The 63,317-nt window shown below is 33.9% G+C and overlaps 3 protein-coding genes across 5 annotated transcripts; 2 read left to right on the forward strand and 1 right to left on the reverse strand.

Annotated features, from left to right (window-relative positions):
- The first annotated feature begins 897 nt into the window (after positions 1–897).
- On the forward strand, positions 898–30,119 carry LOC149411682 (retinol dehydrogenase 12-like). Of its 2 annotated transcripts, none has more exons than XM_089646611.1 (3): positions 898–1,048; positions 26,632–26,917; positions 28,898–30,119. In XM_089646611.1, the coding sequence occupies exons 2-3, from the start codon at positions 26,635–26,637 to the stop codon at positions 29,623–29,625; spliced, it is 1,011 nt and encodes a 336-aa protein (XP_089502737.1). In that variant the 5' UTR covers positions 898–1,048; positions 26,632–26,634; the 3' UTR covers positions 29,626–30,119. The 2 variants fall into 2 exon arrangements, with proteins under 2 accessions (XP_089502737.1, XP_089502736.1); XM_089646610.1 differs by lacking the exon at positions 898–1,048 and adding an exon at positions 17,046–17,083.
- Positions 30,120–44,040: 13,921 nt separating this feature from the next.
- dgt6 (dim gamma-tubulin 6) lies at positions 44,041–47,821 on the reverse strand. The gene is made up of 2 exons (XM_089646806.1): positions 46,538–47,821; positions 44,041–45,701 (listed from the first exon to the last, which is right to left on the reverse strand). Exons 1-2 carry the CDS (start codon positions 47,684–47,686, stop codon positions 44,406–44,408), a joined length of 2,445 nt encoding a protein of 814 aa, XP_089502932.1. The 5' UTR covers positions 47,687–47,821; the 3' UTR covers positions 44,041–44,405.
- A 1,859-nt stretch (positions 47,822–49,680) lies between these two features.
- On the forward strand, positions 49,681–56,419 carry beta4GalT7 (beta-1,4-galactosyltransferase 7). 2 transcript variants are annotated; one of them, XM_089646627.1, is made up of 3 exons: positions 49,681–49,956; positions 50,376–50,961; positions 55,714–56,419. In XM_089646627.1, the coding sequence occupies exons 1-3, from the start codon at positions 49,860–49,862 to the stop codon at positions 55,979–55,981; spliced, it is 951 nt and encodes a 316-aa protein (XP_089502753.1). In that variant the 5' UTR covers positions 49,681–49,859; the 3' UTR covers positions 55,982–56,419. The 2 variants fall into 2 exon arrangements, with proteins under 2 accessions (XP_089502753.1, XP_089502754.1); XM_089646628.1 differs by having other exon boundaries at positions 50,385–50,961.
- Positions 56,420–63,317: the final 6,898 nt, after the last annotated feature.

Below are 63,317 nucleotides of genomic sequence, written 5' to 3' on the forward strand. Positions count from 1 at the left end.
GAAGCGTGTAAGATTTCAGTAAGATATTTATTTATTTATTGAACGTCCGTAGGGCTTTTACAGACATAATACAGGTAAAATAACGCAGAAATTTAATACCAAAGTACATACAATTAATACCGTTTGATCATTAGATACAGTAAATCGATCAACTACATTTTGCACATCCAGAGTCTTAACTCTGCTTGGTTTATAATGGTGTACATTGCACCAAATGAAACAGTTCTATTTCAAGACATTTGTGAAATGTAATTTAAAAATAAATATTAAAATTATTCTGTTGCACGATAAAAGTAATAAAACTAACTCAAAAAACGAGAACCACAACCAAAACAGATGAACATTGACAATATAACAAGAACTTAAGAGAAAAAAAAAAGATTTTTCCGAAAAATAATCTTTATTTTACTATTATCAGCGATTTGGCGCCTTGGAAAATCAGCGCTCGGAGCGTACTGCTCCAATTGCGCCCGCATTGGATCACCCCTATGTCTCTCTTACACTGCCTGACGTCATATATCGACATCCTATTTGAATTTATTAATGATGGTGAAATACAGTTCCGCATACAAAAATTTTGAGGCAAAACCTCAGTCTTTTGAATAATTAAACACGCCCACATGTCAATTATTGCATTCTTCCTTATTTTATGATTGACTTAAACCATTAAGAAGAATATTAGAATCCAGCAAGTTTTTTTCTTTAAAAACAACACCTCTAAAAACAAGCAAACGTCTGACACATAAAAATCAATAACTTTTACAGCTAGCTTTCACGGAGCGCACAAGAGAATGCATTTGTACCAAACCATTACAGGTCCCTCTTTCAATGGCGTGGCAAGGTAACACGGGTTTGATGGAGGTGGTAGCCACTGACTTTATTCCGGTGGAGAAATTTCCTTTTTTCGTTAATCCTACATCATTGTCATTCAGTCTGCATTCGTTCTTCCTCCGAGTAACTCGTGTGAAGTTTGACGCGAACCGTTCGTTTTCCGGGTGACGGAAGACATTTTATTCTATTTTGAAACAAACGTCACATAAAAAGCGCGGTAAGTCCACCATTTTACATATTATTTATATTCGAAATATTTTATTAATATTTCATAGTTTTAAATAAAAAGGCGTTTACCGGTATATTTTAGGTTAAGTTATTTTCCTAATGTTTCATAGCTTTACCGGTAGATGCATCATACGTCAAAAATATCGTGAATTTTCTTTTTGGTAAAAGGTTCGAATCTTTGATTATGTCTTATTTTCGTTTTGACATTATAAAATCGTTGATTTTGACAATAAAACTACTTGTTGATATGCTATTGGTACTATTTTACTAAAATAACATGCGTACACTTTATAACTTAGTCTGTCACAAAACTTCGTTGTAAGCATTCTGTTAAATGCGCCGTCTGTGCGAAAAAAAATAAATTACAACGCATCTATAAGCGTTATAGTATAAAATCACATTTTTTTGTAACAGCATAACTCTGAAACGGTGAGTTCTGGAGTCATTAAATTTACACAGCTTTTTTATGTGTGAAGTTTCTAGTTCAATGCAACTACTTTCAAAACTAAATCTAATTTTCATCATGAGCAACCTAGCGTTGAAATATCAATTGTCCTATAAGAAATCGAAGTTCTTAACTAGGGTGAAAACAGACGGTAACAATTTAGTAATAAATGCAATCAAAATTTCATGACAAGTCGAAAGTTTCAAGTTGATCATAAAAAACCTAATTTTGTTCTAATTCATTATTTTTTAAAACTGAATAAATCGCTTCAAAGATGGTGTTATAAAACCTGCATATGTTATGATGAAATTGAAAAAATCTTATAGATATTAATAAGTTCTTTTTCTAAATAACGTTTCAACAATTTACTGTACGTACACCGTACAGCACGTCTCTGCGCCAGTTTACAGATAGATTTGGGATCTTCTAGAACCGGAATATTGTTATTTGAACGTGACCACCAAACCAGTCAGGTAAGGTCAATGGCACAAGACGTTTATTTATATCAGGGGTGGCCAACTTAATTATTTTTGCAACTGATTTTTTAATTTAATTTCATTATTGTTGTGACCTATCGCTATACCATCGAAGCTATCATCATCACCTCTAATTGGGAACGTCATAGCTCAACTGGTTCCGAGCTGTTGGGACTCTTGGTCGTTGTCACATAATTCACACCCAAAATAATGAAAGACAATCCTCCTCTCCTTATTTAGCCAAAGTTACGTACAGCATTACAATGGTATCATCAGGCCAGATGTGTAGATTGTAGTAGTTAATAGAATGTAGATTTTTGTATGTAGAAGTGATACCGAGTACAATTTTTGAAAATAATGTGGTTTTCGCAGTTTATTTTTGGTAACTGTAGAGTACCGGATACCAAGAACTATTAAACTTCTCCTTTTGATATTCATGGGGAGACAATAATTAAGACAACAAAAAGATAAAAATTATGTTTTTGAATTATTTATGCAGAAAAGTTAAAAAACTTCGAGAGATCGACCGGTTGACCACCCCTGATTTATAGTAATAAAAACACATTGCACCATTCTGCATGTTAATAAATGATTGGCTGGAAGCATACAAGTACCATTCATACCAGTGTTAATTAGTAGAGTGTGAAGTTATCGGTACCATTTAGAAAGATTTTAATTAGAAAGTATATTCCAAAACATCTTCTTATCAATAATTATGTATGTTGAACACTCGAAAGTGTGAAAAGAAATGTATAACATCTTTTGATAGCTCAATGCTTAGCGTGAGTTAGTTGATTTATTTATTTAATATCCACGGTACAAATATAATAAAATAATTGCATTACTAGAAATATATACAAGCATTAGTAAAATTAAATGCGTGTACAAGTATAAGCAAATACTAGAAATATGTATATCATGTGTATACAAGCATAAGCAAATACTATAAATATAAAATGCATGTGTATACAATCATAAAAAAATACTAGAATTATATATAGCATGTGTATACAAGAATTAGCAATAACTGCATGTCCATACAAGCATTAGCAAATACTAGAAATATATATTGCATGTGTATACAAGCATTAGAAAATACTAGAAATATCTATTTCATGTGTATAAAAGCACAAACAAATACTAGAAATATATATAGCATGTGTATACAAGCATAAGCAAACAATATAAATATATATTGCATGTGTATACAAGCATTAGCAAATATATGTTGCATGTGTATAAAATATTGGTTTTATATAATATATTTGTATAATCTTTGTGTTGTATAATTTATTTAAATTACTTATTCCTAATTATGTTGTCTCAGTTAAAGTCACAAGGAGGAAATCCATAATTGGTTTTATTTTACTATATAACACTTATGTACAAACTGAATAAATGTAAACAACTGTCGATTTCCCGAAAATGAATAAGTAAATAAATAAATAAAAGCATAAACAAATACTAGAAACATATATTGCACGTGTATACAAGCATAAGCAATAATTGCGAGTGTATATAAGCATAAGCAAATACCTGAAATATATGTTGCATTTGTATACAAGCATAACCAAACGCTAGAAATATAAATTGCATGTGTACATAAGCATAAGATAATACTAGAAATATATTTTTTTTTTAAATAACAATTTTCTATGGCATTTGATCGTATAATGACGACAGAAAATATAAAATTAATACAAGCGCTAAAAGGATATGAAAGTAGGAGATGATACAAGGACGTACAAAATATAATATACAAGTTTAAGTGGATTTAGGTTAAATTAATGTTGATTGAAAGGATATGATAGTATAGCTTTATTGTTCCTACATTACTAACTTTATATAATCTAAGTATAAGCGATTGTTTGAAATGCACAGTCCTGTTATTGTTATATTTAAACAGGATTTCGCAACGAGTAGCTCTGGGTGTACGAAATTAATTAATGAGGTTAAGTAAAACAGGGCTGTCTATACTACAATTATTTCATCAAGTAATTATAGTACATGCTTATTATTTATCTTTGGTGTAGATAGTTTTTGTGTACGGAGAAAATTCACTGGTATAAAATGTGACTAATTTATTTAAAATCTCTTCAAATTATTCGTATTCTTTAAAATGGGTCTGCACGCCCTTAGCGAGTGAATTGAAAGGTTTCGTTTTAAAATTTTAGTAAAAAAGGAATGGACTCGGAACACGTGTTCATAAAAACAAGAATATTTTGGTATTTCGTCATTTTGAGTGTACTAAAATTTTACAGGAAACGGCCTGCATCTCGTTTTTAACCGGATTACCAATAATTTAAAGAGATTTTTAATAAATCAGCAATTCTCATGTTTCTCCGTGTTATATGTATTTGACATTTCGACACTATCATCACCGCCGAAACTCAAAAAACTTAAGACGGGTTATTTCACAGAATTTGAACAATTCATCAAATTTCAAAGCTGATTTTCAAGTTCTGTTGTTATTTCAGTTTTTTTAAACAACTTGCCAATAATGATATAATAACAGAACTTGAGTAGAACCTTCACAGAATTAACTTCGAAATTTGATGAATTTTTCAAATTCTCTGAAACAACGTATCCTTAGTTGGGTCCACCAAGGAGAGAATATCATTACGCATTTCAGCCACACCTCAACTTTGGCTGGTGAAAGCAACCGTAAATATATTTGGCCTCAGCTAATCAATAAGATAATGTCAATTTTTTTTATATAACTGTACCTAATTAAACAAGAAACTTTGTTCAGACAATGACGGATTCATTCAATGAAAAATGTTCGTTAACTCGCACATATATGATGTCTTTTATTACATAAATAGATAGTAGATTGAAAAATATTAATTTCAGCTAAGTGGAAGTTGTCAAAAAACTAAGTATCATTTGTATCAATTTGACTGACGACTAGAATGAAAGAGTCAACAGACTATAAATGACTATTATTAAAAAATAAATTATTATTCCGCCATTAAGTTAGTTAAAAAGAAATAAACCTTCCCGGATTACAAATACCATGACAATATTTGAAAAAAATCCTAATAGATGTTACTTGTGCAATGACGGAGGATTTAAACACATGACTCCCGAGTTGGAAGCCGATGCATGTGTCAGATCAGCCACTAACCGATCATAATCAAGGCCGACTCTAGTTGACGTGCGATTTTTTTTGAAAGGTCACGTGTTCAAGTCAGTGCCACCGAGCAACGACAGTTTGCAAATGGCGGAGATTGTTGTTGATCCTCGTTGTTACTGCTAATGTAACGTTACAATAATAATTTATCAGCAGCTTTCAATAGCACTAAGCTAATTGTCTGCCCACGGCGATGTTCGTGCCTGTTTTCAGTGCAATTCATCATGACCTGACACGGGTGATAATAAAATGGAATTTCATAGCATTAATTATTTCTTACAAAGCGTCGTACGTTCGTCTGCATTTAGAAAGGAGAAATGGCTGTTAACGGTAGGCGGAAAACGCATTAAAATTACATTTGCAATAAAGGAGGCACATTTATTGCTTATTACATTGTACATGTGGATATGTACGCAGCAAGTGGGCATTAACGACATTGATTGAATGAATTGAATTTGTAGTTTGTTCATTTCTAACAATATTTGTAGCCATTCGTTTACCGCCTATTCAACTCTTTGGAAATGACCTTACAATGATTTCTGTTTGAACTCTATAGGGTCAGCTTTGTTAATGTTATTAATAGAAAAGCGAAGAGAACAACGCCAAATTCGAAATTTTTCCACTATTTTAAAATAAGAAAGTACCTAGATTTTATTATATTTTTTTTTGTCTATGGTCTGTGGTTTATTAATCATTGGCCTAAAAAACCCTGGATAGAGCATTAGTACGATTTTGTATGAATGGCATTGCAGCCAAATTTAGGGTGAGGGGAAATTGCCTGGCAGCCATCTTGCATGACAAACTTTTGAAATGATTTGTATCCAAAGCGGTGCATAATGAATTATTATAATTTTATTTTTGTGTTGTTATTGCAGTTATAACGGTTTATGATGTTTTTGGGTATTTGACGAGACAAGGAATGAGATACGTCATGAAAAATTGAAGTAGGTTTTGACATTTTTCATACATCTTACCCCTCACCCCACGGCTTCAAATTGTTCTTGATTATAGCCTTGTCCAGGTTTTTTTAGGTCTATGAAGATTTGGGAAGCCTACTCAATTGAACATACGAGTATTCCGACAGAATATTTTTAAATAACTTCTGTGCCCAAAAAAAAATATTTAAAAAGGGTAATTTTTTGCAATTTTGGCACTCCCCTCAGTGATGACACCTATCCCGAACCCACTAGCATGATCTTCCATATTGTTCATACCTTTCACTTCACACACAATGCTTTAGGCATCAAATTTATGACCATTGTGAAAAAAAATTAGAAATTGTCTTAGCTGTACAATAAATTTGTCACTTTTTTTACTGGAAAGTGTGAAACGGGTTATTGTTGAACCTGCCTTACTTTTATAAAATAATACATTAGATGGAAATCAAACAAAAACATTTCAACAAATCTAGAATCAAGGAATAATAATAAAATAACGATTTCGGTCAGTTTTTCTCACGTAATGATTCAGTTTATTAAGCCTTTTAAAATTATTTGACGGTTGTGGTAAGTTAGTTACTAACCTACATTGAAAATAAGAAAATATATGACTTACTCAGTCTGATATTATAAATGCGAATAATGCGATGAATTCCACAATTTTCATTAGCATATCCTCGTTCATATATCAAAGATTCTTAGCTCATTCTGGAAATGACAATACAAATTATTATATAACGTCACATACTTCAATAATAACCTTATTCAAATAATAACAGGTAGAGTAAACGTAAGTTTATAAGATCCTTGAGTATGGGACGGTAAATTGACTGAGCATGGCTGTCCTCTTTTAATGCATTGCATTTGATGGTAGCCGTGTTAAATAGTACCTCTTTACTCCGCCAGAGTGCGAGTGAGCGTTACGAGCTGTCAAATCGGAATAATCTTCACTACGCGAGGTCTACATTCCTATGATTCCTTTATCCATAAATCCTGATGCCTAACGTTTGAATCAAATTTATTTTCGGGCGCCATTTTCGAAAAATATATATTTTTATATTGTAGAATGTAAAGATAAGGGTTCCATCAAATAGTTTTAGCAGTAATCTTGTAAATCCCATCGACTGTAAAACCTACGATGTAAGTTTTATCATCATATCCGCAATGAGTTTATTACTTTCTGGGAGTACAATGCTTAATATAATATACTATATTCTGTATTGTATACTTTTAATAAATAAAAAAAATAAAAAATAAATTTTGTTTCAAATATTTTGGTTAGCAAATATTTGGACATACTTTGTGTAACAGAGAGTATGAAAAAAGGGAGCGGTACAATGCAGCATAATGATAGGCTCGTCATTTGGTCTGGGAGAACAGATACAGAGAGGGCGTGTCAGGGTGTTGCAGCAATACTGTCTCCCAGAATGATTGAATGTATGTTGCAGTATGAATGTGTAAGTCCGAGAATAATGTGGATTAGGTTCAAAATCGGTTTGACAAGGGTGTTTCTTGTTGTTTGTTATGCCCCTGTCAATTCTGAGAGTGACGAAGAGAAAGATGATTTTTGGACTGGTGTAAATGATGTGATGAGACTGAAAAATATTAATGAAAGGATTATAATGGCAGGCGATTTGAATGGGTGGGTAGGAATTAGACGTGACGGATTTGAATCGGCTTTAGGTATGTTTGGGGATAAAAGAACGAATGACAACGGGAACAGAATACTTGAAGTATGTTTAGAGTGGAACCTGTTTGTGTCCAATACTTTTTTCGATCATAAAGGTATCCACCAATATACGTGGGAAAGAGGAAATGAGAGGTCAATTATCGATTTTGTAGTAATTGACTCTAGGTTGAGAGCCGTTACCGAGGACACGAGAGTTTTCAGAGGGGCAGAGGTTGAAACTGACCACTTTCTGGTGGTGTCAAGAGTAAACCTCTTTCGCGGTTGGCGCTCTAAAGTGAAAACGGTACTAACTCCAACAAGAATCAAAATAGAAAAACTACAAAACGATAATGAGAGAAGTAAGTATGTGAATTGTGCAGAGATGAGATTGAATGAGAAAAAAATGGATGGTCTAAGCATAGACGAAACATGGAACCACATAAAAGTGAGTCTTTATGAATCTGCTAGAGAGGTGTGTGGAATAAGTACGCAAGGTAGAAAGAAAGGTGATGCATGGTGGGATGATGATATTAAAGCACTGGTCTCAGAGAAGAAGAAAGCATGGTTATGTCTGATTGCGGCTGGCAGTGCTTCCAGCGAAGAGAAGGATCGAGCGAAAGAAGTATATAAGGAATGTAAGAAAAAAGTAAGAGTTGGAGTGAAAGAACGAAAGAAACGCCTGGAAGAGGAAGAAGGAATGAAAATGACAAACCATTTCCAAGAAAACATTAAGTTGTTTTGGAAGGAAGTCAAAAGGTCCCGGTGTGGCCCTGAAACCGGAAGCATGAAAGTAATAAAATCGAAAGATGGAAAAATGTTGACGAATGAGGAAAAAATAAATGAGAGATGGATGAAGTATTTCGAGGAAGTCTTTGAAAGCGAAGTGAGTGACAGTGATTCTAGCGGCGAATCAGATATGAATGATGATGGACTGAATGTTACCGAAATTAGCATGGATGAGATAGAAAGATCAATTAAGTGTATGAAGAATGGTAAGGCTGTCGGTTTCGACAATATTGCTGCTGAATATTTTAAAGGAGGTAGCCGTATAATTCTCACATGGTTGTGCAATCTTTTTAACCAATGTTTAAAGGAAGGTTACACGCCTTTAGATTGGAGAAGGGCGGTGATCATGCCATTATACAAAGGTAAAGGGTCACGTATGGAATGTGGGAATCATAGGGCTATTAGCCTGCTAAGTTCAGTTGGCAAGCTGTATGGTAGAATTTTGATTGAAAGGGTAAGAAAGGAAACAAAGGATAAAATATGGGATGTGCAAGGTGCTTTTATGAGTGGAAGGGGGTGCATGGACCAGATCTTCTCATTGCGTATGCTCACCGAGAAGTTTCTGGCAAAAAACCAGAAACTTTTCTGTGCCTTTGTAGATCTACAAAAAGCATACGACCGAGTCGACAGGAAAAAGCTATGGAAGGTGTTGTCCAAGTATGGAGTGAATGCGAATCTGACTCAGGCAATTGCGTCTCTATATGAGGGAAGCGTTGCATGTGTTAGGGTGAACGGTGGTTTTACGGGGTGGTTTGATATCACAAAAGGTGTTAAACAAGGCTGCGTAATGTCACCGTGGTTATTCAATCTATACATGGATAATTGTATGCAAGAATTGAAAGATGTGGGATTGGGCGCGAATTTGAGTAATCTGAAAGTATGTTGCCTGTTGTATGCTGATGATGCGGTGCTGATTGCTAATAGTATGGATGATCTGCAGTCTCTCGTGTCTAAGATGAACGAAGTATGCGTGAAGAATGAGTTAATGATGAATGTAAGTAAGTCTAAAGTAATGGTGTTTGAAAGAGAAAGTACGAAAACAGTGTGCAATATAGCTGTGAATGAGGAATACTTGGAGCAGGTGGATGAATTTGTGTATTTAGGAAGCATGTTTACGAGAGATGGGAAGGCTGACAGAGATATTGAAAGAAGAGTAAATGCAGGTAACTCCATTAATGGAGGACTGAACGCAGTTGGCGCTAACAAAATATTGTCCAAAGAAGCGAAGTTAGCAGTCCACAATGGAGTGCTTGTACCTACCCTGATGTATGGAAGTGAGGCATGGAACTGGCAAAGAAAGGATGAAAGTAGATTGAATGCTGTTGAAATGAGATCCCTGAGGCGTATGTGTGGTAAAACCATGTATGATCGTGTGAGGAATGTGGATATCCGCAAAGAGTGCAAGGCTGATGTAAGCGTAATGAGTAAGATCAAGAAAGGGACGCTTAGATGGTTTGGGCATGTAGAGCGAATGAGCGAAGAAAGGAGTGTAAGGAGAATATACGATGCAAATGTGAATGGTAGCAGAAGTCGGGGACGCCCGAGGAAGACATGGCACGACCAAGTGAATCAGATACTTGAGTCGGGCCATGTCAAGAGTCAGAACAATAGAAGAGTATGTATGAGACGATGTATGAATGTGAATGAGGCAAGGAGTGTGTGCCAAGACCGAGTTGTTTGGCGGTCCGTCCTCTCTGCCTACCCCTGCGGGGAAACGGCGTGATGGTTAGTTAGTTAGTTAGTTAGTTGTTTCTCAAATAAAAGGTTTCGATCACCAACGCGTTGATGTCATTTGTATAAGATTGTTATGCGGTAGATATTAAACTAATATTTTTTTCATTTCATCAAGTTTTGATCTGTGACATTTAAAAGATTTTTTCTGATAGTTACCCAATAGAGGGAGAACTTTTTTTCACCTTCTTATTTTTTTTTTTTTTTTTATATTAACTCCACACAGGAGGCCCTGAGGAAAATAATTTCCCTCGGGGCCTATGTCATCTTTGGGGATGCTGTGTGGAGGGTCTTTTTGTGGAGAGGAAGGAGTGAACATGGGTCTTGAAGAGTCCCATGTTGTAGGAGGGAGGAAACACAGAGGCCGGCAGTTCGTTCCACAGCCGAGCTGTTGAACTCAAGAACGAATCGTAGAAGCGACACGTTCTTGTGTGACAAATGTCAACCGTGTACAAATGTTGGGCACGCGTTTGGCGTGTATCCCGACTACGCACCGGTGCCGAAGGGATCAATGACGCTAGTTCCTCAGAGCATCTTCCATTGTAATACCGATAGAACAAGGACAGCATACCTACCTGACGCCTGTGCTCTAAAGATTGCAGTCCGTTTGTTAAGATTGGGGAATCTATCAAACGGACCGCCCGTTTCTGCACAGAGTCAAGGGTTTTTTTCAGGTATTTAGGGGCTCCGGACCAGAGATGGCTGCCAAATTCGACAGTAGGGCGCACTTGCGATTTATATATCTCCATTACTTCATTCAGCCTTATATCATTCCCCTGATAGGTTTACCGTAATTTCACTAATACTGGGCAGTTGGAACTCTTCTGTGGTATTAAAAAAAGGCTTTAAAATTCATGGGTTACGAATTTGCAATAAAATCCAAATATATTGAATATTTTTTAACGAATCCAAAGACTAAAAACTGTTATGATAATTTATTAAAAAAAATTAAACAAAAGTTAGTTATTAACAAAAAAAGTTTAAAAATGGATCACTTTACATTGTTTTCTAACTAAACTACTGGTAACGAAAAAGTATATAAAAAAAAAACAAATTTATTTTATTCGACAATTGTTATCGTCACATAACTTTTTTGTTGTTTCATATAAAAATAATTTATAAAAAATTCAAAAAGTTTTTAATTTTTTTCTCAAATTGCCGTTGGAAACTTTGGTTTAATAGAGGTACACATATATTTTTTTTTGTGGTAAACTTCTAAATTTGAAAATAAAGCGTTGTGCCTTTTGTTTTTATCATCGTTTAGATCATATTTCTCAATTGAGCTGTTCCCAAAAGCGAACAAATTAACATGAAGGGTTAAAAACGGAAAATGCTGCTTATGCAATGATGGAGGAATTAGCTAGCCAAGAAATCTACGACGCCTTGGTAAGAGCCCGACGCTTTGTCCACTCGGCTAGTAACCGTTGGTATATTTTTAAGAATTGACTAGAAGCTTGGCATAACTGCCTGATAATTTCACAAACATTAAGTCTATAATATGTAACACAACGGCGTTCGTTAAATTAAATGCTTAATTTCCAAAATAATTCGTTAAAACATAATCAAATGCATATGATTACACATTCGTGCTCACTATAGCTCTGCCGACGATAGTTCAAGTATGATCCTTACATAAAAGTAACTTTCAGTATAAAACTGTTGCAACTAATAATGAGTACTTATTTATTTTTAAAAGCCTGAAAACGAAGGCAGTCATGTCCAATTTACGTGATTTTCATAACAAGTTTTAACTCTTTGACTGAAAGCTTATTTTTGGAAATTTGTAGGTTAATCGGAAACATGATTTTAGTCGGATAAATTGTGTTTTAATAATCCAAAACGTTTTTACACGAATAAAAATATCTATCCAGCCAACTTCAAGTACAGTGTACGGTCGGGGTAAAAGTTTAAAGAGCAATTAAATATGAAATTTTCACGTGTAGCAAACACTTTGTGGATATAAATAATTAGAATAAAATAACATTGAATTTAATTCCGCTTTATTGTATATATTTTCACATATGTTTTTGAATAACCCTGGTGAAGGTTCAGGATGGATCGAAACCGGTTGGTTTTATTTATTGAAAATATATTATATTAAAAAGATAATTATATAGTATTAAAAAGAAAGTTATTTTATTCTAATTATTAAAATTAAATATAATATATCCGTTGTTTTAGATATTTCATTAAATAGCACCATTGCTCATGTTATGCTGTGCTAGAGTATCTGTTCTATCATGTGGTATTTTGAACAAGTCGTGGCACGTGTTATCTCGTTCCACTTCCTTCTGCCTTCAATCTTACAGCATTCCCCTAATTTGGGCTGCAGTAGATATTAATAATTTAGAGTGTGTTGTGCGGGTGAAATAAACTGCAAATTAACGGATATAGAAAGAGGAAGGTCTGGAATAACCTGGAAATTTTGATCTAGTCACTAAACACTACAAAATTCAACATTTAATGCGTCGTTTCTGTTCTGAATGGTGTTCTTTCACCAAAGCAATACTGGTAGAATTTACGAATCAACCGCAGACCAGAGCTCTAACTGGCAACACTACACGAGCCTTACTCAATGCAGAAAATTAATTACCTCGGAAATGAAAGTCAGATTATTTTTTTTAATAATAATTGGTTTAGTTTCCCATAGTGATGAACGAACTAAAGACATACGGGCGGGCTATCCACTGCTTTATATTCTGTAATAATCTACTAACAAGTTTCGCTACCGTTAAAGACATTGTGGATTATTTTTCAAAACCCATCAACGAGGTAAGCTTCAAAAACTGTAATACTTATATTATTGTACATTTCAAAATTATTGTAATCATTTTTCAAGAGTTTTCTTGGCCATGCGACAGAATCACAGATCTACAATGTATTTTTACTTGCGGCCACTTAATGAACTAAAGACGCCATGTTTTTTTTATTTTTGCTGTTAATTTTTTTTCAGTTTTGGTCGTTCTAACGGAGATGTTTTTTTTATGAAAATATAAAGCGATACAGTTTGGGAAACTTGTAAAAGATGAAACCTTTAAAAGAAATACATTTCAGTTTTAAAGTGTGATTCAAAAGTAAAGGAGTTAGTTTTGACAGATGGGATATTGGCGGGAAAACGTGGCTAGTTTTTACTGCTGGTAATTGCCGAGTTGAATACTGGTACCAAATTTGGTTAGGTAGGTATTTTTATTTTTGTACTAAATTAACACGAGTTGTTTGTATATGAGATTTTGGAGCGAAAACTTTGTTTGGTGGTTAAACAAAAGAAAACGTTTTATTTTGTTGGGGGATTTAATGGGAAAACATTGTATGGGGGGAATTAATGAGAAAACGTTGTTTGTGTGTGGAGTTAATGGAAAACATTGCTTGGGGTTGTTTAGGGGGGAAATTAATGGGTAAGTGTTGTTGGGGGGGGGGAAATTAACGGGAAACAGTTGGTTATTGGTGGTGGAATAATGGGACAACATTGTTTTTTGGAAAGGGGAGAAATGATGATAAAACTTTTTTTTTGGAGGGAATTTTGACGGGAAAACGTTGTTTGAGGGAGGGGAATTAATGGGAAAACGTTGAGATTTGAGATATTTAATAATTTAAATCAACATTCCCTACTAAAAACGGTGTTACTATCACACTTATATAATCTTATCTCGAAAAATTTTTCAATATGTTTAATCCAGCAAGCAGAATTGTAAAGAACAATATATTTAAGCAGATAAATATATTTTCAATAACTGTTTAAATGACAGCACTACTTTGCGCGCCTATAAAACACACTATTACTGTATTATTCTGATAGTTTGTAATAGATAGGTACCTAAACAGTGTGCAATTCGAACCATGCCAATATTGTTCTATGAACTGCATTCAACTGCACTTTGAAACAATGCATTAATTAAACAATCGCTTATTCGTGTGAATGCGGTCAGTATGTTGCGCGATTTCCAAAATTTAAACAATTCTATGTTATTTCATGATAACGTATTCGTTGTATATACTTAAAATAAATATAATGTCTTTTACAAAAACTCTACATCACTTGATAGACACAAATTTAGCATAATTTTGTTAAATATACGAAATGAAATAAGGAAAATGTAACTTTATAATGTTGATGCTTCGTACGAAATTTGTTAATCTGTTGTCATTGTAAAAAAATAGGGCTGTCAAAAATATTTTCAGCAATATCTTATATTTTGTATATATATAAATATTGTGAACTATAATTGTCATTTTGATAACTCATAAAAATGACAATTCAACACACCTATAAAAAGTGTTATAAAGTTTTGAAAAGTGATGAAACAAAAACTAGGTAAAATAGGTTAAGTATGTAACTATGTAACCTTGTTTTTGTTTCATCACTTTTAATGACTTAATATCACCTTTTAAATGTGTGTTAAATTGTCATTTTGAGGAGTTATCATGGAACCATAAGCATTATATGTTATACCTCTTTAAACTACTGAACCTATCGCAATACGTTGGTATTTAAACAAAAAAGCCATAATGAAAATTATTCTGAATGTCCCTACTAGAACTAGCACTCACGAAATCTTCACAACAAACTTAACGTCATATCACTTAAACAACTCTATTCTAAAACAATACTCCTTTACATTCATAAATACAAAACACAAGAAACAATAACAACCAACACACATATATTAGAAGCACTAAATCTAAAGGTCAAAAACATATCCAACAAGCAACTACAAATACAACATTTGGGCGAAAAGGGTTCCTATCCTATGGTACTAAGCTCTACAACAGAATCCCACTCTCATTCAAAACTCATACCAATATTACAACATTTAAATCTAAAATAAAAAGCTGGATTCAAATTATAGGGAGATCAGAGATAGATAATATACTGACACCAAATATAGACGGAAACTGAAATCACTCAACTGAACAAAAAAACACCGTGTAATATATTTATAATTATTTCAGGAAAAACACTATTCAATATATTTATAATTACTTTATACTATCCATACTACTAAATTGTCATGTGTAAATGAAATCAACACGGAAGATCCCAATGAGCAAATCATTATATCTTTAATTATTATTTTTTGGTAAACTAAGACAAGGTTTTTTTTATGCATAGCACACTCATAGTGTTTCAGGCGAATAATTATTGCTTGTAAAATAATTGTTACCCTTTGTGCTATGCATAAAAAAAACCTTGTCTTAAAACATTAGTTTACCAAAAAATAATAATTAATATTTAACAAGTTCAAGTATTTCACCTAAAAAATGTAGACAATTTGTCTCGACGCCATCTAGTGAGAGAGTTAGCACTTACAATGCCTTTCTCATATAAAATAAAGTTGGTTGTTTTCAGGTGAAAAAATGTAACAAGCAGTAATTGTTGAATGAAACACTAGTATATATTGAATCATTTCGCGGGTAAGAGATAAGCCGCCATAGCTCAGTGGTCAGAGCTGTCGACCGGAAATCGAAGGGACACGGGTTCGAGTCCCGTTGGCGTCATGTATCTTTTATCAGGAGATTTTTCAATGTGGATGAGTGTTTCAGGCGAATAATTATTGCTTGTAAAATAATTGTTACCCATTATATCTTTGTTACAAAAATATTATTATTTTATTAGTCATCGAAATGTTAACATTTTCGCTTACATTGGTCGAAAAATTATATACCTACGTATTGTTAATGTTCATTTTTATAAATATCAATAAAGTTAATACACGTTGCTCTGTAACTACTTTCAAGTATTTACTCGTATTTTATAACTCTTGTTATTATAAACAACTAGCTGACATGTAGCCGGCGTTTCTTGGTGATATTCCTAGGTTATAGACTTATACCAAGGCGGACTTTCTATAGGCCTTTTTAAGATATACAATTCTGTACTACATTAATTTGATGTATCTCATAAGGTTTAGCCAGAGTTAGCAATGGCAGCGCACGAAAAAATATATTTTTTTAAAAGACTTGATTACAAAACATCGATTTTTTCTAATTTCTACAAATATAATATGAGTGTATTATACATACAAACCTCCAGGAGTTATTCTCCTCATATCGTTCATCCTTAGTTTACTATGCTATTTACTACGAGTATGTATTTATTATTTTTTACTCCTGAACAACTTCCCTGCAACAATGTATACGTACATGTAAAAGCCTTCAAGGGGTATATAAATAAATAAATATTAAAATCTATGTGGAAAACTAGTATCATTTTTACATCAATCGCATATAATTCGTTTCGAAAACGTGAAACAAAACTTTAAAAATCATTATATGATCTTTGGGTAAAATTAATATATTATTCTAAATAGGTACCTACCTAAATTCGAATTATGTACTTGTATTTAATTTCCCACATCCCTGTTTGAATCTTTTAAGAATCAAGGCAACCTGTTATTCCATTAAGTTAATCTTCAAGCAAACCAAAATCATTCCAGTATTAAACCACTCAATAAAAAGGAACGTTCTTCAACATACAAAAATCACACACCATCGACATGCAAATCAATTATTTTATACTTAGTGCCTTTATTTTCCTCACCATTATAACATCAAAGATCACACAATATAATATTTCAATCGAACAATATTCAAATCAAGTTATCAGGTGCTTTGTAAAAAGGTGAATTAATACACAGTAATTTATTATTGACACGTTAATGACACTTAAATTTTTGTATTTCTTGTCTTTATTTTGCCATCTACGTTTTAACAATGGTGTCAATTTCAAGCATAACTTCTTCAGAGTTCGTAGTTGAGATAAAGCTTTCGGAGTGGTAGGGCATTGTTATTAATCGCTGTGCTTAAATTTTAAATAAAGAGCTACATTTTCATTTCAATGGCTTGCATGTAAGTTTTTAAATCTTTGATATAAGTAGGTACCTACACTATTTACAAATAATTTTGAATGCATGCTTATAATCATAGAATTATTGTTAACTAGCTGACGTGTGCCCTTGTTAGCCTTAGGAGATAGACATATACCGTTTTATACCGGTATTATTATACCGGTATTTTTAAGATGTACAATTCCGTAGTACATTATTTTGATGTATCTCTTAAGGTTTAGCCAGCGTTGGCAATAAGCGCTTTTTTACGACTTGATTTCTAAACATCAACTTTTCTACTTTCTATAAATGTAATATGCTTGTATTATATATACAATAAACCTTCCAGAAGAAATTCTCTAAATGATAGTGAACCCTATTGAAATCTGTTGCGTAGTTTAGAAGATCTAAGCGCACAAACAGACAGACGTGGAAAGCGACTTTATTTTATACTACAGGGTTTTTCCAATAAGAGGTGCTATTTTGATATTCAATCGTAAAAGATCAATGGTTTTGTTGCTTGTGTGGCACATAGCGCCGTCTTGTTGGAAATAAACGTTGTCCAGATCAATACCATCCAATTCCGGCCATAAAAAAATCATTAATCATCTCTCGATAGCGCAATCCATTCACCGTAACTGTTGCTCCAGCCTCATTTTCGAAAAAGTAAGGTCCAATGACTCCGCCGGACCATAAACCGCACCAAACAGTCACACGTTGAGGAAAGAGAGGCTTTTCAACAATTACTTTTGGGTTTTCCGAGCCCCAGATGCGACAATTTTGCTTGTTGACGAAGCCACCAAGCTGGAAATGGGCCTAATCACTCAAGATGATTTGCATTTGATTCACTCAAGTGAATTTTAATAATTTCAATGCGTTGTTGAAGCGTAGTGCATTTATATTAATGGCGTAGTTTCTACTTGTCAAATGTCAAAAAATGACAGCTTCAAAGGTAACATCTACCGAAATAGCGGGATATTCAAAATAACACCTCTTATTGGAAAACCCTATATGTTCCGTACCTTTACAGTAGAATCATTTTAAAGAGATTCTTGTTGGTGTAGTGGTGTATGAACTGTATGTTAGGCCTACTGCGGGGTACGAGGGGACTACGGGAGGGTGTTCAAAATATTTAGAACCGTTTGAATTAATACATTATCTAAAGTAATGATTTGTCTGTGCGTACTAACAATTTTGAATTAAGTCGATGCTATTCGAAACGTACAACAGGTGTTACGATCTATAAGAGAAACACGTATTTTTACGTTCTTTGCATGAATAATAATGAATCATGTCTTTAAAATGTTAAGGTTATCATATAAATTAATTAATCATGTAGGTATCTGCCATCTATGGATATGAAACCACTTTTTAAAATGTTAACAAAAATATTCATAAAATTTAAGATCACATCACAAAAAAAATACTGGAGAACAGGTAGGTATATATTTTTCCCGTTTTTTTAACGTTGGGTTATCGACAAAAATTCCGTTTTTTAAGGTGGGACATCATTTACGACTACAATAAGATTATCATTATAATGTTTTCATTTGAACCTTGATATCTTTAGAATTACTTTAATTTACACAATTAGATAGGTACCTACCTACATATTATGTGGTGACAAATTATTGAAATTCGTTTGGTAATGACATTTTTTTAAATCATACAATTTTTTATGAACACCTTAACATCAAAATTTCAGTCCTCCGTGAAAATACATAAATATCCTTAATTTTAACCTTCGGAGGTTAGCCCGATAAAAGAAGTTGGCCGTGTGCATTTGACCTTTAAGAGGAAGCTACAAGCCAAAAATGTGTATATCCTTGGTTATATCGTAGGTAATAGGCATTAAAATCGCTTGACAAACGGAGTCTAAAAACGTCCGATTTAAAGCAAAAAACTGGTTTATACTTCTTTTGTAAATAATTTTATAAGAAAACAAAAAAGTTAATCAAGTGAAACTATCACAGATAATCTTAGCTATAAAACTGTATTTTTAAAAGTTGTTTCCTTTATGCGTTCATACATTTCTATTGAAAAAATATTTTTTGTAGTAGTTTGCATTTATGTTTTTTATTGAGTAATTTATTTTTTTATTTGTATTCTGCTCAAGCGAAGCGATAGGAAAATCTTCAATTTAACTAAAGCATGTTTTTTGGTATTCGTTATAAAGAATAATCAAAATAGTGATTTTGCATTAAGCTTCGCCTTAAGAAAAATATATTCATTTCAGTTTTAAAGCTCACTTAAGCGCCGGTATTTCAGTTTCTTTTTAAGCTCGGCTTGAAAGATATTTACGTCAAATTTCTCTCTGGTAGGAACCCTGACTAGACAAGCCAACAATTAAAATTCCTTAGTACTGAAATACAGATGACAGATTTTAGCGGTTGTCAGAACCAAGTAAAATAATATATATTTAAATCTTATTTTAAATAAAATTGACAAATAATTCAATCGTAATGCACAATTAGCGTTAGGGGGCTTTTTAACGGGCCGGTAAGGAATCGACATAAACCGAGTGCAGTAAGAAAGCATGATACTGATTACATATATTTTTACTGCCGTTCCCGGGTCGGTGCGGTAAGGTAGCGGTGTTGGCTGCGTAGGTACTTCCACTGCCCGCATTCTTACTGCACCCGGTTAGTGTCGATTCCTTACCGACCCGTGAGGGAGCGCGGTCAGATACATGTTATCAGTGTCTTTATTAATTTAGTTATTTTTAATATCTACACAAGAGTCCCAAATGCTATCCGGAGCTAGTTGGCTTTTGGGACCCCCAATTATTTGGATATTTTATGAGTGAGAGAGTGAAGATCTCGTCACTAAATATGGCTAAAGCCATTTCAAGCAACCTTTCGATTCTGAATGGTGATCTTTCACCAGAACGATACTTAAAATATCAGTCTTTATCATCATTAATTTTTAGGTTATTTTGCCGTGTTTGCCTTTCTCCTTCTTTAGCCAACCTTTCGACAGCGTTACAGTCTCCATCAACAGCATCACATCTGCCCTGATGGACACTGAAATGCTGTCGGAAACTTCGGCTAAAGAATAACACGGCATAGGCACCCAAAAATTATTCACGATCATACTTAGCCGTGAAAATATCAAACCATTTGTTAAAGTCTTTGATAAAATTTCAACCAACAGGGAAAGCAGAGCTATTTTTAGAGCTCATTGTTTTAAAGTTTTGCTGCTTCGTGCAAATGTCGAAGAAGAAGCACCTTCATTGTATGCGCAGGCCTGAAGATTTGAAAGTAAGGCCTAAGGTTATGAAAGCAAGGTAGGTACTGAGTAGTAAGCCTTCAAGGTTACAAGATTTCAGGTTTATGTAAAACCGGCTTGACGATAAGGATGTCCATTTCCCCTAATCGACTTTACTAGAGTTTTAAGACGTTGTATCAACCAATTGAATACACCTACTTACCTACCTCATCGAGAAATTATTACTACAATTATTATTATTACAATAGCCTCCACACAGACCCACCGTAAGCGGGCGTGTAGGGCGGGCAACACACGCGGGCGGCACGTTTATGGGGCGGCAAATATAACGACTTCGTAGAGTTCATTCCATTTCATTATTTCATTCCATTCCAAATTCATTCCATTAACCCTAGATAACTAAACTGTTTTCATTGTTTCATTGTAACTACACTTTCGTCGAGTGGACTACGCAATAAAACACTGGAAATAAATAAAAAAATATTTGATTAAGATAGGAACTTGTTACATGGCATAAAAGTAAGGTTTATAATGAACAAATTAATATCAAAATATCAGTCTACACAGTGACTACACATTCAACATTATGTGGACCACAAATAGCCATTCTACATCTGGTGCAACGGTGTTTGGTCATCCTCCGGGCCTTGGATGGACACAGGTAGCAAATTTTAGGCACGTTTGACGTAGATGGAACCGGAGCTTCTATTGTAGAAAATTCGCCAACATTAACAATAAATATAAGAATATATGAATGTACGTATCTTAAAAATTAAAATTGTTGTTATGACTAAACTGACGAGATGGTCATAGGGCACGTCCTAGTATGCGTGTGGCCGCAATTGCGTCACGTGCTGCACTGTTTACTCAAATTAGGAAGGTAATGAAAGAGTCAAGGTCGGGGAGCGGGGGGAAGTAGGTGATTTCGAATTTCGCCGAGTAGCGCGTCGTCGCCTCGACGAGCGATTAGTTATATAGGGTTAATCAATACCTACAGTATTATGAATGTCAATAAATTTATCGAAAACATTGTCTCGCAATTATCATTTTTAATTATACCCACACAATCGTGTTGCTGGGCGTCAGTTCCACGCACAGAATCCCCGTTCCCTGCAGCATATCTCATTGTAAATTAGATTACATCAGAAATTTATTTAAATGTTTGATTTCTTCACTTGTTCACATATAACGCACATTGATTGTTGTTCAGGGCTGGCCCTGGGCCCTGTTAGGTGTCAAGTTACTATTAGCGCCTTAACTCTATTGCAAGTCGGCGTCCAGAGCAGACTGCTCCAATTACGCCTTCACATGACCAGCCCTGGTTAAATACGCGTTCTTCAAGCAATTGTAACTAGTTTCCAAAAATGAATGCTATTTCAACTGGTTAATAATACTGGGTGGGAGGCATGGTCGGTTTTGCAGACGGGGGCGTACTGGCGGGCTAGCGGGCGGGCCTGTCTCCACAAACTCTAATGTTGTTATTAATTGATTCATGATTACAAAACAGACAGCAACAGTTTTCTCTTCAAAGTCAAGGTAGAAAAATTTTATTGTATTTATATTACATTATTTCGTAAGAAATCAATGAAAAGGGATATATTTAGTACTTCTTTTGTAAACGGGTAATTGAAATTTGAAGTGCAATGGAAACGATCTACATAATAGGTGCTTGCATAGCTTTAATAGAAGTTAAATCATTTTTAATTTATAAATTGGGTAGGTATTACCTAGAAGAGGCATGTTGTGTAACGTTTTAGGTTGTTTTTACAATGGGGTTGTCTCCTACAGCGATTTTTTTACAATGAATCGTATATGCATGCTGCGGACAGAACATTTTGATTTTTTGAATATACCAAAGATAAAAGCCGTCAAAAGGATGTTAACTACTCTAGAGATGAAATCTCTGCAAATTTAGTAAGAATCTCTTCAACGGTTTTTATGGTAGAAGTAAAAGAACAAGTTCTTACAAATATTGAGATTTATAACTTCAACAATAAGTTACATCTTTCCTTTTATAGAATTGAGTACAATTCTTCTGTCTGGAACTCACATTACAATATTCATGCACACGATATCGAAAGAATACAAACAAAATTCTTACTTTTTCTAAGTTTTAAAATAGGTATTTCAGCAATTTTGTTAAACAAAGCTCTTTTAAATTTGTTTAAATTGTAAGACAGAAGTTCTTCCATCATGTAGAATCACATCCCGAAGTTAGTGCACTTTACCCCCGGACAAAATAATTTTTTTAATTTGATTGTCCAGAATTGCTTGCATTGATAAGCTTTCTGATTTCCACTAGTTAATACTATAAGTGGAATTATTTCAGTGCAGAAATGCTGGGATTTACTACCATATGTATTCCTCATTGCTCATAATACTTATGGAGGGGATTAATTATACCGAGTCAGTTGAAATCTATTTTCACTTAAAATATACAAAAAAATTGTTACTGACACAGTAGTTAACTAACTAACCATCACGCCGTATCCCCGCAGGGGTAGGCAGAGAGGACGTACCGTCAAACAACTCGGTCTTGACACACACTTCTTGCCTCATTCACATTCATACATCGTCTCATACATACTCTTCTATTATTCTGACTCTTGACATGGCCCGACTCGAGTATCTGATTCACTTGATCGTGCCATGTCTTCCTCGGGCGTCCCCGACTTCTGCCACCATTCGCATTTGCATAATATATCCTTCTTACACTCTTCGCTCATTCGCTCTACATGCCCAAACCATCTAAGCTTCCCTTTCTTAATCTCACTCATTACGCTTACACCAGCCTTGCACTCTTTGCGGATCTCCACATTCCTCACACGATCAAACATGGTTTTACCACACATACGCCTCAGGGATCTCATTTCAACAGCATTCGATTTACTTTCATCCTTTCTTTGCCAGTTCCATGCCTCACTTCCATACATCAGGGTAGGAACCAGCACTCCGTTGTGGACTGCTAACTGCCTGACACAGTATAGTTATATACATATAATAAATACAGAATATTTTTTATCACTATGTGACGTCATAAGATACCATTGCATACGTTTTACCCAAGTTCACTTCGGAAGCTCACAATTTCGTCATTTTTGAGATTTCAAAAAATTGATTTTAATATCGTTTTTATATTTTTTTTTATAAAAAAGAGAAATTATATTATAACACCCACTAAACTCTTCAAATTGTGCTGTTTTAGCAGGTTTAAAAAAATTACCTTTCAAATTAATTTTACTTTGAAAAATTTTTTTGACAAACAATATTAAAAGCCATAAACGGAGCTATTCGAGAACAATTTGAAGCCGCGGGATGAGGGGAAAGATGTTTGAAAAATTTCAAAACCTACTTCAATTTTTTAAGGCGATGCATTACGTCGGGTAATATTTTAAATTGAGCCCCTATCAATAACAACCCTTACGTAGATGGCGATAAGGTTTGAATTCCCGCTTTACGCCATCCGCCTGTTTTGATTTATGCAAGAAAAAAACATGGCCAAAAAGTGCCTTTTATTTTATTTTGTGGCTGTTCAGGTATAAATATTTATTTTTTTTCGATAATTTTATGAATAACTTAATTTTCCACATTATACAATAAAATCATAACCGAAAATGGGTTCGTAAGTAGGAGATTTTGAACTTTAAAGCAGTTTTCATAGGCCTTTACACTATTTTTTTCTGGGCTTATAAAAAGACTTATCTAAAAAATACTCGATTATTTCAAAGGCCAAGATGTACTCTACTCGCAGTATTTAATTAAAGCATCTGAAACATTTCTAGGCGACCAAATTTTCAAACCAAAAACACATGATTTTGCATTACTACGTATGGCATCGCCTTAATGACATCCCATTCATTGTCTCATTAACTATCCAAAACACCATAAGCCGTTAAAACTTTATTAACAACACACAAAAATAGTTCATTATGCCCCACTTTTCATACAAATCATTTCAAAAGTTTGTCATACAAGATGGCTGCCCTAGATTTGGCTTCAATGACATTCATACAAAAAATGGTACTTACCATAGATATTATGTCTATGTACCTACCTATTTAAGCTAAATGTTTAATTTAAAGAAAACAGTGTTTTATATGGAATCTCTCATTATGTGGTATCAAATTACGTTACCCAGGATACTCGTGTAATAATAATTATTATATTGGGAATTATTGTGATTTGGTATTATTACTATTTACAGTATAATAAGGACTATTTCCTACAAGATGCAAACTCATATTATATAAAATAGTTAAGTAAACGTATCTATTGTTCACCGCAAAATTAATAGATGATAATTTATTCGTATCACGTAAATACATGTGTACAACTGTACATAGGTAACAACTAACGAACTACGCAAAAGGGGAAATTTTATAATTATTATTACGATGACGACATTTGCTGGATTAATAAGATGGATAATAGAAATAAGAAAATACATATAGGTACCTAACTAAACTACTAAACAACAAACCGTTCTAGATAAAAATAAAATTATCTCATTTTTAGATCCGATGGATTCTCGTGCTTCTCTGCTTTAATTTAATTTCATTTTCAATTTAACTTTTAATTTTTTATTCTCTTTTTATTTATTTTACTATATGTAAATACTATCTGTACTTATATCCTCTATGGGATGTGTGGGATTGCACTAACCTCCCCACATCCTGGAATAAAGATTATTATTATATTTTTATTCCAGGATGTGAGGAGGTTAGATCCTGGAATAAAAATATAATAATAATCTTCATTATTATTATAAAGATTATTATAAATAATATAAAATATAATAATAATATTATATTGTTGTTATTATTATTATATTATATTATTTAATCTAATATAATAATAATATTATTTTGTTTTAAATCTCTAATATTGTCTTCAAAGATTAAACATTACAATTCGAGGTTTTACTCATTTAGTTATTCCAAAAAAAAATGAATAATAATAATGATAACTTAATAACTATTAAAATACCGGCCCATAATAAAAGAGGATATAAATTTTTATTAGCAAGAATTAAAAAATTTTAAACTTCCGATTTTATTGTCCGGGTTAAATCTTCCCCATAGGAAAAACTAAACCCTTCCACACACTTTTCCACAAATGATCATCTAGTCCAGAGGTTCCCAAACTTTTTTGTCCCGTAGACCACTTGCCAAATATTTATTTTACGTAGACCCCCTGCCTACCGAATATTGAAATTTCCTAAAACTATTAACGTCCCATGTGATAATCATTTATTTTTTCCCATATATTTTAAAAGATTCCTTTCCCTTGCCTGTCCAACAACCGGGTGGCGGTATAGTTCCTCTGTCTTTACATTGTGCAGACAGGGGCACCCTTGTGAGGTATTACACCAAATGGAAATGGAACAGGATAAGCAACGGGACTTTCTTTCTGTAGCTGGCCCTACAGAACTGCCCCTTAAGTTCTTTGTTAGCGCTTATTCAGATCAGTTCTTCTTGTCATATGATATCCGATTCTTTAACATTCCACTTCCACAGTCAAAATGTCCTCAAACTTAGTTTTGCAGTCTGTGTGAAGTACATTTAAATGCTGAACGTCATTATTACCCTGAACGTTTTTCAAAAACAAGTTGGGAATCTAGGAAAATTCGCGGTTTCCAATGTGCAATGTTTTGCTTGAATATATCAATTCTGACGAGAAAAGGAACGTAGACTCTATTTATATACCTCAATTAAAAAAATTACGAAATATAAAAATACAAATATCAAGTAATTTTTCAGTCTATTGTGTCATTTACGGAACTCCTAAATGTTGACTTGAGGTAAATGGGGGTCCACTCGTATGTACCCCCATTTGAATCTCGTGGACCCCCAAATTTTTTCTCGCTAACATAGACCCCCAGCAAGCCGATATCGACCCCTGGGGGTCCATATAGACCACTTTGGGAACCTCTTATCTAGTCAATCAACATTATGCAAGTGCATTATATAAGCAAAATAAATACAAAACAATACAAGAACAACACGTCAACTCACCAGAGATCAAATGGGAAAATAATTCACCGACTCCAGATATTTTCATATCAGAGGGTTCGGCTCGGTAGAACTTCTAACAGGGCCTATAAATCCTACTGATCCCTCAAAAAAATATTTAAAAAATCTTTCGTTAACCTACATGTATTCAAAATGACCGACTTTTGCATCTTTATATTTAAATTTTTTGATAGATCTAATACGCCTAAATTTTTAATGAGAGAGCTAGGTATAATGCCAGTAGCCGAAATAACTAATGGTAATATTTTTATAGTCTGAGAATGCCAAATTCTTTTTATCTCATTTAAACATTATTATTTTGTTGTTACAGAGAATGACTTGGTGGGACTGGAGTTACCTATACTTCCTGGTGCCGGCTTTAATTGCCATCTTCCTGCTAGTCCTGTTCAGCGTTGTCACAGTTCTAGCAGCTCTACGTCTGTACGCTTACCTGACCTGCGGCAAGTGCAGGAGCCCAGCCAAGATGGAAGGAAAGACCGTCATCATTACGGGGGCCAACGGGGGCATCGGAAAGGAGACAGCACTCAATCTGGCCAAGAGGGGAGCACGTGTTATCATGGCGTGCAGGAATTTGGATGCTGCCAATAAGGCTAGAGGTACAAAATTAAATTTAATAATTTCTAATTAATATTTTTTACCGTGAAGAACAGACTGCGCCCATTTATTATTTATTGGACAAGAACAGTAACAAAAATACCACAAAAATTAACCAGAATGACATCGTTTAAGATACATTCTTGCCTGTTTATTGAAACCTTCATTGTTTATGCAAGTGATAAACCACACTATCGGCATCAAAGCTTTTTTTGGGCGTGGCCTATACCGATTATATGTTGAGGTGTCACGCTTCACTTTAATCTACCTCTCCCAAGGGCAGGAGAGGGGATCAGATCAATTGGGAACTGCCGCGGAATATCATTTCTTTGTACGGGATCTGTGACCTTGGTAGCTGACAACAGCGTGTTAACGGCAGCTCCCTAAATTGATTTTCAAAAATCGCCTGGCTAGCAGATCACGGCATATCTGTCAAGTATGACAGGTCTGTATGGGATTGTATGGTGAGCGATATGGTGATATAGGCACCGCCCAAAAATGCTTTGATACGTATGGCGTAATTTGTCAGCACTAATATGTTGAAAATATCGAGAGCTTTTATACAGCAGTAACAGTAAGTGTCATGCTGTGCTGAGCCAATACGTCTGTTCTGGTATGTAGGTAGTATGCATAGCAGATCGTGGTGCCTAGGGAATGCAATCCCGCAAGAAAATGTCAATCCAGGTATTTGCGGGACTGAACAATCTTAGTCCCGCTGGATCCAGGTATTTGCGGGATCTAGCAGAGTGGACTTAGATATCTAATCAATCGTATAATAAAGACCTAATACCTCGATCTACCAACCTTGTTTTTAGACTTTTAAATTTATACCTATAATAAAACAAGTTCTTTGGGACATTTTAAATTATTTATTAATAGGTATACCTTTAGTTAGACATAGGTAAAATTTAAGTCATAAATTGGCAAAGAATAAGATAAGACATAAATTTACATAACATACCCGCCTCGGAACAGACTTTGTCTAGTGAGGTGGGTAAAATAAATCTATGTACACAAATGAAAATAAAATAAACGCCCGGATTGCCGGCACTGAAACTGAAATTTAAATAATAACTTTCACATGATAAACAATATTCTTGTACAATGAGCATCATAAGTTTAATTAAACATTATTTGGGAAATTTCGTAAAAAAAGTTAAAGTATTAATTGTGTCATCTGATAAACGGCTTCTGATATTGGACACAAGGTAGCCAGCGGCTGAAAAAGCTCGTTCAGCTTCCACGCTGGTTGGCACAATAGTCATTAGCGCATTGTAAGTGAATTGAAGGTATGTGCCTTTTAATCCACCGGACTCGAAGTAATTCAGAGTAAGTGAGGGTAAATCTGTAGTTGCTCTCCTTCAGCTTTAAAAGATCTTGAATAACCATAATTTTTAGTGTCTTGCCGTAATTCATAACCATTAATTTGATAGAATTAGACGATGTTGGTAAGTTAAAACCCCCGGCTTTAAAAAAATCTCGCAAATCGCAAAAAAAGAAAACTCGGAATGGTAAACCATCTTTAGACACCATTCGTGATACCCTCTTTTCGACAGTATTGTTTTCGCTTGAAAAATGGTCAGTGATTTTATTTGTTGATGGTTGAGGTTCACAATGAGCTGATGTGGAAGAACTGGACGTCGATGCAGTTGTAGAAGCTTCTCTGTAATCCCGCCAGTCCAGCGGGATCCTGCAAAATTTTCGACCGAGATTAGTCCCGCAAAATGTCAGCGGGTTCTCGGTATTTCGGGATAATTAGATTTAATAATTGAATAATTAGATTGCATTCCCTAGTGGTGCCGCACCTGGCAGTAGTTGTTTGGTATGTACAAACAACAGTATAAGCGGCACACACCGGGTTTATCGTTGGGTGTTTAACATCGTTGACATGGTTCCACAATGTAGCTCCCAAAGTATCTTCCCGTCAAGGAAGCATTCATTCAAAATCAAACTATGTTAATCATTCTTAATTTTACTTTTAGACGAAATCATCGAATCTTCCAAGAACAGCAACATCGTTGTCATGAAGTTGGACCTCAGTTCGCTGAAATCAGTGCGGGAATTCGCCGAAGAAGTCATTAAGACCGAGCAGAAGTTGCATGTCCTCATCCACAATGCGGGATATGCCCAGACCTTCAAGAAGACCACAACAGAAGATGGTCTAGAAACGACCATGGCCACAAACCATTACGGACCATTCCTACTCACTCATTTGCTCATTGACCTGATGAAGAAGAGCGCTCCAGCCAGGATTGTGGTTGTGGCATCAGAACTGTATCGTCTAGCGTTCCTGAACCTCGAAAACCCCAACCCAACAACTACATTCCCTGCATATCTTTACTACGTTTCTAAATACGCTAATATCTGCTTCACAAAGGAGCTAGCTAGGCGTCTTGAAGGTACAAACGTCACGGCTAACTGCTTACATCCCGGAATGGTAGATTCTGGAATCTGGAGAAACGTTCCCTTCCCATTGAACTTGCCTTTAAGTCTTATCATCAAGGGTTTCTTTAAGACTCCAGCTCAAGGTTGCCAGACATCCGTGTACTGCGCAGTTTCCGAGGAAGTTGAAAATGTCACCGGAAGGTATTTCTTGGACTGCGTCGAAAGGGATGTGCACTCCGGAGCCAGCGATATGGCTAAGGCTAAGAAATTGTGGGAATTGTCAGAGGACTTGGCCAAGCTGCAACCGACTGATCCTAAAATCTAAGCTACATTTCGAGGTTAGGTTTAAAGATGTCGTGAACTATTTTATTAAGCAGTATCGGTAATTCAATGAGCTAACTTACGTTACGAAGGCCCAATCACAGTAGAATTTTAATTATATAATAAGCTGTCAGGCCTAAATGAGAATAGATAAGTACTTATAATATTCGGTACTGTTTGTAAGTAGAAGGAGAGGAGGAAGGAGATGGCGGGTAGATTTTCTACATCTTGTTGTCATAGCTAGGAGATTTTATTTCTTTTGCTAATAATTAGAAACGAACCTTGAGTTTTGCAGATATTATTTTTTTTACATTATTTGAGGTAGCTTTTTACTGTTTGCTATTTTATTCATGCTGTACTGATCAATCATTATTTATTGTTGAAACTAACTGATATAAAAGAGCCTAGTTGTAAGTAGGTTTACTAGGTGCTTAGGTTAGGTGTATGAAATAAATTGATTTGTAAAAAAAAAAAAAAATTAAAAATACCTTCAAAATATGTGTTTTATTATTTAACGAAATAATCATCCATCTCCTCTAAGCACACTCTAATGCCATACACTTCATGAAGTGTGTGAAACTTGCTTCATCAACATTATACAGGTTTTCCAATAGGAGGTGTTATTTTGATATTCAATCGTAAAAGATCAATGATTTCGTTGCTTGTGTGGCACGTAGCGCCGTCTTGTTGAAAGTAAACGTTGTCCAGATCAATACCATCCAATTTCAGCCATAAAAAACCATTAATCATCTCTCGATAGCGATCCATTCACCGTAACTGTTGCTACAACCTCATTTTCGAAAAAGTAAGGTCCAATGACTCCGCCGGACCATAAACCGCACCAAACAGTCACACGTTGAGGATAGAGAGGCTGTTTAACAATAACCCTTGGGTTTTCCGAGCCCCAGATGTGACTATTTTGCTTGTTGACGAAGCCACCGAGTTGGAAATGGGCCTCATCACTCAAGATGATTTGCATTTGATTCACTCAAGTGAATTTTAATAATTTCAATGCGTTGTTGAAGCGTGTATCGTTCCATTTTTATTAATGGCGTAGTTTCTACTTGTCAAATGTCAAAAATTGACAGCTTCAATAGTAACACCTACCGAAATAGCGGGCTGTTCAAAATAACACCTCTTATTGGAAAACCCTGTACTTGTTTTCTTGTCAATTATTCTAACTCTAGGACCTCCTTTACTGATTCAAAGATGATCTGTATGGCTCCCACAAGGTTAAGGCCATAATACCTACTAAGCTATCTCCCAATTTTCACCTTATTCCTTTGAAACTAGCTCAGTCCATTTAATAAAGCTCACCACGGCTGTCATTCAGCGTTTATCTCTGTTGGTTCCAAAACATGGCAGGTATTCAGCGTCACACATATCTAAGCCATATTTTCATCAAGACGGTAGATACATTGGCACAATTGATCGTGGTGCAAGCAGATATCGCCAAGTCCAAAAATCCAGTTCTTAGATATTGTCACTGTATTGTTCAGTTATAAGGAAAATATCAGAAATTGAAAAAAAATATTTAATAAGTTTAGAAAGTATCTAAATAAGTTTAGAAAGTGACTTTTTCCAGTCGAGCAGCTTTAATTTTTTCTATATAATGAATTTCAATTCTCAATTTTGTTTAATTCATGTCCGCGAATGTGTATTTCTTCATTATCTTCATATTTCGTACAGCTACGGGTATGCTATTAAAAAATATGGTGTGTTGTGTAGGTACATAATATATTATATATATACAGAGATGTACTTTATTTGAAATAAATCCATTTCAAATGGGTATTTTCCATTTTGCATTTTAAATGCTTTTCTAAAAACCATTTTGCATTTTGCATTTTAAATGCTTTTCTCAATGCATTTTCCATTTTAAATGCTTTTTTGCAACATTCTTCCTACAGTCTTCACTCATCTTTTTTTCATAAGCCCCAAATATCAGTCGGTCCTCAACCTCGCTATGAGAGATAATTTACATTTGTCAAGTTGCTCCCTGGTAGGAGCCCTGGCAATTGAGTGATACCATTACAAAAAAACTGATTCAAATACTGAACATGGAGCCATGACGCTGTAATATTAAATGTTAGATAGCAGTTTCTATGTTTATACGTTGGCAACATTAGTCCCGCGCAAATTTTTTGTGGTTTCATAATCTGTAGTCGTGGTGTTTTTGGATTTACCATCATGTAATATGTTTGTTATACATTGATGTCCATTATTAAATGACAAAATTGTTTAAAAAATCTATAATTATTTTAATTGTTTAACCTGAGAAACCATTTTGCATTTTCAATGCATTTTGAAAATAGGTATTTTGCATTTTGCATTTGAAATGCTTTTCTAAAAACCATTTTGCATTTTGCATTTTCAAATGGAAAAGTTTTGACCCATTTCCGTTTTGCATTTCAAATGGTTTTGGGTACCCATTTTGCACATCTCTGCATATAACCCTTTAACTGCTGATTATGCAGCATGTGATCTTATTACACGTATGGGGGTTGTTTTAGAATTAACAAATTTCATATAAAAGCACAAATAATTTTTATGGCATGATATCAAACAACAAGAATGCATTAAAACACTGAAATTATCATCAAAGCGATTATTTTTTTACCTAAATAAATTATTTTTTTTGGAATAACTTAATGAGTAAAACTTCAAATTGTAATATTTAATTATTGAAGACAATATTAAGGATTCCCAAACGAAAATTGGAAAAGAAAAATCAGAAAAAGATACGGTCTTCAATAATTAAATTTTACAATTTGAGGTTTTACTCATTAAGTTATTCCAAAAATAAAATATCCATCCTAGACTTGCAGAAAAAGTCAATAGATGTCGCAAATAAAAATTAGATATATTTATCTAAGACACCGTCTAGATTGCATTTAGTTGGAGTTGAATGTTGCGATCATACATAAAGATAGCAGCCAATAAAAATGTGCAGTGATAAAATGAATACAATGTTAGTAGTTCTTATTCGAAGTATGATGCAGTTAAATATGACCGAAGGAGATAGGGTCCCATTAGCTCAGATGGTAGAGCGGTGCCCCAGCAAGACAAGGGTCCTGGGTTCAAGTCCTAGATGTGACCGAATCTTTTTCTAAATTTTCCGTTTAAAATTTTCTTTTAGGAATCTATTGTGTTCCCACAAACAGTTCTCCTGATGATGGACAAAGCTGTCCAAAACGTTGGCTAAAGAAGAAGGAAGCGCAACATGGCATAGTAACTCAAAAATTAATTACGATAAAACAAAGGCTGTTACTTGGCAACATTTGGCAAGGAATTCTGTAGGAAGTGTACACCAAAATTTTCGATCCAAAATATGTGTGTTGTGTTCCCACAAACAACACCAACTCGTCGTGGAAGGAGATTTTAAATAATAGGTTCTTTGTGTTAAATCAGGGATTTATTAATACTTCGCGTATTACAATGGTGACTCGATAGTCGACCTAACTAGAAGCTGGCTAAATGAGATCTGAGAACACTAAGTTTGTCTGTAACTGGTCCTGGCGACTAGTGAACACTGCCCTCTATGAGTGAATCTGTGAAACTCTTACTTCCCAACAGAATCCCTAATATTGTCTTCAATAATTAAAATAAATAAAACTGTACATACTAAAACGGCTTTATACAGGTGTAACAGAAGGTAACCGAAGAATTTGGACCAGTGATTCCTGAGGAGAATTGGAGTTAAAAACGTATATGTCATTTTGCTGTCTCGTTATACAATTAAAAACAAAAAATGTGTTTCCATCACACTTCGCCACTGGGTAGGTACAACCTAGCATGTCATGTGATATGCATTCCGTCTCATTTCAGTAGCACTGTAACAGATGAGACAGAGCGTGTACCACGTGATCTTTGCGACTTGCACTGAGATCAATGGCGACGTCTGATAGAAAAAAATAATTTGTTACGTATATATTTATTGAAAACAGTATCATAGGACAGGAAAAATGACATCTAAATTTTTACTCCAAATATTCTCAGGAATCGCTGGTTAAAATGCTTTGGGTACAGTCAGTGTTTCTGATACACCCTGTATACTAAAACGTCTATATACATTATCCGCAATTAAATGGTTAAAAATTAGTAAAACCCAATATTATTTATTATTTTTCCAAAGTATGTACATTAAAAAATAAATTACTAACAAAATACACACACAAATCGTGAGATTAAATACATCAACACAGTCACAAATCACGAGTCTATGAAAGTTATCAAGTCATTCATTGATTCACAACTGTCGTTGGAACTGTTAATTCTTGAATTTTCTTTATTTAGTTCTTCGTCAACAATGGAGGTGTACTCGTTTATGGCTAAAATTGACACAAGAGTTTCCGGTTTGGTGTCCATCAGAGATATTTCATTTTTCCGCGACCTGAGAGATTTCCTCGACATGTTCTTGACCAGATCTTCAATGTGGGCATCTCTCGTCCTAATCAAGTTCTCGAGGTGGCTAGCCTGCGAAAGAACACTATGAAACTGAATAACAATAATATTTTTTTTAATTCCAGAAGTTTAGTGCAATCCCACTTATCCCATTTAAATTTAATTTACTGCAAGACAGATTAATCAACCCCTTAACAGTAAAAGATTTATTATTTTAACACCCTTAAGGCGATGCACTACGTCGTGTAATATTGTAAATTGAGCCGCGATCAATAACAACCCTTACGTAGATGGCGATAAGGTTTAAATTCCCGCTTAACACCATCCGCCTGTTTTGATTTATGCAAGAAAAAAACATTGCCAAAAAGTGTCTTTTATTTTATTTTGTGGATGTTCAGGCATAAATATTTAATTTTTTTTCTATCATTTTATAAACAACTTAATTTGCCACATTATACAATAAAATCATAACCGAAAATGAGTTCGTAAGTAGGAGATTTTGAACTTTAAAGCAGTTTTCATAGGCTTTTACACTATTTTTTTCTGGGCTTATAAAAAGACTAATCTAAAAAATACCCGATTATTTCAAAGGCCAAGATGTATTCTACTTGCAGTATTTAATTAAAGCATCTGAAACATTTCTAGGCGACCAAATTTTCAAACCAAAAACACATGATTTTGCATTACTACGTATGGCATCGCCTTAACATATGGAAAGATGGCATTAAATAATATATCTACTCTTTTAGAAATTTTATTCAATAGCAACATTCCCCTTGTCATTCTTTGCTGTGTTAGAATATCTATTCTGCAGTGTGGTATCTTGAACAAGTAGTGATGATGGATACGGCTGAAGTTTTCGGGCATATATAAGCCATAGCATTCCAAGAGGAATAGGCTACCAATTGAGTTATACATTATATTAAAACTAATTATTGCAAGATTTGCTTAGCGTATGAAACATATGGCTTGAGAGAACGAGAAGAAAGAATTATAGAAGAGTGTTGATGGTTGTCCAATGTCTCTTCTGACATCACCTGTCACTGGAGATAACACAATGAGTTAATTACTTTCCATTGAATGTTATTCTGCTCTCCCAATTCATAGTATGATAATTGTTAACACGTAATACCCGGAGGTTCAAAATAAAACACATGCGGCAATGGTGGGTCCAGATTGACCCGGCTGAAATGATGAAATTAAAAGGCTTTTTAAACAAAGTCACAAACAAAAATCACAATACTAGAAATGTGCCCGAATGGTTGACAACATCTGCGCGGGACTGTGAGAGACAAAGACGGAAGGACAGAGCAAGAGATATGCTGTTTCGTCGGCTGCTCGAATTCAACTGAGAAGAAATGGAATTTTTGCGTGTTTTTATACACAATCATTCTAATAACTTTTTTAAAATGTGTCCGATTTTAATCATTTTTGAGTCGAAATGTGGGTAAATATTTGATGAAAGAATAGAAAAAAGGAAATTAGCCTAAACGAGATATTTGCGGCAAAATCTTTTATTTAAAAAACACTGGGTCAAATCAGACCCATCACCGGAGTCGAGGTGTTAATAAAGATATTAGACGGATATTACTCCTGATGGATATTATGTTTTAGGTAGCCATGTGGGATATCAACAAAATATGGAAAGGTAATGGGGAAGCGAAGGAGATGGGGAGAGGTATGTTGGAAAGTAGCAGGCTATTCAAATTTTGTCATCCTTGGCTAACGCCATTTCAAGCAACATTTCGATTCTGAATGATAGTCCTTCATCAGGACCATCAACCCCACACAAAATTATTTCATTTTTGTCGATGCTGTGTGGTGAGTCTTTTTCAGGAAAGGAAGGAGAGAAAGTTCTGAGGAGGAAAAAGGTTTGAGGGGTGGGTAGGAATCTAGGAATCAGTGTGTCCAGGTAACGGACGAATGATCTATCCCTCCCGACACGGTGCTAGGCGATGGGTCCACAGAGACCAGTTGGAGAGGTCAAAGGGTCTCCTCAAACCAGCCTCTCCCGATCCAGCATTCCCCGCAGCTGGCGGTCAGGCGGATCCTGAGCACACCACACCCGATGAACCCGGGCACCCCTGCTAAAACACCAAATGTAGCAAACCACTTGGGGTGACCTATGTAAGAGGTGTTGGTTATCCAATAAATGGTTCCCGCGGTACCCAAACTTGCCTCCCAAATTGAAAATGGTATGAAATTATTTATGGATCTTACGTATGCATTATTACTTATTACCGAGGTAAATAAATATCTTGAAATGTTCACATTATCAAATTATAATAATATAATAACATGGACAACCCACCTTTCGCTTGAGAATCTCAATGGCTTCATTTTTCTCCGATAACTCATTTTTAAGAGATTCGTAGACCTCATAAGCGATGACTTTCTTCTTGAAAACCTCTATATTGTCCCCTCCACATCTTCGTCTCACATTTATAACCATCACATCACCTGCCCATCATGAAAATGAATGCAATAATAAAACATTATTATATTATTTCATTGTTCACTTTGTTAAGAGAATTTTCAAATTATAAAAAGATTCTTTCAAATCCAGACAAATGATAAAGTACCTACCTATCTATAATATATTTTATCAGAAGATTATTTTTATTCTATATTCAAAATGTGAATCAATGAAAATAATTTTCCTATGTTTTTATTGGTTTTTATCTTGCAAAGTCAAGTTAAGTCCCTGGTTTTTATAAAATACAATAATTTTAACTCATTACCTGCACTTACTTCTCTTTTTTACATGGTGGATAGTTTCTACAGAATACTGTAATATATAAAGCCCCTAGCACATATTGGCCCAGCGTATGCGCCAAACCACCAAAGCGTGAACGCTGTTGGCCAAATGGTCCTGTACAAGTTGGGCCAACGTGTACTCATCAGTATGTAGGGGCATCAAAAAAGATAGTACATAACGTGGTTATAGAAAAATGGGAGACAGGTTCCATTGTATAACTTAGATGTCGCTATCTGATTCTATTCTAATTAATTCTAAGTACAGATAAATATTTCCATTCTGCATTATTCATCATGTTATTTCAAAACTATGTAAAAAAAAAGTACTTTGTAGAAACAGAAATTACTGTATTGGATCTGACAATGTTATTTCGTGTCATGATGACTTGGGTAGCAGAGGATAAACATGCAATGCCTGGGTAGGAACCCATCGCTCGGCAACTAACTGATTGCATTTTTTAAATAAATGTGATTATTGCTTTATGTAGACAAGAAAATATTATCATATATTCAATCTTCAAAATGTTTTAATTGGTACACAACAATAGTGGATTTTAGAATTACAAACATATCATATCCGGTCACTTTTTAGTTCTGTAATGATTGCCATTTTTCGATATGGCAATCATATATTTATTTCATGGTGGTTAAACCAAAAAAATGTATTTATCTTGGTTAATAAATAATAAACGAAAAAATAATTGGTTTATATCATATTGTACTTTAAAACCATTGCCTAGGGCGGGGGAGAGGTTGTCATTTTTTGCCAAACACAACCATTGATTCCTGAGGTTATTTGGAGTACAAAATGTAGATGACATTTTGGTCTAGGGACTCTAGGGTGACTTTTTTTCAACTAACACAATAAAAAAAATGTAGGTATTGGACAGTTAGGACGGGTTGTTTCACAGAATTTGAAAAATTCATCAAATTTCATAGTTGATTTTCAAGTTCTGTGAAGGTTCTATTCAAATTCTGATATTATATAATTATTGGCCAGTTGTTCTTGAAAACTGAAATAATAACAGATTTTGAATAGAACTTTGAAATTTGATGAATTGTTAAAATTCTGTACAACAACCCGTCCTTAGTTTAGTGTCATGGTGGGGGCGGTTACTCGGCAGAGTGACCAGTGACGGCATATGAAAGAAAATAAGTATAGTTTCTTACTCCAAATAATGTCAGGAATCACTAGTTGAAGTAAGTCAGGCACGCCTCTTTAAACCTTGTTCATAAATTATCCAAGTATTATCACTTACTATCATCATCAATAGCTCCTACATCATACCAACTTCCATCACTAGATAATTTGTCATCTCCTTCCAACTCCAGTCTTTTCTTCTCCTCGTCTTTCTTGATCTTCTCTCGCAAATCTATCAGTACCTTCTCAATTATCCCGGGCGTGCAATTACAAATGTCTACCATATTTTTCTCATCCAAATGTATTCTGAGTTTCTTCAGAACTTTCCTGTTTAGCGTGTGCCAATTTTCCATTTTTGTCGCAAAGGAGAATCTCGTACTGTAATTGTGCATCTCTACCAATTTTGGGTAGAATTGGTTTATGATTTCGGCTAGGAGTTCTGGGTAAATTGGAAAAAATATTCATATTGAATTTGACTTCCGTTAGAAAATGATTTGAGATTTTCATGGCCAAAAGTATTATTGTGATTAATTTTTGAGTTATTATGTCGTATTTCGCTTCCTCATTCTTCGGCGAATATTTCGATAGTGTTACAGTGTTCACCATCGCATCTTCCCCGATGATGGACTCTGTGACACTGTCAGAAACATTGGTTAAAGTAGAAGGAAGCGCGACACGAAATAATAACCCTAGGCTAGGAAACACACATAAATTATTAAAATAACTCAAACTACCACCCTAACAACCTATTTTGTGCATTCTTGTCTCCGTTAAATATTTACCTTAAATTGAAATCAAGTGTTGTTTTTTTTTTAAAAAAAACCTTGCTAATTAAGTTAAAACCAAGTCCTATTTATAATTTATTTTTTTGAGTTTTAAGCAGAATTCAACAAGTTTATCCTCATTGTTTTAAAGTGTCATAAATATTAATAGAAAGTCCATACTTCCATCTGAAAAATCTCTGTGAATCCGTTTCTTTGGCCTGGAAAGGTTCAATTGATCCAACCATTCAACAACTCCTTCAATTTCCTGGCATTTGGATATGGACGAGCCGTCACTTTCATTATTTTCAGACATGGTTCAATATTATTAATATAACTAAATTGTAAATGAATTATAAAAAAACTCAAACACCACAAATTATAAAAATGGTTTGTTTTGATACCAAACTTCAAATTGAATTGTTTTGTTCGCAACATTAAAATGTTCTTTTTTTAAAGAAAATTCCAGTAAAAATTGAAGTAGGTAGGTACTAAGCAGAGATGTGCAAAATGGGTACCCAAAACCATTTGAAATGCAAAATGGAAATGGGTCAAAACTTTTCCATTTGAAAATGCAAAATGCAAAATGGTTTTTAGAAAAGCATTTCAAATGCAAAATGCAAAATACCTATTTTCAAAATGCAAAATGGTTTCTCAGGTCAAACAATTAAAATAATTATAGAATTTTTAAACAATTTTGTCATTTAATAATGGATATCAATGTAGAACAAACATATTACATGATGGTAAATCCAAAAACACCACGACTACAGATTATGAAACCACAAAAAATTTTCAGGGTATCTACTAATGTTGCCAACGTAAAAACATAGAAACTGCTATCTAACATTTAATATTACAGCGTCGGCCATGTTCAGTATTTGAATCAGTATTTTTTGTAATGGTTATCACTCAATTGCCAGGGCTCCTACCAGGGAGCAACTTGACAAATGTAAATTATCTCTCATAGCGAAGTTGAGGACTGACTGATATTTGGGGCTTAGGAAAAAAAGTTGAGTGGAGAAAGTAGGAAGAATGTTGCAAAAAAGCATTTAAAATGGAAAATGCATTGAGAAAAGCATTTAAAATGCAAAATGCAAAATGGTTTTTAAAAAAGCATTTAAAATGCAAAATGGAAAATACCCATTTTGCATTTCCATTTGAAATGGATTTATTTGAAATAAAGCACATCTCTGGTACTAATGATAATTATTAAGTAGCGCAGATCTGTGAAAAATCAGAATTTTGAACTAATCATTTCCATATTAAAAAATGACACTAAAATTCAAAGCAAATTTGAGTTCATTGAACCAGGTTTCACACAGAATTAAAGCACATCACAGACAACCAAAATTAGTATGTTCGGTTTTTAATGTGGAGTTAATATGTAATCTTAAGGCTGAAGGGAGCGGGAAGGGGAAGATGTTGAAAAGAAAGTTTGGGAAGCACCCGACTATTCAGATGTGGTCACTGATCCCAGCTATTGCCATTTCAAGGAAAGTTTCAGTTCTGAACGGTGGTCTTTCACCAGAGCGATGAGTTATCTCTAAAGCTAAGAAATAAATTAATAAAACACAGGTTAATTTATTGGTATTTTTAATTAATTTTTTAATAATATGTTACATAAGAGAAAAAAAAATAATAAAAGTTATTAATTTCCTTATCAAATCTAATCAAGATTATAATAATAATGGAAGACGTTACTTAAGGATTAAGGATTTAAGGATTTTATTGCAAAGCAAACAAATTCTCCGACCATCTGATAGCGTCTTTTAGAAATATAATGGTCAATTTACGAGAGAGCTAAGAGGTTAACATTCTAGCTCACTGAAAAGTCACAGATCGCTACTGAAGATACCACTAAAGAGACAAATCACTAGAACTGTATTGTGGAAGTTTCCGTGTTCCAAAAGTATGTTCAATTTTGTCTTTGGAAGTGGTCACACATTTTCAAGTATCAAAATTCGTTCTTGAACAAATAATCAATTTCATTGTCCTTTCTGGGGTCTAGGAGTCGAAAGGAAATGTGTAAATTGGTGAGATCAGTTTTCTTTCAAATCGGTATAAATCAGATCTCTTCTATTCAATGACGTTACAATATATCAAGACTCGTTATTGTTTCATAAAATTAAGAAAAATGTTGCAAATAAGAACCACTCTTGTTTCCAGTAAATTGTTAATTCAAACGATGCCCATGCACGACAAAGAATACATCTGTATAAACGGAATAAACAATAGGACCGGGCAGTGTTTTCATGGCCGACTAGAGTAGATTTTGGCAGATTTTGAGATGTCAAGTGATTATGTCAGTACCGTGTCGTGCCGTATAGCATTGACTGTTTGCAAATGGCGGCAATTCTTGATGATACTGCTGATTTGTATGTTGTTTTACCGCAAGCGAGTGATTAGAATATTTTAAGTTGTGAAGTTTAGCTGATAACAGCATTGACTTTGTAATTTGGCTGCACGCCCAGACTTCTACTCTAGTCAGCCTTGCATTTTCTCTATGATGTATAAAATCTTTGGACGGGAAACAACATTATTATTTATAACAATCGAAAAAATAAGTAATTTGCGTGTTTACAAGTGAAATTTTATTATTTGGCTTTTACTAATGTTTGTCTAGTAGTTAATACACTTTCTCATCACACATGAGGGTTTTATGGCAATTTACTTATAGGTAACACATAACCTTATGAGACATGCAACAGTTTAGTGCTTAAACTATGAAATCGAAAGTACTACAATTGACTTACTTTTCACTTGCCACTTTGAGATTTCTATAGCGCATCAAAATATATTGTAACGACACTGCCTCTATTGATTTTCTTTTCAGTGAAAAACAGATAAATGAAAAGCAGTTTGAAATCAACAAAAATAAATAAAACTAAATATTTATACATAATTACAAGTATTTTAAATAAATAATTTAACGTCTAAAACTCGAGGACAATAATAATTATTTTCAAAAATTACTTAAATTATAAATTAATTTTTTTTATTATTACTATACCATTCAGTCTATAAACATGAAGCCTTTTAAAATGAGGAAAAAATTACCACTAAACAATGCATAACAAATATAATATAGACACATCATCATCTTTCAAAATTAACGCAAAATGTGACAATTAACAAACACATTTAGGTTTCCAGTAAATTCTTAATTCAAACGTTCATTCACGTATGACAAAGATAGACATTCAAAGATAATGTGTACAAATGAAATAGATATAAGTTTGGATTAAAAGTTTCATCGAATACTTCATTCTACATCACAGGTGTGATTGCGATGACAATATGTTTGCTCGCTTACACTAAGATGAATATGGAAAGCTGTGTAAGATAACCTACTGCCAGTAGATTATCCTTCTTATACTTATGTGTTGCTACATTTGGTATCCCATTTTCTTTAATGGCGCTTAACACACTTTATACAGGCAAAAACAAAGGGAGAAAATGGATTTAGTTTTTAAACAGCTATATCTTTGAAAATAATACATATATTTTAGTGAATTTTTTTACATGGTACTTACCACACCCCAACTATAAAATGGTTGTCTGAAATTAAGCCTACTTTTGTAATACGACTCCATAAGCTGAAGTTGAAGTCAGTTTTGTGATGTTTTATTTGTAAAAAATGTACATATTTTTTATTACGTTACAATTTTTTTTGCTCAAATTATCCGGTGCAATAAGTGGGAGGATGTTATTACAAGTTCTACGGGTTTAAATATAGTTTGATTTTGATAAAATATTCTTCCATACAAAAGACAATGATTCAAAGATATGGGAAGACTTGGTTCACATTTTTAAATACATATACGAGGTTTGTTCAAAAGAAAAGCTGAATTTTGAATTTACGCGTGCTGTGTACATTCAATTATCGATTTTTGTTTGTTTGTTATGTTGGTACACGTGTGTTTATCATATGTTAGGATTATCAGCCATTTTGGATTAGTGGTTTGTTTTTGACAACTGGAAAGGTTAGTCACATTTTTGTGTGTTCTTCGATTTTTTACTTTTGAAAAAAATGAATCAAAGAATATGTATTAAATTTTGCGTTAAAAATGGAATAAAGTGCTCCAACGCACTTAAAATGTTGACTGTGGCATTCGGCAAGTCTACTTTGTCTCAAAAAACTGTTTATAATTATCTCGGATGTTTTGGGCATGAAACTTGTGGCAGCAAAGTTTGTTCCGCAATTGCTAAATTTTGAAATCATGGATTTTGCATCACGATAATGCACCAGCTCACAAATCAATGCTTGTTCGTGATTATTTGGCCAAAAACAACACCATAATCATGCCTCAACCACCGTATTCACCAGATTTGGCTCCCCGCGACTTTTTCCTATTGCGGAAACTGAAGAGACCAATGAAAGGAAAGCGTTTTGCCACAATTGATGAGATAAAGTCAGAATCGAAGAACGAGCTGATGGCCATACCGAAAAGCGCATTCCAGAAGTGCTTCGAGGATCGGAAGAAGCGGTGGCATAAGTGCATTATATCTGAAAGGGATTACTTTGAAGGGGATAAAATGGATATTGATGAATAAATAAATACTTTTCGAAACATTTCCAAATTCACCTTTTCTTTTGAACAAACCTGGTACATATAGTTGGGATCCTTACGAGATTGATATAAAAAATTTATGTAAAATTATCGGACAGCAATGTCTTTTACGCCATTCAACCAGGACCATTGTAAAAGATAGAACTACCCTTCCTAAACAAAGTGTGTTAATATCTCCGAGAAACCATCAAAATAATTGTATTATGTATAATAATAAGAAATTTGAGTGCATTTACGAATGAAATAACGAAAACACCTTCTCATCATACAAGATGGCCTTTTGGAACTTATTTACGCAATTGATTAGAGATAGCACACAACCGCACGCGACGATCGACAGTTTAGTACTAAATCGAAATGACGGCAATTACCGTTCTTTTGCTGGCCACTTTGAGATCTCTACAACATGTCTATAACTTTTGTAATATCATTGCCATTAGATGTATATTTTTAATTACAAGTTAGGTAGGTACTAATATTTGTAAGCCAGCACAAAAAGTACCTACATTATTTTATTTCTTTCTTGGCGAATATGCCCTTTATTATTTGGTAAATGCAAAAATAGAACTTAAACAATATAAGTTTCATGTTAAAGTCATTATTCAATTATTAGTTAGGTTATAAAAAAAAAAATTCATACATTAAAAGTTAGGTTATAAACAAAATAAACTCATTTTAAATTCTAATGCTTTTTTTTCAATATATATGCCAACATTAATTGTAAAAAGCGACAAAAAATATAAGAGAACTATGAAAATGTACATGCTATATTTTACTATGTATATATTAAATTATATTACCATTAATTATTTATTTTTAAATGAGGCTAATGTTGCGAATGGAAGATGTACACATATCATAATATTGTGTTTAATCCTTCAAGTTCTATGTGCATTTGATTGTAAACATCCGACATTCTGCTATCCTCTGTCTCTTTAATTTTCATAAAAGACAGGTGAGAAGGAGGATAATTATTATTGAACAATTTAGCATCATAAACAATTACTATCAATGAAGCACGACAGTCTTCTGCAGGAGTTAACTACAGTAACGAATATGCAATCGGAAAAGTTCTACTGGAAATATTTCATCTGGACAGCATCTTTACAGTAAATTATAACAAAAACCAAATTAATACATAATAAAATCAGTTGTGATTGATGTTACTTCGATTTTGATAGTCTATACTTGGACTTAACAAATCGGGAACTGACGACAAAAACAATGAATCTTCTTTGGACGGTAATTTTTTATCGATTTCTTTATTATCGCCCAAATCAAGCCGTTCTAAAAAAGAATCGCCCAAGTCTTTAGTATTAGCGTTTGATTTTGTCTCGGTGGTAACACCAATGCCACGTGTAAGTTTAAACTGCTTATATTGATCTATTAAAGATTCTACAGATTTTCTACGTGGAGGAGTTGACTTTTTAACAAACGGAGGTGTTGATTCTGGTTTCTTAAAGTCGTCATCGGAAAACGTTTGCGTGCTAAACTGATTGACGATGGAAATCGTTTCAGTAATGAAAGTTTGCTGATTATTACTAGGGATATTTTCTTTTTTGGAAGCACTTGAAATATTTAAACCGATGAGAGAACTGTTTTCTTTTCTTGAAGAACTGAAAATGCTTGGTTTCTGGTTTTCTTTTTGAGAGCCGCTAGATGTATTGTTGTTTTGATTGGAGATATTTGGCGTTGATCCCAATTCCGAAAGAAAGCTGGAATAGTCGATTTCTCTAATGCCAGATATTCTTTCAGTGACAGAGACCGGTCGATTTATTCTAGACGGTCTTTTTGAATCGGCGGCTAAATCTCGAATCAGATTCGGCGAAGACATTGTCTTCTGCAAGACTGGCGGAGAAAGATCTGTTAAACTTTCATTGAAAAGATTACCCCATGTTTTACGGAAAGATCTGTCGTTTATTTTCTGTTTTTTGTTCTTTTCTGCTGAGGTCGGCCTCTTTTTAATAGAGGTTAACAAGTTCCGGAGATGATTAGATGAAAATAATGGCTGTTTCCGTTCAGTGCCAAAACGACTGCCGATCGTTGTCATGTTATGTTGGGTCAAACACGTCTTATTGCCAACGTCAGAAATGATTTCCATATTCCTTTTCAATTCTTCGATATTTTTCATGTAGTCAGGTTTTGTATTAACCTTTTTACTTGGCAACATTTCCAAATTGAATTCGAGGGCTTTTTGGATGGTTGAATGGTCCGGTTTGACAATTTTACTATCCTCTTGTTCAGGTAAATATATTACTTTGTTGTTTTTGAAAGGATGTTTGAATTCTGCAAACTTGAACTTTTCTAAACAATTGCACCAATAGTCTGAATGATCTTCTTCAGATTTTAATTGCACATTCATGGAAGGAAAATTTAATATTTCATAAATGGCAGAAGGAGATTGTAAACTAGCACAGGAATATTCTTCTGGATACACTGCCTCCTAAAAACAATTAAAAAGAACAGCTGCTTTAGAAAATAATAAACAAAAATGACAACAAAATAATTATCTTTATATATAAAAATGTAAATGTTCGTTTGTTCAAAATCTTAAATCTCCAAAAGTTCTTCACTGACTTTGATTCGCTTTGCTTTGAAATTTTGAAACAACGTTGCATTCGAATTTGCATGTTTTTATATTACCTATAATGAGTAAGATCAAGAAAGGGACGCTTAGATGGTTTGGGCATGTAGAGCGAATGAGCGAAGAAAGGAGTGTAAGGAAAATATACAATGCAAATGTGAATGGTAGCAGAAGTCGGGGACGCCCGAGGAAGACATGGCACGACCAAGTGAATCAGATACTTGAGTCGGGCCATGTCAAGAGTCAGAACAATAGAAGAGTACGTATGAGACGATATATGAATGTGAATGAGGCAAGAAGTGTGTGCCAAGACCGAGTTGTTTGGCGGTCCGTCCTCTCTGCCTACCCCTGGGGAGAAACGGCGTGAAGGTTAGTTAGTTAGTAATATTGATGTCACCTGTGACAGGTAAAAACTTTATTTCAATAGGGGAGATGGAAAATACTGTTTTAAAGTGAAATATTTATCATAATTTCATGTGTTTCATAGTTCGGCCATGTTTTTTTCTTGTTTGACATATTCATAATGAGCGCATCCAGCGATTCTAAAAGTTAACCTTTTTAAATCCATTGATTTCTCCATATCCACAAAAATTTCAAGCTGTATACAAATGTGAATATTTTGGGAGTTTTAAATAAATAATTCTACAAATCTACAGGTTAGTGAACTTTAAATAAAGTAAATAGAGAGAACATACCTTTAACTGTTCATGAAATTTAAATGTTTCAAGAATCAAGTCCTTGGATTGTTCCTTTATAAACATTACAAGGGTTTTCTTTTCTTCGAGAGCATTTTGAAATATGGCCGTAGATTGACTTGGTGTATAAAATTGAAAACTGTGAGTGATAACAACAGAATAAGACTTCAAAAGGTTCGGGAAATTCAGTATTCCATTTTGAACATTGTTTTTCAAAATGGCAGATTGTGAAACTGATAGGCTCGTCTCAAAAGCGGAGGGAACTTGGAATACATCATTCGCTTCATCATATTGCAAAATAGAATCTTTGCATTGTTTTGATTGCATTTTGACAAGCTGGTCACTTCTGCTTTTACATTTCCTTGCGACATCAAGAACACTAGATGAGGAATTCCAATTAATTTCAATGTTGGAGATTTTGTCATCAATTAATTTTGACCAATCTTCGAGGAAAGTATTTTTTGTGAAAACATCATTCAATTGTTTTGCAAAATCAGGATTTGGACAATCCACACGGTTTCCAATAGTCTCGAGTAACACCTTTTTATCAAGTCTTTCTTTTGCTATGGTAGGTAACCATTTTTGGTAAATATTGCTAATATTTTTCATGTTGATTGAAGTTGTATGCCACCATGTAACTTTTTTAACGAGGGAATCTCTTATTTCAACGCTTGAAAGGTTTATTTCTTCCGTTTTCAGTTCGTTTATGTTCAAATCGACCTGTTTTTCAGATCTGCGTTGTACGTGAAGCTTCAGAGCGACCTGAGAAAGTTCAAACATGAGTTTTGCCACTTTTATACCCCCGGCATTCACGATCCACGATGCCATTATGTGGGAAACATGACCAGGATGCTCCTTAGATATTTTTCCAACGAAATTCAGAAACTCGGTGCGGTATTTAGCTTCGATTTTGATTTCAAACATTGCCCAGCACGACGACGAGGCTGCATATTTGGGATCGATTATTGAAATCAAATAATATGACAAATGATGGAATGCAGCACCGTTGGGCTTCTCAAACATCGATTCCTTGAAATGAGAACTCAATTCATTGCTCATCGGATAATATAAGCCGAGAAGGTAAACATTTCGATGTAAGGCCTTGTGAAGTTTGGCTTGTAGCAATACCTTTTGGTTTAACGTCGCCATCTCGAAAACCTTCACTATTTCTTAGTCCCGAAACTTAGTTTTACATCCGTAACTGCAAGATTTCCACTTTTACACTAAACAATCGATGTTAAATGCACTTGACACGTATATTAAGGTGTATTATTTCAATATTTTCACTTGCATCCAAATTTGTCAAATTTCAAACAATAGCCGTTGGCAGTATTGCCAGCATAAATAATTTTCTAAAAGTAAGAACTATCACAAGCATATTCTTTCCTCTTCTAAAAAAAAATACAATCATTGCGGTTATCTTCCCTTAAATTGTATTTGTTGAAAGAAATACATTTTACTTCTTCATCAATAGCAAATAATGAAATACATTTTGACTGTCCTAAAACGGGAAACTTCCTAGTTGGACAGTCAAAGCTTCCTTTTATATTTGTATATCTTGTATGTAATAAATGTAATAATAATAATAACATAGAGCATTGCTGTTTCAATATTTTTTTTTTAGTTGGAAAGATTCAACCATGTAAATTATCTGAATCTTGACGACAAATTATTTCAAAATTCATTATACGAGTATATAGATATATAAGTACGTAATTCTTGTCTCCATTATGGTATCAACACTTATTTCATTCGTGAATAAATATATTTTAATCGCATTCTAGTTTCTATAAAGTAGTACATTTTTTTTTAAATATGTTAATCGTGGAAGGTACTTATTTAGAAAAATACATTTTAATTGTCACATTGAAATTAGTCATATGAAATATGGAAAGAAAATGAAAAAAGAAAGAATGAAGGAGTGTGAATTTTTTTCATGTATTCATTTTAAAAAATCTTGTCCCCTTTCAAATATTTATTGTTGAACACGGATAGTAAAAAGGGATGGAGTATTTTTTTAAACTTTTTATCGGTTGCCAAACCATTGTATATTTTAGGAGCGATGAACCAGAATTGTCGTTGAGTGAATGTGGTCTTAGTTTTAGGAACCAATAATAATATTATAATATATTCTAGTTAATAAGACGAAGAATGTTAACACTTTTAGCGGGTTCAGGCGTTTCAATTTTACTTGATCAACTCGACACTAATCATATGTTAATGTCCCATTCAGACAGAGCGATTTTAGTTGAAGGACTTTTATTGAACGGCAAAATTGAACAAGATTTAATTCAGACGTTTCAGCTTAACTCGAACCGATATTGTTAATCAAGATGGAGCCAAGTGAAATTATCGCTGCGTGCGTTCCTATAATTTCGGATATTTCACGGAACGAACTTGTGAATATGAAAGTGCAAAAAACGTCATATGTGGGCCGGAAAATGGATTTTAAGGAGAAACAAATTGGGTGCTTCTAACACTATATTGAGAGATATGGCGTTAGAAGAAACCAAAGGCTATCGCAATCATTTGGGAATTTAGGAAAACAATTTGATGTACTTTTATCTAAAATTCAAGAAAAAAATCCAAAACACGACACAGTTATGCGCGTGGCTGTCAAAGTTGTTATGAGTGTAAAACAATAATTACCTTTTTGAACATTCAGAGACGTGCTACTTAATAATAATAACTACTAAGTTAGAGTTATATTTTTAAAATAATATTTTTAATTGCAGTGTCATGGGCATTTCTATTTTTGTAAACTTCTTGCTTCTGATCCCCATAAATCAAAACATCATATCATCATTTTTCAAATAAAATACATAGTTGATCAATTAAAATCGCCCTGTGTGACGGCGTATAAGTTTTTAGTTAGAAAACTTGACGTTCAATAAAAGTTGATCAAGTAAAATTGAGACATCTAAACCCACTATTTGCGGTTTTACACAATTATAATTTTAATAAAATTAAATTTGTCTGGACAAGACTTTCTTGGGTATAATACATTATAAAATCAAATATAATCCAACCGGTTTCGGTTAAGCTCGAACCTTCCTGAGGGTTTCAAAAACATACTATATTATTTTCGCATTTGCATTCTGGCAGCACTGATCTGTCAAATGACATTTATTTATTATAACGAGAGTGGTTTATTTATGATTATAACCAAAAATGGATTGGATGTCACTTCACGTTTAAATTTTTTAATATTTAGTGAATCTTTTACACTAAATTAAATATAAAGTTCATAACACTAAAATGTGAAACCTTTTCACTATATTTGATTTTTATAAACCAAAAATTGAGTTTATGGAGCTATACAATGGCATACAAAATAAGATTATCAACAGTATTCATTGTTTGCATTTCAACGTCATTCGTTGTCACATGTTTAGTAGCTATACTGCCATTGACATCAGGTAAGCTTTAATATACTGCTTAAAACTTACGTGAGTTTCTTGGCCAGAATAATTCATTTCCCGCTCAAAACAAAAAATAGTATTTTTCTGGTATCTGGAGCCATCTCCGTGGTAACTCCAAATATGTCAAAATTATTGCGAAAACAAATTGCCATGAGGAATATATGTTAATAATTCTTTCAAAAACCCAATTTAACCTATGTTGCTTAGATGTAAATATTGTTTGCGCCCTTGAGGTGATTTTCTCATGAAAACGGAGCTATACAAATAATCCAACCATTATTATTTATTGTAATATTATGTTTTCGAGCTGGCACATAAATATACAGCACTAAAATGTTGCTTTTGCACTGCGTCTTAAACAGCTATCACGGCCTTTGATTGAAATATTCAAATACAATTTGTTTTCTGATGTGTAGATTTTACAGATGGTTGCATATGCACAGTAGACGAAAAAACCTCAGAGATAAAGTCATTCAAGAAGATATTGAAAGATCACAAATGGAAGAATCACAAATTAGCAATACTCGTCCCATTTCGAGACAGATTCGAAGAGCTAATGGAATTCGCCCCGCACATGGATAAATTTCTCACACTGCAAAATATAAACCACAATATATTCATAATAAACCAAGTTGACCAGTTCAGATTTAACAGAGCTCAGTTGATCAATATCGGATTCCTTCAAACGAAGCATGATTACGATTACATCGCGATGCACGATGTAGACTTATTACCGTTGAACAATCAGCTCAATTACGACTACCCAGATTATGGGCCGTTCCACGTGGCGAGTCCGGATTTGCATCCGAGGTATCATTACTCTACCTTCGTCGGTGGCATCCTGCTAGTAAAGAGGGAACATTATGAACAGGTTGATGGAATGTCCAATAAGTATTGGGGGTGGGGACTTGAAGATGACGAGTTCTTCGTCCGGTTGAAGGAAGCCAAATTGAATATTACACGACCAAGTAATATGCAAACAGATACAACAAACACATTTAGGTAAGTTTTTTTATGATTTATTGTAAATGTACAGAAAAGTGGAATACCGTTAATATATGCACATTTTATTTTAAAAACACTTTGTATCCATTAGATAACAATGAGAAGAACCGAATTCAGTAACCGAAAATGGTAAATAATGCGTTTGAATGGCTATTTCATTTAAAAAAAAACGGAAAATTTGACATCTTTTCATCACTCCATGTTTTGACAGTAATATTATTAAATTTTTTTTTTTCAATCAATAAAAATATTACGTCTGCTGATTTTCTACGACTCCCAGTGTCAAAATCCTGATAAACGCAGCTGACTCCTCATGACTCACATGAGGATGATAACCCTGAAAATCAAGGTATCGTAGAAAATGATTTTGTACTTATCGAAGAAAGCACTTTGAAAGGCTTGACATTATATAAATGAAAAAAAAATTACTTTGTTTTAAACCACTTTATTGAGTTATATAGTCCTGAAGAAGGTTGAGTGCAACCGACACCGGTCGACCTATATAGCTCAATAAAGTGGTTTAAAACAAAGTTAACAAAAAAAAGATTTTGTACTTTCTCAATCCATTCAATGTGCGTAATAAATCTGGGATTCCAGACTTGAGAGGCATACTCAAAGAGCTGCGTATATACGCAAAGTACAGAATTTTCATTATATTTACCTTTTTAAATGTTTGCACGTTCTGATTACAAAGCCAAGTACCTTGGAAGCTTTTGCAGCCATGGATTCGATATGGCAGTCAAAAAGTAATTTCAGGTCAAACATTACTCCCAAATCCTCGGCCTCCGTCATTTTCATCAGTATAATAATTTTTTTTTTTTTTTTTTTACAATTTAAACCTGCTATACTCCTTTTGCAGTTTGTCAGCAGGTACATACAGACAACACTTCATACAATGACACAATAACAAAAAATATAAATATATAACTAAAACTATAAAAATATAAAATAAAATAAAAATAAAGTTGCAGTATAAGCGTTATAATACCAGACAAGTACAATTGAAACAGTCACATCGAAAGAATATCCATATTTAGCATACGTAAGACGTAATTCCATATCGGATAGTGGATTCGACCAGAGATGAGTATATTAATTTTAAGGTACTTATAGGCACAAAGTATTTTATTTTATAAATCCTACTTACTATAGCCCGTAAACGTTTACAAACATTAGTAATGTGTACATCCCATTTCATGTAGCAGTCAATGGTTACACCCAGATATACATATTTTTCGACAAATTGAATGGTTCCACAGCAACAGGGCTTTGCAACATTTTTATGTATGCAGTCAAATGTGTGTGTATGTAGCGAATGCGTTTCATTATATCTGGCGTGTTGAGATCTTATGTACATGATTTTAGTTTTTTTAGCATTTATTATGAGGCCCGCGTCATGACACCATTTCAGTAGGGCATTGAAATCAAGCTGCATAAGGTTCATTGCAGTAATCAGGTTTTCCTGTGATATTACGAGTGGTTTCTATTTCGGGTGAAGGTAACGACGCCGCATTTTTTAACATTTATTTGAAGGTTGTGTTGTGTATAATAAGCATTTAGACAGTATTTACAGTCATAGGTGTACCTGACAGGAGAAAATATTTTAATATCATCTGCGTACAGTAAAGTTTTCGAGTGATGAAAATTTTTTTCCGATGTCATTAATATTATGTAATTAATTAAAGAGTAATGGTCCCAATAATGATCCTTGGGGTGCTCCCGATGGTAAGGTTACCCAATTCGATTTACAACCACCAATCACTATTGCTTGGCTGCAGTTTGCTATATAGGACGAGAGCCATCTGAGGAGGTCTCCGTGAACGCCGATTTGTGAAAGTTTGATCAATAAGAATATCATGAATTAGTAAATCAAAAGCTTTGCTATAGTCTGTATATATTGACTCTACCTGTACGCGTTGGTCCATGTTGTCTTGTAAGAATTCGGTGAAAGCCGTTAAGTTAGTGGTTGTAGGTTTCTCCTCATAAATCCTCGTTGGTTGGTATTGAGTGACGATCTCAAGGCCGAGAACATCTGGACATTCACAATTTTTTTGGAAAACTTTACTAAAAATGCAGAGCTTCGATATCGACCTATAATTTTCGACGTCAGATTTTTGACCATTTTTGATGATGTGAGTTACAAATGCTGTTTTCAAAGTGTTTGACACTATTCCCTCTTTAAGGGAGCGACTAAAAAGGATGGATAGTGGTTTAGATAGGCTTTGCACACATTTGCTCATGAAGAAAGAGGGAATTTTATCTGGACCTGCGCCTTTATTGGGATCTAAATCTTCAAGGTGTTTTTGTATATGATGCTGGTCGACTTCAATATTATGAATGCTAGCAACACAGGACTCATTAGGGTTATCTGGTCTTCGAGCATTATTGTTGTAGACAGAAATAAAGTATTTAGAGAATATTTATTTTTTCGGAATAACTTTATTGAGTAAAACCTCAAATTGTAATATTTAAATATTGAAGACAATATTAGTGATTTCTAAACGAAAATCTGAAACAGAAAAATCAGAAAAGGAAACGGTCACATCTGGTACTCGAACCCAGGACCCTTGACTTTCCGGGACAGTGCTCTACCAACTGGGCTAATGGGACCCTATCCCCTTCGGTCACTTTTAACTGTATCATACTTCGAATAAGAACTATGTACTAACATTGTCTTCATTTTTTCACCGCACATTTTTATTGGCAACTATCTTTATGTATGATCGCAAGATTCAACCCGAACTAAATGCAATCAACAATAATGAGATAAATAATAATTAATAATAATTAACAATAACAACAATGTTCGAGTCCCAGATGTGACCGTTTCCTTTTCTGATTTTTCTGTTTCAGATTTTCGTTTAGAAATCACCAGAGATGTGCAAAATGGGTACCCAAAACCATTTGAAATGCAAAATGGAAATGGGTCAAAACTTTTCCATTTGAAAATGCAAAATGGTTTTTAGAAAAGCATTTCAAATGCAAAATGCAAAATACCTATTTTCAAAATGCATTGAAAATGCAAAATGGTTTCTCAGGTCAAACAATTAAAATAATTATTAAACAATTTTGTCATTTAATAATGGATATCAATGTAGAACAAACATATTACATGATGGTAAATCCAAAAACACCATGACTACAGATTATGAAACCACAAAAAATATGCGCGGGACTAATGTTGCCAACGTAAAAACATAGAAATTGCTATCTAACATTTAATATTACAGCGTCATGGCCCCATGTTCAGTATTTAAATCAGTATTTTTTGTAATGGCATCACTCAATTACCAGGGCTCCTACCAGGGAGCAACTTGACAAATGTAAATTATCTCTCATAGCGAGGTTGAGGACCGACTGATATTTGGGGCTTATGAAAAAAATATGAGTGGAGATAGTAGTAAGAATGTTGCAAAAAAGCATTTAAAATGGAAAATGCATTGAGAAAAGCATTTAAAATGCAAAATGGTTTTTGGAAAAGCATTTAAAATGCAAAATGGAAAATACCCATTTTGCATTTTGCATTTCCATTTGAAATGGATTTATTTGAAATAAAGCACATCTCTGAAAATCACTAATATTGTCTTCAATATTTAAATATTACAATTTGAGGTTTTACTCAATAAAGTTGTTCCGAAAAAATAAATATTCATTCTAGACTTGCAGAAAAGTGAACAGATGTCGCACATTAAAAATAAAAAATAAGATAGGTTTATCTAAAAAGATGCTGTCTGGATTGCATTTAGTTCGGGTTGAATCTTGCGATCATACATAAAGATAGTTGCCAATAAAAATGTGCGGTGAAAAAATGAAGACAATGTTAGTAGTTCTTATTCGAAGTATGATACAGTTAAAAGTGACCGAGGGGAATAGGGTCCCATTAGCTCAGTTGGTAGAGCACTGTCCCGGAAAGACAAGGGTCCTGGGTTCGAGTCCCAGATGTGACCGTTTCCTTTTCTGATTTTTCTGTTTCAGATTTTCGTTTAGAAATCACTAATATTGTCTTCAATATTTAAATTTAGAGAATAAGTTGGAGACGTCGGACCCATTTTCAGCTCTTTTAGTTTAACGAAATAACTATTCAATAACAACTTTTTCAATTTTAGGTTACTGAAAAAGTTGTACCTCATTGTTATCTAAGGCTGTCGTCCCACCGGGTCGGTACAAGTACCGAATAGATAATAACCGGAGATTCTGTGCAGAAAAGTTTACTATGGTTTGCAGCGCAGCCATTGATGACAGGCTCAAGCTGCATGTAAACAGGAGAAAATATGCGCGAGCCAAACCAAGAATTATGGGAAAGGGAGGTAGCAACTGCAAACAGCGCAAAACGCCCCTTGCAGTTGCTTCGTTTCTTTCCCATAATTCTTGGTTTAGCTCGCGCATTTTTTCTCCTATTTATATGCAGCATAACTGATAACAAGTGTTTTTTTATGCAATAAAATGTGCCTATTAACCGTGTCCCACTTTTTTTTTAATATTAAATAGCTGGAGGAAATTTGAGAAACAGTGAGATTTTCTTATTACTAGTTCTTATACTAGTCTGAAATAATTAAATTAAATAAATTCTTTATTCCTAATAATGATAACCAATTTCCCCTGTAGCAAATATTTTTACTATAGTTTTTCATTTGTCCAAATATTGTTCTTAGATATTATAGTAACGCAAATACTGTTTTTTTTAAATTAATTTATGTTTAAACTCTTTAACTTGTGTATATTACTTTTTACATTGTTTTTTATTTGCAGCCATATACATGACAAAGTCCACCGCAAGCGTGACACCGCCAAGTGCTACAACCAGCGCGAAGCCACGAGAAAGCGCGACCGTGAAACCGGTTTGCACGATGTGTCCTACGACCTGGTCAGCCGACATAACCTGACCATAGACAGCGTTCCCGTCACTGTGTTCAATGTCAGGTTAAAGTGCGACAAAACTAAAACCCCGTGGTGCGACTGTACGCAGGTTAGCGATAGTGCCAAAGTTGCAAAGAAGAGTAAAAACGGTGCCTCATGATACGCAAGGAAGAAGTTGTTTGAATAATTTTGTGTTTGTTGAAACAAGGGAGATGGGCCATGAACCATTATTAGTATAAAACCGCATGCAGTGCAGTGTCGTGAACATTGTTCATCCATATTACACAGCAACGCCTTTGTTTCTACCTACACACCAAATGCTTAACTTTTATTGGCTCAACCACTTTGATAACAGGTGCAATTTGGTTGTAGTACGGTGACATTCGTCACGCTTTCATGCCATATCTACCTTTTTTTCTATTATCTATGGGTAGGTGACTTTTATAAAGGCGCAAAATACAATAGAAAACAATACTTTTAGTTTTGAGTGGCTGTATTTATATGCCCACGGTAGCATTGTGCAATTTGCATTCCCCTCTTAACCTAACGCAGCGTTTCTCTTCTTTTTTTACTACCCCATTTGATAGATTGCCAAGTACACCATAATATATCAGGGGCCGTTCAAGTATTATGTAAGCACTATAGGGGGGCAGGGGGGTCTTTGCTTTGCTTATTTTTGATGACATGGGGGGGTGGGGGGGTCAAGATAGTGATTACGTCAGCACTGCTCAGCAGTAGTTTTTTTTTTTTTTACACATTGGTAACCCACACATTGTCTATGTTTGAAAACCGAATACATATTCGGGGATTCCCACTGTGTCAATAAAGTTTGTTTAAATGAATATTATGTGCATTAAAGTCCTCTATCCTAAGTCTATTTTATAAGTGCTGCTTATGAATCAATAAAAAAACAGAATACATTAACAGAAAAATGCATATAGGTACCAATTTTTACGTTAGCATGGGAGGGGGAGGGGGGGGGGGGCAACAGCTTTGCTTACTTTTGGTGACAAGGTGGAAGAGGGGGTAAATAATTGTAATAAATCTGCTTACGTAATACTTGAACGGCCCCTCATCTGCATTTAAGAAACTTTTACCGTTTAAGTCTAGTTGAGAATTGTCATTTATAAAGGCTTGGAACAGTAATGGTACTAATATTGATCCCTGAGGAACTCCGTAGTTTTTTTTTTTTTTTTTTATTTCCGGCAACCCGGACGTTTATTGCAATAACATGATCAATATAACAAACATGAAAGTAACCCGCCTCACTAGAAGATTTCTGTTCTGAGGCGGGTACAAAGTGTAGCATGGTTTCCCAAATAATGAATCGTGACCTGGCAAAATGTTTGGGCAGCACTGGTTTATTACGAAAGTTAATTTAAAAGGGGCATTTTGATTCATCCACTTAAAAACTTAGTTTTTTTTATTGTATTTTGTACTTGTATAGTACGTTTGCATCTGTATAGTAGTAATTCAATGACATTTTGGGTTAGTGGCTCGTCGTTTGTTATTGTGAAATGTTTGTACTGTAGAAAAATATTATAACTATAATAGTCTGTGTACATAATAGTATATATATATAATAATGTTTTAATACAAATTATTTAAAACTAGTACAGGTTGAAGTATTATGAGGTACCAAATTAAATTAATGTTTCTTTGACTTTTTTTTATTGGTGTTTGGAGGCCATTAATTTATCTGTCGTAATAATATGAGGATTTTAACTGATCTACATTTAAAATTTTGTATGTATAAACTTTTCTATTTATCTGTAATTTTAATGGCCCCTAAAATAATACTTTCATTTGTGTATTTTGCCTAAATCAGTTGTAAACGTGTTCCTTTGTCCTGTGCTCAGCAAAAACTCTTAAACTTTGAACTCCGGAGTCATGAATTTGTTTTCTTGTCTGGAATTTCCGAGTCAACACAACATAATTCGTACCTTAATTTCCACCATAAACTACGGAGATTCGAAACATCAATATTTAACCTATTGTGATTTATTTTAGGGGTATTATGCCGTGTTACGCTTCCTCCTTTTGCAGCCAACGTTCCAGAGAGCATTAGTGTCTATCATCTTTAATTTGGATTTGTTCCCGAAGTGCTGGGAAGACCCAAAACGAACCGAGCACACTTATTAGAGGCGATTGAAATCCACAAAAACCCCATTAATAGAGACAATGGGGATAAGCTTAATAGTTTTGCTAACCAAGACAAGACGGCTACACAAAAACTAAACCCCGAAAACCACATTAATTTAACTATTTATTATGCTGAAATACTGTCCCTAAGAGAATTGACACGCAATACAGTATCACGTCTATCTATCTATATAAATAAAAATGTTAATGTTCGTTGGTTCAAAATCTTACATCTCTGGAATTTCTTCACCGATTGCTTTGAAATTTTGACACAACTTTGCATTTGAACATGCGTGTGTTTTTATATACCTATATTATATATATGTCGTATGTGACAGGTAAAAACATGTTTTTTTTAAAACAGCGCCATCTGTTGGACGTTAAAGCAACACGAGCTATTGTTTCTCTATCTGCACAGACAAACTGAGCCACTGCAACGGGGCGGTGGCGGGGTACAGCTAGTATTCAAATATAGAAGGCAATCACAAGAATAAAAATGTGCACCCTTATGAAACTAAATCGCAATTTGAGAAAAATTTATGAAATTTTGTGATTTTTATATGAAAAAACAAAAAAGTGAGGTTACAGTAATGTTTATAATACATTTGTCTTATAAAATGTGTTTTGGTTATCGTTATTTGTAATTTTAATTCAGTGTTTAGACGAAAAAACGTAAGGTGACCCATTTTTTATGTTTTCATTCAAAGTTTGAATATTTTGTATTAAAATTCTAAAAAAATGCACTCTAAATCTCCGACCTTCTGACAGCATCTTTACGAAATATAAAATCTCAATATTCCAGAGGCCTGAGGGTTATACAACATCAACTTATGTTGAAAACTTGATACTATTTGTTTTTCACAACTTTCCTCGAACAAATCCTCCAAAGAGAGGCATGAACAATCGAGAGCTCTAAATCTTATAATTATTTTATCTTTAATAACATTTTTTATCTTTGTTTGATATTATTAAGTTTTATATTTCAAATGTGTTTAACTATAAATTTTTATTATTTCTATGTTTACTATAAAAATTATCTTCTAAAGTGTGCCATAAAGACTTTATACTCATGTTTGTGTGTTGTAAATACGTATGTAGTTATGTTTACATATTTTACAAATTAAATTTATCCCATAAAATGCATGAAAATATTGTCGATAATTTACAATCAAAATTTATCATTAATTCTTTTTGTCGTAAAATTTCATTAATTTGGATGAAAATAAAGCATGAACTGTGGAAATATCAGTATTTTATTTACTACAATAAATCATAAACATCTGAAAAGTCAGTTATTTCCCTCTTCCTCTTCCCCATCTCCTTTCCTTCAGCCTCATTTTTTTTTTTTTTTTTTTTTTTTTTTTTTAACTTTATTTATTTTCATTTCTTTACACATATTATACATATTATAGATAGTATAAAATAAGATAATATATAATACCAAATAGTTTACAAAAGAAATGAAAACCCACTAAGGCACTGACTGCCTGAGTGTGGGTAATATAAAACGATTACTATATTTCAAGTACCTAAAGTATAATATCCATTAGTAGAAAAAGTTTTTTTTGTTGTTTATAGTTATTATAAAAAGTAAAGAGAAAACATTATGTACAATAGTTTATAAAGTTTCAGCAAGTGAGTTGTAGAAAGGATAAATAAATTTATAGTAAAAGCGTTTCAATATCTGCGTCAATCAGCCATAATTTTACCTCTTTAATATATTCTATCTTTTTATTTATCATTTGAGTTTGTAGTGGTAGAAGGTTAAATGTACGAGGACCAATGAAACTGCTATGCATCTGCATTAATTTAGTATTGGTTTGGGGGGTGTAAAATATATTATTTGTTCTTTTGCTCATTCTGTTTTCATTTATTTTGAAATTGTTTTTGTTTTTAAATAGATATTTCATAGTTTGTAATATAAATAATTTACGAATGTTAAATAATTTAGATTCCTTGTATAATAGGTCGGTCGAAAATGTTTTATTTTTGTTATATATGACTTTAATTATGTGCTTTTGAATTATTTGTAGAGGCTTAATAAATGTATCAGGTGCACCACCCCATCCTATTATGCCATAAGTGATTGCAGATTGCACCAGGGAGAAGTAGATCATTTTCAATTTTTCAGCGTTTAAAATTTCCTTGAGTCTATAAAATATGTAGGTTAGATATCTTAGTTTAGAAGTGGTTTGATTAATATGAGATTTCCAATTAAGATTAATATCTATTGATACTCCTAAATATTTTATATTTTTGACATTAGCGAGTTCGTTGCACAGGAAGCACATTTCTTGATTGCAAGTTGTATTATGGATTCTAATTTTAAGGTTGTCTTTTGGTTTGTTTTTGATGTTTTTATAAAAAGGTAAGTAAAATGTTTTGCTGTATTTTAACCATTTTGAAACAAGTGAAATACATACAGTTGCATTCGAAAAAGTTTCTGTCCAATTATTACCATCCACTATTATTGCCGTGTCATCGGCGTAAGAAACAATTTTACCAGGGATTACAAAATTACATAAATCATTAACATAAATTAAGAATAAAATCTGGCCAAGAACAGTTCCCTGCGGAACTCCGTTTTTTATCTGTGTCTCTGAACTATAATTATTCCCAATTTTTGTTTTACACACCCCAATTAAGGATGCCGTAGTCCCAGGCCCTACTGGCTCTGGACAATTGGGACTCTTGTGCGGAATTCAAATAAATAACTAAAAGGATGTTTTTGTAAATAATTGCTCTATCATCAAGTAATTTAAAAAAATCATGACTTTCACAGTAGAAAAAAATGTTACCGGACAGCAAAGTGCCCATAACATTTTTTACTCCAAATGTGCTAAGGAATAGCTGGTTAAAGTTTGTCGGGTACGTGCCGATACACCCTGTATAATTTTATCAATAATTTAATCAAAGTACAAATTGGAAAGCTCAAAACACCACCACCAAGTACTACATAAATTCAATTAGCAGCCATTGAAAGGAATGTCAACCTCAACATGCTACACTATCGCCTCTAGCCACCAGCGTTGGTGATCCTGCCAATATTTTACTGGATTTGGGCGTATTATTAACACATTGTCATCGGGACACGGCATTTGCCGTTTTTGGCAGACTGTCGGTCAACTGCGGGACATGGCAAATGCCGTTTTTGTCGACTGTCGGTTTTTGGCAGGAAACGGCATTATACGGGTTTGTTATCAGCGTGAAATAAAACGCCTTGAAGGGTAATTTGCTTCCTGGATGCTAAACGACAGTCTGTCGACGTTATTTGAGATGACTTATCCAGATTGGCTAGTGTGCCGCTTGTAAAGGCGTCGCCAGAAATCTACAGTTTTTATGCGATCTCAATCTCCAGTTTAGTTTGAGTCATTTCACGTGATGGACTATTTTTCATACCGCTCGCACTGTTTTGTTTACTGTTTGGTATTTTATTATTTGAATATATTAGCATTGTATAGGACTTTATCCCTACAAAAATGTTTACTGAATTAATATCAGGTTTTTATATTCAGCTTTGAAATGTGGTGAAATTATGAAGTAATCAAAGCAATTATAATTTATTTTTGATGATCAAATGTCATATTTGATTTCTTTGAAAATTTCAATTGAAAAGATTATTTGGTTTAGAAATTGTATCAATTTTAAGAAAGCGATATATTTTTGCGCTAATCGCGAAAAACACCCGCTATAGGCTAGAGTCTATTGTTTGAAGCGCCCGACTACAATGTGTTAATATTTAGGGTATCTGCTTACACCGACGATATGCATAATAAGTTCTTTAGCACACTTGAAGAAATAGATCTGTCATTTTTGCACCAATTAACTATATTGATGTGACAGTATGTAAGAAAGATGACCACCAGAGATTTTTCTTTATTAAACCTGCAGGATGAAGGAGTGTTGAGAGGCCTAAACCTAAATGGCTGGATGGAAGCCAATTAAACCTGCAACCTCGGGCACAGGGAACTTGAGGGAAACAGCAAGGAACATTTCCTAGAGCTACCTCAGACTTTCCAAAAGCTGCAGTGTTGATGATGTGCATAATTTAATACTTACGTTATTATCTACTCGGTCATAGATGGCGATAATTTCATTATTTTATTAAAGTACACTTTTTGCAAGTTATGCTTTAAAATATTAACACAAATTATTTGTTAACGCCGGTACAAAAACACAATTCTTTTAAAAAAGTCATACAAATACAATATTGTTGTATCGGACAGCAGGAGCAGAAGATTATAACCTTAAATGTTTTATAATGAAAATAATTGTTTTTCAGTTCTCACATATTTAAAAAGATGACTCAACTTTAAAATGGTTCTTATCGGTGGTACACATGCTATATTGTGTTATAATCCCAGCCTATGCTATAAATCTAAGTAATTAAAGTCAACCTTTATTTCCTTCTACATCTTAATATTACTGTTAATCTTAGCCGGTGCCCCAAAAGTAAGCCATAATGGCAAACATTCATTTCTTCGGCACTTTAAAAGGAACCATATTATTTTGGGAAACCTATCGATGATGCAATATTCAAATTAGTCACATGACCCTTTTTTGCATCTTAGGGATTAAAGTCCACAAAGCTCTCACTGTCCCAGAGACCCGGAATACTATATAAACAGGAACAAGCTGTTCCCCTGAGTTCACAATTAACATCACTTGTGCTGCTTGCACGCTGCACCTCTACGCATTATTATTATTGTCATTTAATTAATGTACTTGTCATTCAATTAAGTAAATAAGTGTACTTCTATCTAAATAAAGTAATTCAACTAAATCTATAAAGTTGTTATTGTGTGGAATCCATATATTCACCTCAAGATACTTACACACTGGAACTTGTATCACCCCAAGATACTTACACACTTACACCTGCAGATCTTATATACACATCCTCAGTGTCCAGATCTCCAAATTATACATCAACCACGAAGAGAACTTCTCGACAACCGCTCGCCGTACAGAGTTAAGTTTTTATTTACTGCGCCTCAACCGAGGGTCGTAGCAATTGCCTTTGCAGTGTTGAATTACTAGCGCTCAAAATGTGGGACTTGAATAGTTAATTTCTGCTCATTTTTTTTGGTTCCATAATGCTCCCATGCATTCCTGTTTAGAGATAGAGAATAATTGCTCCTCATTAACTGTAAAATTTTTGATCAATAATAGGGAAGCAATTGGCCCAAACAGTCAGTCAGTCAGGGGTTACAACTCTGATCGAAATATTGTGACATCATATGATTGCCTAACTATATCCACCAATGAAAAACTTTGAAAGTCTATGGAATAAACTTTCAGAGTTTTTCATTGGTGTATAGTATAATAAGTAGGCTCCGAATGAGAATTGTACT

The sequence above is a fragment of the Hesperophylax consimilis genome, chromosome 25, assembly GCF_061612785.1.
Source record: "Hesperophylax consimilis isolate HC1 chromosome 25, BYU_Hcon_1.0, whole genome shotgun sequence".
Lineage (NCBI taxonomy): Eukaryota > Metazoa > Arthropoda > Insecta > Trichoptera > Limnephilidae > Hesperophylax > Hesperophylax consimilis.

Bases quoted from the DNA above. Each gene is read 5' to 3' on its own strand.
- LOC149411682 (XM_089646611.1), top strand. From the start codon at position 26,635: ATGACTTGGTGGGACTGGAGTTACCTATACTTCCTGGTGCCGGCTTTA. The intron at 26,918-28,897 runs GTACAAAATTAA...TTTTACTTTTAG, and splicing joins TGCTGCCAATAAGGCTAGAG to ACGAAATCATCGAATCTTCC.
- dgt6 (XM_089646806.1), bottom strand. From the start codon at position 47,686: ATGGCGACGTTAAACCAAAAGGTATTGCTACAAGCCAAACTTCACAAG. The intron at 45,702-46,537 runs GTATGTTCTCTC...AATTGTTTTTAG, and splicing joins AATTTCATGAACAGTTAAAG to GAGGCAGTGTATCCAGAAGA.
- beta4GalT7 (XM_089646627.1), top strand. From the start codon at position 49,860: ATGGCATACAAAATAAGATTATCAACAGTATTCATTGTTTGCATTTCA. The intron at 49,957-50,375 runs GTAAGCTTTAAT...TCTGATGTGTAG, and splicing joins TATACTGCCATTGACATCAG to ATTTTACAGATGGTTGCATA. The intron at 50,962-55,713 runs GTAAGTTTTTTT...TTTTATTTGCAG, and splicing joins GATACAACAAACACATTTAG to CCATATACATGACAAAGTCC.